Source organism: Schistocerca gregaria, chromosome 1 (assembly GCF_023897955.1).
Source record: "Schistocerca gregaria isolate iqSchGreg1 chromosome 1, iqSchGreg1.2, whole genome shotgun sequence".
In the NCBI taxonomy this organism is placed as follows: Eukaryota; Metazoa; Arthropoda; class Insecta; order Orthoptera; family Acrididae; genus Schistocerca; species Schistocerca gregaria.
This window is the reverse complement of record NC_064920.1, coordinates 152806000-152860028: the sequence shown is the minus strand read 5'-3', so window position 1 is coordinate 152860028 and position 54029 is coordinate 152806000. Positions and strand designations below refer to the sequence as shown.

General features: G+C 44.2%; 1 protein-coding gene across 1 annotated transcript; it reads left to right on the top strand.

Annotated features, from left to right (window-relative positions):
- The first annotated feature begins 13670 nt into the window (after positions 1–13670).
- On the top strand, positions 13671–33233 carry LOC126335134 (cuticle protein 76-like). The gene is made up of 2 exons (XM_049998097.1): positions 13671–13703; positions 32794–33233. Exons 1-2 carry the CDS (start codon positions 13692–13694, stop codon positions 33121–33123), a joined length of 342 nt encoding a protein of 113 aa, XP_049854054.1. The 5' UTR covers positions 13671–13691; the 3' UTR covers positions 33124–33233.
- The last annotated feature ends 20796 nt before the right edge of the window (positions 33234–54029 follow it).

Below are 54029 nucleotides of genomic sequence, written 5' to 3'. Positions count from 1 at the left end.
ACCTACAAAGTGCTGCCACGAGGAAAGTTTCCAACCGATTTCTCATACACAAACAGCAGTTGACCGGCGTTGCCTGCTGAAACGTTGTTGTGGTGCCTCGTGTAACGACGAGAAATGCGTACCATCACGTTTCGGACTTTAATAAAGGTCGGATTGTAGCCTATCGCGATTGCGGTTTATGGTATCGCGTCATTGCTACTCGCGTTGGTCGAGATCCAATGTGGAATCGGTGGGTTGAGGAGGGTAATACGGAATGCCGTGCTAGATCCCAACGGCCTCGTACCACTATCAGTCGAGATGACAGGCATCTCATCCGCGTGGCTGTAACGGATCGTGTAGCCATACCCAGATCCCCGAGTCAACAGATGTGGACGTTTGAAAGACAACAACCATCTGCACGAACACTTCGACGACGTTTACAGCATCATTGACTATCAGCTAGGAGATCATGGCTGCGGTTACCCTTGGCGCTGCATCACAGACAGGAGCGCGTGCGATGGTGTACTCAACGACTAACCTGGGTGCACGAATGGCAAAACGTCATTTTTTCGGATGAATCCAGGTTCTGTTTACAGCATCATGATGGTCCCGTCCGTGTTTGGCGACATCACGGTGAAGGCACATTGGAAGCATGTATTCGTCATCGCCATACTTGCGTATCACCCGGCGTGATGGTATGGGGTGCCATTGGTTACACGTCTCGGTCTCCTCTTGTTCGCATTGACGGCACTTTGAACAGTGGACGTTACATTTCAGATGTGTTACGACCCTTGGCTCTATCCTTCATTCGATCCCTGCGAAACCCTACATTTCAGCAGGATAATGGACACCCGCATGTTGCATGTCGTGCACGGGGCTTTTTGGATACAGAAAATGTTCGATTGCTGCCCTGGCCACCACATTCTCCAGATCTCTCACCAATTGAAAACGTCTGGTCAATGGTGGCCAAGCAACTGGCCCGTCACAATACGCCAGTCACTACTCTTGATGAACTCTGGTATCGTGTAGAAGCTGCATGGGCAGCTGTACCTGTACACGCCATCCAAGCTCTGTTTGACTCAATGCCCAGGCGAATCAAGGCCGTTATTACGGCCAGAGGTGGTTGTTGCGGGTACTGATTTCTCAGGATCTATGCACCGAAATTGCGTGAAAATGTAATCACTTGTCAGTTCTAGTATAATATATTTGTCCAATGAATACCCGTTTATCATCTGGATTTGTACTTGGTGTAGCAATTTTAATGGCCAGTAGTGTACTTTACACGAACGAAATCCAGTTACAGTTTCGGAATCCACTGATTAACCGGAATTGCATGTTATACATTATTATAGCATTGTTTTGTTTAGGCTCGCGTTTTTCCCATTTATTGTTTGTCATCTTCCATTACGGTACTGCCGCCTCGTTTCCTTATTCCATTTGCTGGTGTCACTAACTTCCTGCCTTGCTTGCCCGTGAGCGATAGCAACAGCGCGTATCGATAAGTGCACTGTCGTACCATCTCTGGAGCGACCGATAGTATTTCCGGGTCGTCGCGTGTCTGGCAGTCAATTGGAGACGGACCAGCAGTGAAGTCGGGGACAGAGCGCCGGTGAGGCGCCGTCAGCCAGTGCTCGCCGACCGCTGGCGACACACATGGACTGTCCGACGGAGGGAGACTGGAGTGGGACGACCGTTGGTTGGTCGTTCGGTTGGTCGTCTCATCGGCCGACGTATATTTGGTCCTTTCACCGTTTCCGGGCCTGGGCAGTCGGTCGGTTGGCGTGGAGAAGCGAGGAAATCTCCGTGGAGCGTAGTTTGGCAGGGGCCTGAAGGCGTCCACGCGTGGTCGGTGAGGTCCGTGGCTTACCTGTCCCGGACAGGAAAGATAAGTTATCCTGTCGCTTGCTCCGTTGACTGTCGTTCGGTTGGGTTGACGTCGGATCGTGAATGGCTGGCTCGACTGCCTGTCTCACCTAAGCGAGCCGATTTTCAAAAAAAAAAAAAAAAAAAAAAAAAAAAAGGTTGTTTTACCCTTAAGGTGTGAGATCCTTTGGGCTTTCAACCCACGTAAGACATTTGGCATTTTAAAGGTTTTAATGTTGTTGAATTTTAAATGTTCGGCCTTCAGCCGTTGCTGACTTTGAGTTGTTTTGCTCTTAAGGCCTTCAGCCTAGTTCAAAAATGGTTCAAATGGCTCTGTGCACTATGGGACTCAACATCTGTGGTCATTAGTCCCCTAGAACTTAGAACTACTTAAACCTAACTAACCTAAGGACATCACACACATCCATGCCAGAGGCAGGATTCGAACCTGCGACCGTAGTAGTCGCACGGTTCCGAACTGCGCACCTAGAACCGGCAGCCTAGTTCAAAGAGCTCTTTAACGTAAGGCAGTTGGAATTTTAAAAATTTTAATGTTGTTGAATTTTAAGTGTTCGGCCTTCAGCTGATTTTGAGTTTGAGTTGTTTTGTTCTTAAGGCCTTCAGCCTAATTTAAGGAACTGTTTCACGTAAGGAGTTTGGTATTAAAAAAAAATTAATGTTATGGAATTTTAAGTGTTAGGCTTTCAACCTATTTTTAATTCAAATTGTCTGCTTTGAAAACCTCAGATTCTTTGGGCTTTCAGCCTAAATAAAGAACTTTTATAAGATAAGGCTTGCCTTTTAAATTTCTGATTATGTTTTTTAATTAAAATGGCTTTCAGCTGGCAATTACGTCCCAAAGATTAAAGCTGTGTGTTAAAAAAAATTTTTTTTTTCGGCTCTTGTAATGTTTGATCAAATAATAAAGATGTATGTTTATGTGTAACTGACAGCTCCTTACTTTGGCCCCTTTCCACAATTTAAACTACCTGTCCTGTCCAGAGGGCAAAGCGGGGCATCTCAGTCATTATGCTACTGGTTTACCTTTTTTTGTATGTGGCTCGGTTCAGTCAATGTAGTAGGAGCACGACTTGTAGCCGATAGAAACCGGCAATTTGTCGAGTGTCTCCCAGAGTCATTTGAATGCCGCGAATTATCTATACGATTGACAATATGCATTGCTCAAAAGTACGGGGTGGTTATAATTAAAGTGCGGATATTCACAGAGGTCCGGAGTGGCCTGTAACTATCGTATGGCAGCAAAACTCGGTAAATATTCAAATGCGTCAATGTGTAACCGATTTACGCTGGAAAGAAAGATAGTTACAATTTTGAACACTAGGTGCAAATCTAGTGCTATGAATGTGAGAAAGACGTATAGAAATGTTTCCATATGCAATGGAGTGGAAACAGGACCTGTGTAGAGAAGCTCATTCAAATGAGAAAGGTATGTTGTTGACTTTGTTAATAACCGCCGCTTACACAATTTGTTCAGTATGAGCAATAGAAATGTCGACGAGATCCTGCAACCGTGAAAAGTGTAAGTAGGCTGTTTAGGTTCTTATATTGGTAACGCCGCCGCCAGGTAGCGCTCTGTATGAAAATCACTGGCTGTGCTGTGTGCAGTCTGTGGCTGGTTTGCATTGTTGTCTGCCATTGTAGTGTTGGGCAGCGGCAGCTCGATGTGAACAGTGCGTAGCGTTGCGCAGTTGGAGGTGAGCCGCCTGCAGTGGTGGACGTGGGTGGAGAGATGGCGGAGTTTTGAAATTTGTAAGAATTGGTGTCATGAACTGATATATATTATGACTATTAAGGTAAATACATTGTTTCTTCTCTATTCAAATCTTTCATTTGCTAACTGTGCCTATCAGTAGTTAGTGACTTCCGTAGTTTGAATCTTTTAGTTAGCTGGCAATAGTGGCGCTCGCTGTATTGCAGTAGTTCGAGTAACGAAGATTTTTGTGAGGTAAGTGATCTGTGAAACGTATAGGGTACAGGGCCATTCTTTTGTAGGGATTGCTGAAAGTCAGATTGCGTTGCGCCAAAAATATTGTGTGTCAGTTTAAGCACAGTTATGTATAATTGTTCTAAGGGGACGTTTCAAAAGACGTGAGCAACTGTTGCTCTCATCATTTCCGGTGCAATCAGTGCCACGTGTTTCTGTATACTGACATTCAAATCTGTGTCATTGTACACCTTACAGGCCCTCTGGGTGTGTTCTCTTCAAAGAAGAACGGGCCGAGAATAAAGGTGAAACTTCCAGGCAGATTAAAACTGTGTGCAGGACCGAGATTCGAACTCTGGACCTTTGCCTTTCGCGGGCAAGTGCTCTACCAACTGAGCTACCCAAGCTACCCGTCCTCACAGCTTCAATTCTGCCAGTACCTCTTCTCCTACCTTCCAAACTTCACATGAGCTCTTCTGCAAACTGCGCGGGATTAGCCGAGTGGTCTCAGGCGCTGCAGTCATGGACTGTGCGGCTGATCCCGGCGGACGTTCGAGTCCACCCTCGGGCATGGGTGTGTGTGTTTGTCCTTAGGATAATTTAGGTTAAGTAGTATGTAAGCTTAGGGACTGGTGACCTTCGCAGTTAAATCCCATAAGATTTCACACACATTTGAAAATTTTTTTCTTCTGCAAACCTCGCAGAGGTGAATCGCGCTTGGGTATCTCAGTTGCTAGAGCACTTTCCCGTGAAAGGCAAAAGTCCAGAGTTCGAGTCTCAGACCGGCACACTGTTTTAATCTGCCAGGAAGTTACATATCATCGCACACTCCGCTGCAGAGTGAAAATCTCATTCTGGAGAACGAAGGTGCTTGTGAATCCACACTACACAGTCACATACGGCGAGTGCTGTGGTTTCTCGTGCACAACACGTGGTATAATAGTACCCCATATTCGGCTGTTCTCTGTATTCACTACACCTTGTAGTGTAAAACCCGCGTCCTTATTCCACAGAACAGTGTCTGGCCACATGTGCATGCACTAGCGCTACCCAGGGCACGTGCTGCAGGTCAGTCACAGCAACAGCAATAGCAACGTGGACAATAACTTCCACAAGGATAAGATGCCTTCCTCTCGCAGGTACCACGCCAAGCTATCCCGTGTTTTCAAATTTCGTTATCTTATTTAAGCCATTTAATTACCACAGGCCTCTCCTCAGATGTTTAAGTCGGCGATACTCTCTCGATGTAGCACTGTAATTGCTGCCAGTCCTGTAAAACAACTTCACTAACAGCCCACGGTCTCTCTTCCCGATGGCCATTCTATTAGCTCACGTTACGGCTTGTCAAATGACAGCGGGATTTCATACAATCTTATAAATAGTGTACAGTACCAGTTTGCACCTGGTGCCACAATTGCAACTAACAATATTCAGCGTAACTCGGTTTTACATTAGCGTATTGGCATATCTATCAAGTTTAGCTGTCATGCATTAATTGCAACCCACACTGGATCTCCTTTAGTAGCTGCACTTTAATTGTGACGAACCGGTACATGACACTTTGATACACAAGACACGCGTAATTCTGACGTAGACCTTGTTTGACGCCAGGAGAGTTACGTCACAGTAAAAACAGCAGCCACACCAGAAGGTGGACTCTTGGGCAGCAACGGTTGCGGGGACAGTCTCGGCAACGCACATTACTGGCCATTAAAATTGCTACACCACGAAGATGACGTGCTATAGACGCGAAATTTAACCGACAGGAAGAAGATGCTGTGATATGCAAATGATTAGCTTTTCAGAGCATTCACGCAAGGTTGGCGCCGGTGGCGACACCTACAACGTGCTGCCACGAGGAAAGTTTCCACCCGATTTCTCATACACAAACAGCAGTTGACCGGCGTTGCCTGCTGAAACGTTGTTGTGATGTGTAAGGAGCAGAAATGCGTACCATCACGTTTCCGACTTTGATAAAGGTCGGATTGTAGCCTATCGCGATTGCGGTTAATCGTATCGCGACATTGCTGCTCGCGTTGGTCGAGATCCAGCAACTGTTAGCAGAATGTGGAATCGGTGCATTCAGGAGGGTAATACGGAACGCCGTGCTGGATTCCAAGAGCCTCGGATCACTAGCAGTCGAGATGACAGCCATCATATCAGCATGGCTGTAACGGATCGTGCAGCCACGTCTCGATCCCTGAGTCAACAGATGGGGACGTTTGCAAGAAAACAACCATTTGCACGAACAGTTCGATGACGTTTGCAGCACCATGGACTATTAGATCGGAGACCATGACTGCAGTTACCCTTGACGCTGCATGACAGACAGAAGCGCCTGCGACGGTCTACTCAACGACGAACCTGGGTGCACGAATGACATGACGTCATTTTTTCGGATGCATCCAGGTTCTCTTTACAGCATCTTGATGGTCGCATCCGTATTTGGCGACATCGCGGCGAACGCACATTGGAAGCGTGTATTCGTCATCGTCATACTGGCGTATCACCCTGCGTGATTATATGGTGTGCCATTGTTTACACGTCTGGGTCACCTGTTGTTCGCATTGACGGCACTTTGAACAGTGGACGATACATTTCAGATGTGTTACGACACGTGGCTCTACCCTTCATTCGATCCCTGCGAAACCTTACATTTCAGCAGGATAATGCACGACCGCATGTTGCAGGTTCTGAACGGGCCTTTCTGGATACAGAAAATGTTCGACTGCTGCCCTGCCCAGCACATTCTCCAGACCTCTCCCCAATTGAAAACGTCTGGTGAATGGCCGCCGAGCAACTGGTTAGTCACAATACGTCAGTCACTACTCTTGATGAACTGTGGTATCGTGTTGAAGCTGCGTGGGCAGCTTTACCTGTACACGGAATCCAAGCTCTGTTTGACTCAATGCCCAGGCGTATCAAGGCCGTTATTACGGCCAGAGGTGGTTGTTCTCGGTACTGGTTTCTTAGGATCTATGCACGCAAATTGCGTGAAAATGTCGTGCGTAACTTTTCAAGCTGGAACTGTATTGTTTTTCATAGAGTGAAGATGGCAACACTCATATAGCGAAATGGTAGACTGCATCTCATTAGTGTTGTTTTTATTTTGGCAGTCAAAAAAAATGGTTCAAAAGGCTCTGAGCACTATGGGACTCAACTGCTGCGGTCATTAGTCCCCTAGAACTTAGAACTACTTAAACCTGACTAACCTAAGGACATCACACACATCCATGCCCGAGGCAGGATTTGAACCTGCGACCGTAGCAGTCGCGCGGTTCCGGACTGCGCGCCTAGAACCGCTAGACCACCGCGGCCGGCTGGAAGGCAACTGAGCAAACACTGTGCAAAGTTTTTGTTCGTTATGTATCTCGACGTGATTTGTGGGTTTGGAATTCTACACTTTTAATAAGGGCACGTATGAGTATAATGCCATAAATTATTGCAATTCAAACTGACTGGGTCTACGGCTCCCTTGACTGAAAATGAACACCGTCTGCTGTCCATTTCAAAATGTGGGGTAAATAAGATTAAGTTAAAAAAACTTATTTCCTTGTTGACTGTTGACATAAAACATTTTAATCAACTTTTAATGTTTTTACATCTTATTCTTGCAACGAAATCAATGGGAATGATGAGCTTACTTTCTCTTTAACACTTTTTCAAAACTCGGCACAAGACAGGAAACGGACAGTTGCATGTCGATCACCACATTCATTCATGATCTACAATTCTTGGTTTTTTTTTTTTTTTTTTTTTTTTGGGGTCATCAGTCTACTGACTGGTTTGATGCGGCCCTCCACGAATTAGTCCCCTGTGCTAACCTCTTCATCTCAGAGTAGCACTTGCAACCTTCTTCCTCAATTATTTGCTTGATGTATTCCAATCTCTGTCTTTCTCTACAGTTTCTGCCCTCTACAGCTCCCTCTAGTACCATGGAAGTCATTCCCTCATGTCTTAGCAGATGTCCTATCATCCTGTCCCTTCTCCTTATCAGTGTTTTCCACATATTCCTTTCCTCTCAGATTCTGCGTAGAACCTCCTCATTCCTTACCTTATCAGTCCAACTAATTTTCAACATTCGTCTATAGCACCACATCTCAAATGCTTCGATTCTCTTCTGTTCCGATTTTCCCACAGTCCATGTTTCACTACCATACAATGCTGTACTTCAGACGTACATCCTCATAAATTTCTTCCTCAAATTAAGGCCGGTATTTGATATTAGTAGACTTCTCTTGGCCAGAAATGCCTTTTTTGCCATAGCGAGTCTGCTTTTGATGTCCTCCTTGCTCCGCCCGTCATTGGTTATTTTACTGCCTAGGTAGCAGAATTCCTTAACTTCATTGACTTCGTGACCGTCAATCCTGATGTTAATTTCCTCTCTGTTCTCATTTCTACTACTTCTCATTACCTTCATCTTTCTCCGATTTACTCTCAAACCATATTGTGTACTCATTAGACTGTTCATTTCGTTCTGCAAGATCATTCAATTCTTCTTCACTTTCACTCAGGATAGCAATGTCATCAGCGAATCGTGTCATTGATATCCTTTCACCTTGTATTTTAATTCCACTCCTGAACCTTTCTTTTATTCCCATCATTACTTCCTCGATGTACAGATTGAAGAGCAGGGGCGAAAGGCTACAGCCTTGTCTTACACCCTTCTTAATACGAGCACTTCGTTCTTCATTGTCCACTCTTATTATTCCCTCTTGGTTGTTGTACATATTGTATATGACCCGTCTCTCCCTATAGCTTACCCCTACTTTTTTCAGAATCTTGAACAGCTTGCACCATTTTATATTGTCGAACTCTTTTTCCAGGTCGACAAATCCTACGAACGTGTCTTGATTTTTCTTCAGCCTTGCTTCCATTATTAGCCGTAACGTCAGAATTGCCTCTCTCGTGCCTTTACTTTTTCTAAAGCCAAACTGATCGTCACCTAGCGCATTCTCAATTTTCTTTTCCATTCTTCTGTGTATTATTCTTGTAAGCAGATTCGATGCATGAGCTGTTAAGCTGATTGCGCGATAATTCTCGCACTTGTCAGCTCTTGCCGTCTTCGGAATTGCGTGGATGATGCTTTTCCGAAAGTCAGATGGTATGTCGCCAGACTCATATTCTACACACCACCGTGAATAGTCGTTTTGTTGCCACTTCCCCTAATGATTTTAGAAATTCTGATGCAACGTTATCTATCCTTTCTGCCTTATTTGACCGTAAGTCCTCCAAAGCTCTTTTTAATTCCGATTCTAATACTGGATCCCCAATCTCTTCTAAATCGACTCCTGTTTCTCATTCTATCACATCAGACAAATCTTCACCCTCATAGAGGCTTTCAATGTATTCTTTCCACCTATCTGCTCTCTCCTCTGCATTTAACAGTGGAATTCCCATTGCACTCTTAATGTTACCACCGTTGCTTTTATCGTCACCAAAGGTTGTTTCGACTTTCCTGTATGCTAAGTCTGTCCTTCCGACAATCATATCTTTGTCGATGTCTTCACATTTTTCCTGCAGTCATTTCGTTTTAGCTTCCCTGCACTTCCTATTTATTTCATTCCTCAGCGACTTTTATTTCTGTATTCCTGATTTTCCCGGAACATGTTTGTACTTCCTCCTTTCACCAATCAACTGAAGTATTTCTTTTGTTACCCATGGTTTCTTCGCAGCTACCTTCTTTGTACCTATGTTTTCCTTCCCAACTTCTGTGATGGCCCTTTTTAGAGATACCCATTCCTCTTCAACTGTGCTGCCTACTGCGCTATTGCTTATTGCTGTATCTATAGCGTTAGAGAACTTCAAACGTATCTCGTCATTCCTTAGAACTTCCGTATCCCACTTCTTTGCGTATTGATTCTTCCTGACTAATGTCTTGAACTTCAGCCTACTCTTCATCACTACTATATTGTGATCTGAGTCTATATCTGCTCCTGAGTACGCCTTACAATCCAGTATCTGATTTCGGAATCTCTGTCTGACCATGATGTAATCTAATTGAAATCTTCCCGTATCTCCTGAGCTTTTCGAAGTATACCTCCTCCACTTGTGATTCTTGAACAGGGTATTCGCTATTACTAGCTGAAACTTGTTACAGAACTCAGTTCGTCTTTCTCCTCTTTCATTCCTTGGCCCAAGCCCATATTGTCCTGTAACCTTTTCTTCTACTCCTTCCCCTACAACTGCATTCCAGTCGCCCATGACTATTAGATTTTCGTCCCCCTTTACATACTGCATTACCCTTTCAATATCCTCATTCACTTTATGTGTTCATCTTCAGCGTGCGACGTCGGCATGTATACCTGAACTATCGTTGTCGGTGTTGGTCTGCTGTCGATTCTGATTAGAACAACCCGGTCACTGAACTGTTCACAGTAACACACCCTCTGCCCTACCTTCCTATTCATAACGAATCCTACACCTGTTATACCATTTTCTGCTGCTGTTGATATTACCCGATACTCATCTGACCAGAAATCCTTGTCTTCCTTCCACTTCACTTCACTGACCCCTACTATACCTAGATTGAGCATTTGCATTTCCCTTTTCAGATTTTCTAGCTTCCCTACCACGTTCAAGCTTCTGATATTCCACGCCCCGACTCGTAGAACATTATCCTTTCGTTGATTATTGAATCTTTTTCTCATGGTAACCTCCCCCTTGGCAGTCCCCTCCCGGAGATCCGGATGGGGGACTATTCTGGAATCTTTTGCCAATGTAGAGATCATCATGACACTTCTTCAACTACAGGCCACATGTCCTGCGGATACACGTTACGTGTCTTTAATGCAGTGGTTTCCATTGCCTTCTGCATCCTCATGTCGTTGATCATTGCTGATTCTTCCGCCTTTAGGGGCAATTTCCCACCCCTAGGACAAGAGAGTGCCCTGAACCTCTATCCGCTCCTCCGCCCTCTTTGACAAGGCCATTGGCAGAATGAGGCTGACTTCTTATGCCGGAAGTCTTCGGCCGCCAATGCTGATTATTTATCAAAATAAAGGCAGTGGCGGGGATTTTTTTTTTTGTTCTTAGTTTGTTCTTGTGTATTTATTAGGATTCTAAACGCAGGTCTCCTGCCCACTTTTTTTTAATCTTTTTTTATTTATTTACATAGATATCAATGTGCGAACAGCCATAGTTAATCAAGCCTAGAAAACTAAAACAGAATGTAGACACCATCGAAGATATTAAACGTAAATAACATGAAAAAGAAAGCTACCACGTCGTAGTTAGGCTTCCCATTTACTTCGCCCACTGATAAAGATTGTTCAATATATGCTCGTTTGCAGTTTGTTCTGACCTCATCTGCCACTGCCTGGAACATTCCAGCTGCACGGGGGGCTGTGAAAGGCGCTCCATAGGTAGTTTGCGAAGCATTGTCGATATCTGGTATGCCCGGAAATAGCATGATGTCTTTCTTAGAAGTCAAGGAAATTCTTGTGCCCCTCACGACAGAGGTAATGGACCGCATGTCCACGTATGCAGGTGACGGAGTTGGTTCGAGTCTTGGGGTAAAATGTCTCATCCGGAAACAATAACGTGCGTGCAGATATATGCTCCGGCCTAACTCGCAAGACATAAGCCAGCATCTGCCGCACTAGGTGCCAAACCGGTTCCGCCTCTCCGCAGCTGAGGCGGTGCTCGCCAGAATCTACAGTGTTACAACCCACACAATTAGGAGGGATCGAACCCGGGACCGAAGACGTTTTGATTATGAATCAAAGACGCTACCCCTAGACCACGGGTACAATAGCGAATTCTTGCTTATGACTCCAAATATTGAAAACGGTACCCCGTATATGTAGGATGTTGCACAGGTATAAAAAGACGTTGGGACTTGTTACTGAGGTGTGGATACTGCTGCTTTACCAAGCTCCAAAACTTAAGTAGTGAATAGGAAACGGAATTTGATCTCATTGTGGAGCCCGAAGAAAAATAAGAAACTGCACTAGTTCTTGCTCTGTGAGTGTTGTTGAAATTGTGACTGAAAGGATGTTTGGACCAGTTTTATTAATTAATTTACTCTGGAAAATTCTTCAGAAAGTAATCACTGAGGTCAGGTAGACGATCCACAAAGACTTGTCTGAAACTCATTGTCTTCTAGCGCGGAAAACGTAATACATGTCTTTATCGTCCAGTTCCTTCCTCCATAATAGTAGTTCCCTTCAGAAGGCTGAAATTTTTCCTGGCAGTTGGAGTATTTTGGTTTCATTACCTTGAAGACATACATTCAACGAAATGATTTTCTCGAACATGTCATAAAGATACACTAGCTCAAATACAAACTGCCTTAGGAGCTAAAACTGATACCATACCTGGCCGACTAATTGAACTTCTCGGAACTTAAATATCTCCCTCGATAAAAGAGAAAATTCCTAATTCCTGAGTTAATACGCCCTAGGCGGCTGTTGTGGCCGAGCGCTTCTAGGCGCTTCAGTCCGGAACCGCGCTGCTGCTACGGCCGCAGGTGCGAATCCTGCCTCACCGTGGATGTTTGTGATGTCCGTGGGTTAGTTAGGTTTAAGTAGTTCTAAGTTCTAGGGCACTGATGACCTCAGATGTTAAGTTCCAAAGTGCTTAGAGCCATTTTGGATCTGACATATATGAGCATCTTTAATTGACTAATACATTTAAATCTGCGTATACACTACGCAATACACCTTTGAGTGCAAAGCGGAGGGTGTCTCGTAACAAAATTAGCGATTCCCTATCATATTCCGATATCGATACGCCCTTTTAAAGACATTCTTACGTGAAATCCAGCGACAGATAAGGTAAAAAATTGGGAAAATGTGCTTAGTCCTCATATAAACGCACATCTGTTGAAAACGCCTCGACTTCAGTGCCCAACGCTTGATTGAAGAATCTCATGACGTACAGAGTGCATGCTTCTCCATGGCAGTAAGTGTCTGTGAATAAAACTGTGTCCAAACAGCGCGAGGAGCCTCTTTACGGATCGGAGCTTGCTATACGGCGTAAGAGCCAGCCCTACTGCGACCTCCACACATCTACACAGTTTTCCCAGTTCATGTTTATTCCTGCTATTAGTGTTCCAGTAGCTATTTTCCTGCAGGCAATTTGTTGTCACCCTTGAACGGTATAAGATAGTAGAAAGCAGTTTCTACTCTGGTGTGAGGTTTCTTGCTCTTTGGTACAACGTAGGCAACTTTTGCAGATGAAAGAAAGGTCTTTTATACTAATAGTAGCCTCTTTAGTTTGACACCTACATAACACCAGAACAAGATACAGAAAATAACGGATACCGACTACTAGACGAAGATAATTTTACCCATAAGCACAGAAGTACGAGTACTAACAAGAGCTTCAGACGTTCTTCACTCATGAGCAGTACCTGCATTAGGAGCTAAAACTGATACCACACCTGCACGACTAAACCCAGGAACATAGTAGACCAACCTGGATTATTTTTCGGTCAATGTTCAGAAATTTTCAGAGAAAATCATAAATTTATCCCAACTGTACTTCAAAGAATTTCAGTGAACTTGTTTATCAAATGACTAAGATAATCTAAGGATTTAGTTAAAATATAACACTAGAGTGTCAATCTTTTTCTTGTCATTTCTTTTAACTTGTGTGACACATATTTTCGTGGTTTCTTTACCAAACTACCGTGATTTGTCTCAAAACGTTGTTTCTTTTCAGGAAGAAGCACTTGCTCGTGCAGTGCTGAAAAGAGTTTTTGCATTAGGGGCGTGCGACACGAAAATTGGGAGCGTCTGCCAACAGCAACAGGTGGCAGCCGTGTCGCAAGAGGGCGCGCCTCCGATTGTCGCCGTGAGAGAGAGGGGGGCGTGGCGCCAGCCCCGGGGCGTGTATAAAAAGACGCCGCGGGAACGCCCCTTCGTACAGTCGTCTTGTTCGCAGTGGGGCATCGACAATCATGACTCTGAAGGTGAGTTCCAGACAGGAATCCCCAATACCGTCAAATGTCTTCGTGTCTGAACGTCAGCATATTAATTGAAGAGTTTTCTGAGCTCGCTTGCAACTATCCTTGAAAAAATAAAAATCGTCTATGGAACTATTTTCTGCCTCTGTCTGCCTACGTCAGCAGTAGTGGACTCAGTTTTCTGTTTCGAATTCCAATTCTGGTACTGCAGATTTTGAACTTCATACTGGACTGAGACCCGAACCCGATACCTTGCCTTTCGGAGGCAATCCTCTTAAGGCGGAGCTTTCCAGGTACGACTCACAACTTTTCCTCACAGTTAGGCTTCTGCCAATACTTTTCTGTCATCTTCTAAACGAAGAGCGTTTCCCGCGAAACTCAAGTTTCCCCATTTTGAATCCTACTCAAGTACACAGTTTTGCCAGGATAAATAGATTGAAAAGTTCCTTTTATTGCCGGAGACTTGGCTTTTTTTTCATGCCTCTAACATAAGTAAAGTAAAACAATGCACCTAAGAGGAATATATGAACACTACTGTCCTTTGTTCTAGACCGTCCTTTCCAGTGACCTGTGAATAATCCAGACACTTTTTCAGGTATCTGATGTGCAAGCCAAGATCCGAATCGCATTGAATCTTAACAGACTTCGTATCTGACAACCTTCGATACGAATTAAAGCTGCTTTCATGATAGAAAATAAAATCACTGTGGCAGCATATGTTCATCCTGTGCGCTGGGATTAGGCAAGATCTCTGCTTGAGATTCAGTCCGTGTCCATATCGGTTTTCACTTCGTCTTCTTGCTTTAGGCCAGTGCTGCAGACATATATGCTGTCCTATGATATCCTTTGAGTCGTTCTTTCATTTCCAGTTCGTGTCTTATATTGTCTGTGCATTCTCCAGATTTCAACATTTAACTGCTCCACTTCCCCTCTTCTTGTTTCGACCTTCCTAGGAACGCAGGTCTCACCACCGTGAAATGAAACTTCAGAAGCTATCATTTCATATGACTTCACGAGCCGTTCTTCCGAGTTTTTTTCTTAAATCTTGATTTTCCGTATACTCACAGTAACTACTTGACATAATTGTATTTTTTTTAGGGGGAGGGAGGCTATTACCATCCTCTTTTTAGACAACTTAAAGGATTAGGCACAACTGCCGTTTAAACTTCAACCCATCTCTTTGACTCGCTAATATGGTACATAACATACTATGTGAACATTGGAATCCATGTTAAATAACATTTAATTATTACGAACAACGTGTTTTGAAGCCAAGATTGACTGATTAATCATAAATCTCCGTACTCAACAAGTGAATTTCGCATTACATTTTGGTGACAAGCACTTTTAAAATATATATGATGTCACTTGCAAGCGCAATACAGATCAAGACAGTAGATGTGTGGAAACAAATAATATGCTATAGACAAAATAATTGAATTAACAGCCAGATTTTTCGAAAACTTTAGATCGCGTGCGTAATTTGTATAATTAAAATATCCTCATTTTCGAATGCTGTAACGAGACTGTGTGGTCTGAAACGGATCTTGCGTCTTTAGTTTTGGTTTTTGGTATCGTATGTTTCCAAAACGGAAGCGTAGAGACCTGAACCTTTTTACGGGCGTCACTTTAAAGCCACCCCCAAGTAGGATGCCGGAGCTTGTTGAGAGCAGTGGGTCGCGCTTTCTTAGATGAACTCGACAAAGCCATATACCATGTGTTTTGTAATCTTCCTTAGCATCTGTGAACTTTCCTGTTTAGGTAGTCTCCTGCCATCTCATGCTTAACTGTTTAATACTAGTGTGGAAGCACCGAGGTCGTCAACCACGAAGAATATAGGATAGTGCCTTGAAAGAATATACTAGAGGTACGAGGCCGATTTGTGAATTAAATTTCCACCGTTGTCGGCCACAAGTAGATCACGGAAGTTTCCGGCGTTTTATCAGAATCCGGTTCATATGCTTCCGGTAAGATGCTAATTTAAGAAGGCGATGGGACGTTCATAAGCGAAATATCGCAGCAGAAAAACTTCGCACCTGACACTGTCAGTGGTGTCAGTCCATCGGGTGGGAGTGTTAAGCTGGGCGGTTCCATTGATGTTATTCATGAGAAGCGGGTTTCACCTCTTTCCCTTTTGTCATTGTCATATAACACTGTCATGGAATCAGAAACCAGCCTCCGTAGCCGACGTCACTACCGCATACTTATGCGGTGGTGCGCCGCTTGGATGCATGCAGGTTCGAATCTTGGTGCTGGGCGAAATTTTCGCCGCCTGTGTTTGGCGGGCAAGGGGAAAAGTGATGGTGGCGGAAAGCTCCTGATCACCAGTATTTGCGCCAGGATTAAATTCCGAATCTCTCCGAAGTGTCTCGTGAAGTGAGGGCATGTAACACTGATGATGGTGATCTGCCCGTCAGATGGTGACATTAAGCTCTGTTGCCTCCCTGGTGCTATTCGAAAGGAGTATGCTATGTGCCGGTACAGGGTTTTCACTCGCACTTCTTTCATAATAATCGTGCAACAAAAACATAATGCTACACTACACATGCATCCATTACGGTCGCCTACACTCTACGAATATACATAATAAGCAACTCACATACCTGCAAGGAATGGGGTCAAAGTGCGCGCAAAAAGGTGACTGAGTACAACCTGTGAGACAACCCAGCCAATAATGCCACACGCCATTTACAGGTTTTTTACGACACTATACGATACACCTACCGTCAACAGATACACGTGTGACATATCCCTCGCAAACCGCGAGGAAAGGGGCCATTGTGCGTGGAGGAATGAAACACTTTTCGATGAGGCGCCTGGATCAATCGCTCGGGATCTGCAAACTAACAATGGTACACGAATTCTTGCTTTCCTTACAGACACTTAGTGGCTCTATCAAGCGCTCTATGTAAAGCGACACTAAAGGACTATGGTACAATTGTGTGTCACACTGTTTCATGTAGCGTCCTCACATAATCGTTTAAGGGCTTGAGGTAAATGTACTAGTGCAGGCACGCATTACATTGATATTTTCAAACGAAGGTGTCATATTTCGATACGGTTTCTACGGCAATGACACTGCAGAGGTGCTCTTTCTAGATTATAGCTTTCGCAGAATGGTCTTGAACTTTGTCCGTGTATATGACGATGAAAGAAAGTTATTCCAGTACAACCGCTGAATGTAAAGTATTTTTTGCCGGATATGTAGTTGTTAAAAACTTGTTAAAATTTTACTTTTTAAAATTCAGTCTTGATCACACCATGTATGTTACAAGAACATAGGTGATCGATTTCGATCATATCAAATGACTATCGTCAGACTCATGGCATCCTCCTAAGATGGTATGTGGAGCACTCTTCTCAGATGTTGGTCCAGTTGACATCACAGCAGCTGAGAACAGTGCTCCACATACCATCTTCGGAGGATGCCATGGGTCTCATGATGGCCATGTGAAATGACCGAAAACGGTCACCTATGTTCTTGTAACACACATGGTGTGATCAAGACTGATTTTTAAAAAGGAAAACATTAAATTTTTTTATCACAGTTCCAAATATGTTTATTAAAAATTTCTTCTTAGATCTTCAGCCATCTGGTTGGTTGGCAGCAGCTCACCACGGTTTTCGGTCTTCCTCTGGAGGGCGGTACAGGTGGCTCATCTGGTATCCTCCCTGATCTAGTTGTATTCCAGTTTGAGTCTGCCTCTTGTGTTCCTTCCCCTCTATTGTCCCTTCAATTATACTTTTAATGGCACTGTCAGGCTTCAGCAGATGGCCGACCCACCTATCTGTTCTCTATTGGATAAGCTTCCAAAGACACGGCTTCGCTTTGTCCAGTCTGTGAAGCAAACCTTCGTTTGATACCTTACTTAAATAGGCAACAATTAGTAATCTGAGGTAGCATCACATCTCAAAGCCTCTTATTCTGTGTTTTCTGCTTTTGCGAGTGGCCATGTTTCACTGCCGCACAGCAGCACACTTCCGTGAGATGTTAATCTACGCGTCTGGACATGAAAATGTTTCTGGATATTATATGTAGTTATGATCACAACACTGTTGGATAGTCACCTAATTTTGTGAGTAGCCAACTGCTTATCACAGCGCAGTATGTGCTGTTGATATGTATGCCAGGACCCAGGTACATCGACAGACGTGATGGAATATGGTAACGGCAAACAGTAGACAAAACTCACCAGACATTGTAATATAAAACAGTCACATATTCGCCTCGAGACAATCACCAACTGTGTTGATATTTAGAAGAATTCTCATTTATAGTTCAATCACAGTAGCACATTTTCAATTACATGACTAGTTTCGATCACTCTAGATCATCTTCCGATGTAAAACAAAGTAAAACTAAGTAACTGCGTCAGCAGCCTCATATCAGAGTACTGTGATAATAGGCTCTGAATAGTTAAGACGGGTCGCTGACGGAACTTGTTTCTTTTGCTTCGTCATCGTAATATATCGTATAATAAAAATGTGCAACTGAGACTGAACAATAAATCAGAATTTTTTTTAATGAAGCTGAGTCTTGATAGATCCTCATCACCACTTTCGAGCGCGCGCCTTTGTGTGTGTGTGTGTGTGTGTGTGTGTGTGTGTGTGTGTGTGTGTGTGTGAGAGAGAGAGAGAGAGAGAGAGAGAGAGAGAGAGAGGGTATGGCCGTACACTTCTTGTTTGCCACTTAGTTTGTCCTGTTTAGCTGCGTCCAAAAGGTTCTCTGAAAAAAGTCTAAGTACAACGTTGACATGACCGCCAAAAACAGTTCAACGTTAATTCCAGTCATAAGATTTTTCCCGTAAATTATTCAGCACGGTACTCAAAACCTGTTTCGCCTTTTCGGAGCTCTCCGCATTCGCTCTCCCATTTTACGCTGCCGGCGGTTGTAATTTGATGAATCAAAATACAGAAGACGCTGTCATGAACCATGCGCGCGTTGTACGCAGTTGTATTCCATTCCAGAAGTGTCTCTATCGTAGCGTGTAACACGTGTCTGTGTATGTGTGTTTCTGTTAACTCTGATGTAAAATACTCCACCTTCTAGTATCGTAACGGCCTCTGTATCATACTGATCTCACAACGATTGACCTGTCCACATGCTGAACTTTAGCACCTTAATCTCTGTAATTTATATCTCGGTCTTGCTACTGAAACATCGGAAGGAATTTTCGCACACATATTTTCCATCACGAAATATTCTAATGTGTTTCAAGTTTTAAATTTTTCTGCGGTTGGAGCGTGGGCGGAAAACAAAGTGGACTACTAAAGATTACAATGTTGTGCTTTACTTGTTCAATGATTTAAAATTTAAGCTTTATTACTAGCTCTTAATAACGTTAATCGGTGCACGAAGGTGATAACTTGGCAAATTTCATGGAAATGGCGTCCATTCGAATTAGAAACAGCGTTCACTGCCTCTTTAACTTTTTACTTGCTAGTTTTTCTATTTAAATTTAGTTGAACAAAAATATAAACAGAATTTAAGGTTTATTTAGTTCAAATGCTGAGGTCGATGGCAGGTCTCTATTGCAAGGTATAATACTGCAAGGTATAATCGAGAAAATATCATTAGTCACTCGGCATTATGTCGAGGGTGTGTCAATGTTACCATAAGCTTTTTATGGATCCAAGCATAACAACAGTTTTATTGTTGTTCCACGCGTCAAAAGTAGATCGAAGAAGAACGCATTTTCACTTGATGGTGCGTTTTACGGAAAAATTTTAAGCCTGTAACAGCGAGAAACCATGTTTCGATCACTGTGGCGTAGTTAATTTTTTCTGACAGTACACTCAGAAATTTAAAACGGGTACCGCGCTAGGAACCGAATACTGCTACATATTCTTCAAAACCTTATGGGTGAGCTGGTTGACAGAAGTCGAGTACATACTAATACCATTGTCCCAAACATTATGTACTCTTGACAATAATCTATTCATGAGGTGTAATACACTACCTTCGAGAAATCAAATGCGATCTTTCTCCATCAAGCAATTGCAAAAGGGAGTGATATTTCGAACGTTGATAAAATGTGTCCATTAAATTATAATAACCCACTACAACCTAAGAAAGTGCGTAATAGGAATTGTGCAACACCGTATAGATGAATCCTGCGACCTCTCCGCACCTTGAAAACCACATTGAAATTTGTCAACTACACCATTTGACATGGGAGCTTGCGTGTGGCTTCTCTTGTACTTAAATGGATCGATTTAGTTTTTGAGAGTGATATATATTGAGTTAAATGTAGGAAAGCTGCACCGGTCATGTATTTTTTCATGAATTACACAACGCATTTCGACATTTTGCTCCCGTTTTCTCGTTTTGCTACATAGATACTTTTTGTTATGTTTACATGTGTTTTTTTCTGCCTGTCTTACACTATAAATGTCTTTATGAGGTTATAAAGTACTGTGTCATCTCCATTACACAGTATATCACACACATGTTCTTGTGCAACGCAGCTAGCTCTTTATTCGCACGAAGTAATGGCCGCTATCGACAGGGGATCTCAAGTTGATTCCGTATTTCTAGATTTCCGGAAAGCTTTTGACACCGTTCCTCACAAGCGACTTCTAATCAAGCTGCGGAGCTATGGGGTATCGTCTCAGTTGTGCGACTGGATTCGTGATTTCCTGTCAGGAAGGTCGCAGTTCGTAGTAATTGACGGCAAATCATCGAGTAAAACTAAAGTGATATCAGGTGTTCCCCAGGGAAGCGTCCTGGGACCTCTACTGTTCCTGATCTATATAAATGACCTGGGTGACAATCTGAGCACTTCTCTTAGGTTGTTCGCAGATGATGCTGTAATTTACCGTCTAGTAAGGTTATCCGAAGAGCAGTATCATTTGCAAAGCGATTTAGAAAAGATTGCTGTGTGGTGTGTCAGGTGGCAGTTGACGCTAAATAACGAAAAGTGTGAGATGATCCACATGAGTTCCAAAAGAAATCCGTTAGAATTCGATTACTGGATAAATAGTACAATTCTCAAGGCTGTCAATTCAACGAAGTACCTGGGTGTTAAAATTACGAACAACTACAGTTGGAAGGACCACATAGATAATATTGTGGGTAAGGCGAGCCAAAGGTTGCGTTTCATTGGCAGGACACTTAGAAGATGCAACAAGTCCACTAAAGAGACAGCTTACACTACACTCATTCGTCCTCTGTTAGAATATTGCTGCGCGGTGTGGGATCCTTACCAGGTGGGATTGACGGAGGACATCGAAAGGGTGCAAAAAAGGGCAGCTCGTTTTGTATTATCACGTTATAGGGGAGAGAGTGTGGCAGATATGATACATGAGTTGGGATGGAAGTCATTACAGCATAGACGTTTTTCGTCGCGGCGAGACCTTTTTACGAAATTTCAGTCACCAACTTTCTCTTCCGAATGCGAAAATATTTTGTTGAGCCCAACCTACATAGGTAGGAATGATCATCAAAATAAAATAAGAGAAATCAGAGCTCGAACAGAAAGGTTTAGGTGTTCGTTTTTCCCGCTCGCTGTTCGGGAGTGGAATAGTAGAGAGATAGTATGATTGTGGCTTGATGAACTCTCTGCCAAGCACTTAAATGTGAATTGCAGAGTAGTCATGTAGAAGTCACTTAGTGTTAAGTTTTGCAGAAAGAAAATGTTACAGAGATATTATGACTGTTGCGCCATTTCTGTATTATGTATCGACTCCAAAATAAATTGTGTAAGTAGTTCTTTGAGTGTGAGAGATAATCTCTGTAATGAAGGAGGAGGCACAATACCTAATTGCCTGAAAAAGACTACTACAGTGCGAGAGAGTCAGGAAGTCACACATGCAAACATCACAAACTATTTATGTAAACAAATGCACTTGAAAATGAAAATTAATTTCGAAACCTGTTGTGCTAAGCACGAAAAATGCGTAAGTGGTGCAGGTTCTCATTATGTAAGTCATGAATCAAAAGTTGCAGGCTTCCCAAAAACATATTATAGTGAACAAAAGTAACTGATATATCTTTCTGCGTAAATAGAATTGTTTCTCCAATAATACAATCAGATGGCAACAACATTAGCACGACGTTTTAGGACAACAATGCACCTGTCGTAGTGATAAAAACCAAGTCTCTCAAAAAAATACTCACTGTTGTCTTCACTTCACAGATGATGTAGCACTCGACTGTTAAAGGCGACATTTTGCTAGCTAGTGATACATGAAATAACGTGCCATTCGAAGTGAAGGAGGTGATGGAAGTTAACATCAATTAAGTTGGTTCTTTTATGCAAATGTTTCTATTCGTCCGTTTCAAAGTGTAATGCAATATCAAGGGTCTTGAATAAACTCCACTGAATGACATGACTGAGTCTGTAAGACTCACGAATCTTGTTGTGAACGAGACTGTATGAAATTCCATTAAAACCTAGCGAATCATATTTATCCGTAGTTTCAGAGGAATGCCGAGGTTTTTCCTCTAACTTTGAGCTTGCCGACATTTCCCCCCATCTATGTTTAACTAACACAGTGTTACATTATTAATCGTTTTCAGGTCCTCAATCTTCCTCCAGGTGAACATGATTCATTTCCCTGAAGAGAATGTAATCTTTTTTTGATAATTTTTAAGGTGTAATGGGAGTATTAAATGAACAGGAAATGATAGTTTTTTGGTGGCTAAAACAGCAAGGTGGGAACATCTGAAGAAGGTTTTGTAGGTCCTTTTGGAAAAAGCATAGCAAAACGACAACGGAAAGAGATTAATCAATTTAGCTGAGGAACATCTTCCACCACGAAGATATACATGAACTCACGTCGGATGAGCCTACGAAGAATCGTAAATTGATTATGGATTTGATGTTGGTGATAGAAAAGGAAAGTACTACCGACAGACGTAAGAGTACATTGACAACCAGATTGCGCCAACAGTCACCGTATGATGGTAAGATTAACTGTCATGAGAACGAAGGACGAACTCTCAGATTACGAGAAAGTGACGTTTAAGACAGTCCTTCTTACAAGATATGGCCTCATAATATTTTACTAAAATATTCACCACAATAAATTTAACGTAAAAAGAATAGAAGACTCCACAACAATAATTAGCATAAGAACATTATAAAAAAATTCTCTCTCAGACCATGGGGAGTACTACAAAGGAGGATAAGAAGTTAAAATCTTCGAAGAAAACGATCTAGAAATAACGGAGGAGGACGTGGGAGCCAAGCTGTCGAAACCAAAAGTACATAAAACACCAGGACCAGGAAATTAGGAATATAGCTTGTAAAGTATGGAGGAAGTGTAATGATAAGACATCTACAGAACGTTTTTGGGAAAATAGAGGTGGGGAAGATCCACCTATAGATTGGAGCTATCATATAGCCTCTCGAAGTATAAAACAAAGGTGACAACAGGGAATACACAAACTGTAGAGGGAAAGAAAACGTTAGCCAGCAACAGCTAGGCTTTTATCCAATATTTTGAATGTAGAAAAGAATGTGACGGTTTTAATTGAAGAGCATCTTGGTTACAGGCAATGACGACCTTGGCTTGAAAATATTCACTGTATTACACGTTTATTGGAAAAACAAAAATAAGCGTATCCATGGCCTTTGTGGACCTGAGGAAAGCTTATGAAATTGTTCCTAGAATGTTACGAGAAGGAATGAGAAGGAACAGCGTGTGATAAGAATGGAGTAACCTGCTAATAGCTGTACAGGAACACAAAAGTAATGGTTAAAATGGGCAACAAAGTTACCCGAAGTATTTTCGTTGACACGGGTCTAAAACAAAGTTGTGGAATGTCAATTATTCTATTTATGTGGAACAGGAGCTGAATGGGTGGTATAGGAAATGTTCGGGCATGGGAATAAAAACTGGTGACAGAACTCTTCACTCTGTGTATGGGACACGATTTGGTTAAAACAGAGATCAAGAGGACAGGATATAAGACCCTGCAGAAGCTAGAAATATTTCGGAACAATAATAGTTATCTTTGAAACATGTGATAAGAATATTGGTTCCAGAATAGCAATCGGGAACAGAGCTATTAAAGTTTTGCATGGGATAATGTGAAATAATAATATTCGGTAGGACACTAAGAAAAAAATGTTTCACAGTGTTGTATAGAACATAATTCTACAGTGGTTGAACAAAAATACAAGGTGTTCCAGGAGGAATTGTCGTTATTCAGGGGTATGACCGCTCGAAAAAAAAAAAGAAGTAAACATGGGCCCTAAAACGCATACCTAAAGAGCTAGGAGCAATCTACTGCAAGCTATGCTTCGCACATTTTGGTAAGTGTTAGTATGGACCGAAACAAGGAAAACACGTCCATTAAACATGGGCTCCAAAATGCGTACCTTACAAGTTATGAGCACTTGTTCATTAGAAGATGAACACGTGCGCATAGCTCTTAAGGTATCCATTTTAGAGGCCATGTTTAGTGGACATTTTTATCTTGTTTTGGTCCAAACTACCTCTTACCAAAATATGCGAAGCAGAGAGCTTGCAGTAGCAGAGATTCGTTCCACAGTATCTAAGATCAACAACTGCTCATAGCTCTTAAGGTATGCGTCTTAGAGCCCATGTTTACTTGACTTTTTTTGTTTGCAATGGTCATTCCTTCATAACCCTGAATATTGATCATCACTTCTGACACACCTTGCATAGAAACATCAAAAATATATTATCGTGCCTAATACGGTTTAGGAAACCCATTAGCACTTAAAACAGCTTCCAGGCATCTCGGAGTAGATAAATATAGGTCCTGTATGGTTTTTAAGGGAATCTTACACCATTCTCCCTGCAAAATAGTAGCAAGTTAGGGTAATGATGGTGGTGGGTACAGAGTCTTAAGAATGGAACTATGAAACTACTGTCAAACCATAAGTAACTTTTTATTTTCAATATAATTAAGTCATTTACCACCTTATCAAAACAGTGACAGTTATCTGACAGTTCACTAACGACGTAAGATGGACGTCACATCAGTCTAGATGTACTTGACAGTAGCGATAAATGCCGAACCAGTCTGTCCTGCATATATATGAGTAATTATATGCAGCTATATTGGTGCTTCTTTCTAATGACCATTTCGTTTGCTCCAAAGAAGACCACAAAGGCTCAATAATACTGAAACTATGGTGGCCATGGGAGATGTGACAATTAATCCCGTGCTCACAAAACCAGTTATGAATGACGCGAGCTTCTTGAAGAGAGGTCCTAACGTTCTGGAACATAGTATTGGCATTGGGAAACAAGTATTATACCTTGCGATGGATTTGATTAGCCAAAATACATAATGGCAGTAATGCGACCTTACACAGTAACCAAGGGGACCATGGAATACCGCGAAATGGCTGCCCAAATCATAACCGAACCCCCCAACACGTTCCACTCTGGGATGTAAATTCGACCAGTAGTTGGAGACAGTCTGTGACAAGATTCATCTGATCAAATAACTTTCTTCCATTTCTCCATGCTCCAGGTATTATGTCCTCGTCACCATGTTTTCCTATTACGGGCATTTGCAGCACTGATGTGTGGTTTTGGGGTTCCTGCTCGCCCTGAAATTCCCTGCTTATGGAGCTCACTTCGTGTTGTTTGGTGTTGACAGAGTTTGTGTCATTCGCCTCTGCAGCGAGTTTTCAAGCTGTCGTCCTCTTATTTTTTGTCACAATCCTCTTCGATGACCGTCCATCACAATCACTCGACCGACATTCTCGTCCGCGCTGATACGGTTTTCCACTTTCCCTGTATGCACTACAAATCGTTTTACAGTACCTCTTGAATTACCAAACACTTCAGCTACCCTGGTTACCGAAGCACCCACCATACGACCGCCAAGAACTTTCCAACGTTCGAGTTCACTTAGGTTCGACATACTGCGTTCACAGCTGCAAAAAATACTGTTCTGGGCACGAGAGACAGTTACAGAAAACATGTTGTTAAGGTCTGTGGGGGCTTACAGGACATCTCCAGTGATAATGGGGCTCTGGACATCGAAATCAGGGGACAAGCCACAGGGTATTGGGCTAAGAAAGCTGATGATGTGAAAATACAAGACTTGGGAGTTCGGGTTAGGGACAATGGTGAGATAAGGAAAAGCGGGGAAGAACTATGGCAGGAATCATGGGAAACGGACGAAGAACTTACCAACTCTTACCAAATGATAAGGAAAGGCTAGGTATGGGGTATTTTGAGCCAACCCGAGATGTGATCCATTTTCTCATTGGTCATGGGACCGACATACCAATGCCGGTTTGGGAAGAGGGCTACGCCCGCGTGTGAGGTACTCCCGACCATGTGGTTTACGAGTACCCCTTTTCGATGATGCAGCAGCTACATTACGTCAGCAAATACCAAACAACGAAAGATACGACTTGCTGAGACACGAGGAGACATTCCAAACCTTGAATAATCTGGCTAACGAGGTATCACGAGAAGTTCTGACAGCATACTTGAGGGACATTCGTGATCAATAGCAAACTACCAAACGTGTCCTAGTACCCCAATCCTTTACCCCCTGAGCGTGGCAGGTCGACTTGTAAGTTGGAATCCGCCACGTGCAGGGCTAGGCGAAGTGGGGTACATTAACTTCACAACAACGACATGCACCGGAGTTGACGTAGGTTAGTTAGTAGTTAGTAGGATTTAGAAATAGAAACCGGAATAGAAACCTGCAGCGCTTATTAATGTTGGCCTGCATTGTGTCTGGGGCACTCTCATCGGGATTAGCTCGATGAGCAAGGCATTGCAGTAGGTTTATATCCACACTGACACACCTGTGACGCTGCAGGCAGTTGAGATTAGCAATACGTGTGTACAGCTTAATATATAACTTAAGTTTGCTCATTAATATGTACTGCCTGTAGTTCACAAGTAAAAATGTAATTAGCTGAAAATAACAACATTGTAACACTTAGGACTCACTATTCTTTAAGGTGGTGGGTTACATTTGTATAATTATAATGTATTGTGAATAAAGATTTTTTTTTTAGTACAAATTATTATGGACACTGCAGAGACGCCTTTCGTGATCGAATACAACGCTGCAAGCTGCTGGCTTGGCTAACATTTGCACTCACGTTCAAGCATTGATTTCTCTCTGTGTTTACATATTTTTGTCCAGCCCCCGTGTAAGGAGCTCAGATGTGATCTCAAAACATGGGAAGTTAAAGAGAAAATTTGAATAGTGGAAATGGGCTGTACTAGATGTCCACAGTCAACGAGGCAAGACAGAATATGAAATGAAGAGGCATGGAGGGAAGTGTGCTCCATAATAAAAGCTATTGAGAATAGAGCGATTCATTAATACGAACATGTACAGAAAATGCCTAACCATAGATGGCAAAAGAAGATTTTAAACCAGGAGCCTCCAGGAAGGACAAGAAGGCCAACGCTAAGAGGAGAATAATGTAAACAGCAAGCAACGAGACAGAGAAATCTAAAACCCGATGAACCCGATCGATGACTGGAGCAAAAGAGGCCTTTGGAGGCGAAAACGGCTTCCTTGTAGCGGGAAACACCGAGGAAGAAGAAAGAAGGTCATTAAGATCGTAGAGTCGAATAAGGCAATAAGAAACGTAGCATGTAGCCCACAATAGCAACGCAGGAGTTCCACATGATCCTCAGCGCTCGTCAATTGAACAAGGCAATAACTTCGGTAATGTACAAAGTGATTATGAATGAATTTCCAGTTTCAAAACACAATAAAAAAAGAATAGCTGTTCAGAATCACGCCAAATTTAAACGGAATATTAACGAGAAGCAGGAAAATGTCATGGAAAGAAGTACATTTAACTAAAATTTTCGCTCTAGATGGCGCTGTAAGCGTCATAGCGTAAATGGCGTCGCTACAAATGACAGATGAACCGCAACACGATGGCTACGGTGTGAGTTGCACATTGGTACGGTTGGTTTAATGTCCAAGACCGAACAAATCTGTCACTCAACAGTTGGGTGGCACTGTTAGTTCGGAAAGTCCATCCAACAAGGTCGTACGACATGGGATGGGAAAAGTCGGTTTTTAATTGTCCTAAGACGAACGACCGCACAAAAAGAAACCGCATAATAAACAGCAATAAAATCGGTTTTTAACTGTTCTGAGATAGAAAACCGCATAAGAAGCAATATAGGTAGTGCTCACGGATATGCAAATGGCCATGTGCAAAAGCTTAATTTTTTTGTTATTGACTGACCTTTCTATTACGTGCTACCTTTTATGTAAATGTCCAGCTCAAAAGAACATCTTTCATAACAAATTTTTTGAAGACTTGAAGATGTCAGCAGTGTCTGTCGGAACGGTTGTTTGTGAATAAAAAATATTTGTGCGACCTTGGCTTTAGAAAACTTTAACCAAGTAAAACAGGTCGAATCTTCTAGTTTCTCAGCATGAGAAAATTCTTTCCAAAATTCCTCTGCAGCTGCTTCACTGGCAGTGCAATGTATAGAGGGGCACCGTCTTGCACATAAAATGATGCCACCCACACATCCGTGCTGTTGTAGGACTAGAATGATGTTGATGAGCAAAAGACGCTCCTAGCGTTTGCCTGTGACGGGTACTCGCAGGACTCATCACCTCAAAAGAATATGGCCCTATGATAAATGATGCCGTCAGCCCGCAACAGACAGTTACCTTTACAGAACGAAGATGTACCGGTGTGTGCGGATTTTCGGTTGCCCATATTCTGAAATTTCGGTGTATTGACATATCCTTGGAGATGGAAATGGGCTCCGCGTGTCAGCAGAATATTCCATACTCATTCATCGTCGAATTCCATGCGAGCAAGAAATTTTAGAGCAAACGTTTTTCTTACTGGTAGGTTAGCATGAAACATACCCTGAATATGAGTAGCTTTGTATACATAGCAACGCAGAATGTTTCGTAGAATTTTGTGCACCGAATTCTCAGACATGTTTGCATGTTCTGACACCACACTCGATTCCTCGACCCCCTCCTGCAATGCTGTGGCCACATCTTGTACTGCCGTCGGATCAGTTGTTTCCTCCATCTGGATCATTGCACTTCCAAAGAACCTGTCTTCTCGATTTTAGTATTTATTTCCTCCAGTCCCTTATCAGGCATCGGACTAACGCCGTTTTTCATTCCCCTGATTGTGTGGAACGTCTGCAGAGTTATTGGTGCACCGTCACCGCTCTTGTAAAAGGTTACTTGTAAAGGAGCTTTTGCAACAGCGCGCAGTCCTGCATTGAGGCAATCATGCCGAGCATTTCAGACGCAAACTGAGGAATAGCCATGTACCCCACGTCTTTCATTTTGCGTATTATGCAACCATCTATTAGTAAAATTTTCGTTTCTATAACGTTTCCCTCCTTCTTCGACAACGTTACCTTCAAATTTGACGTATTTATGAGCACAGGTTCGGTTTTTTTACAGCGTTTGGAAACTAAACTTTAATTACGAGTATCATTTCAAAAGCTCTGTACACTGTAAGACAGAATCCAAAAAAGGAATTTATTTTACAAAACAGCTTTACAGGCCTTGAATGTAATCTGCGTTCTTGCTTAAGACGACTACCCAAAATTTTGGAAATTTCTGTATTCGGGATAGGGCACATCCATTGTTGAGTTGTCTGATTACTCGAATCACCTTACTGAAAGCTTGATCAGTTGTATCAAAACATTTTCCGTGGAACTGTTCCTTCAGTTTGGGAAACTGAGTGAAAGCTTAGTGGGCTCATATCAGGACCGTGTGGTGGGTGGGAAAGTATTTCCCATCAATAATTCCCAAGCGTTTCCATCACCGTCCGGCAATGTGCTGTCTTGCAATATGAGAACACCAGATGGAAGTATGTTATACGTTCTCAGAGGTAACTTTCGGGAGAAAAAACATTTTACTGAAACAGTTTGAAGATTGTTTGCAGATGATGCAGTCATTTACCGTCCTGTACAGTCATCAGATGATCAAAACGACTTGCAAAATGATTTAGATAAGATGTCTGTGTGGTGCGAAAAGTGGCAATTGACACTGAATAAGAAAAAAGTGTGAAGTTATTCACATGAATACTAAAAGAAATCAGCTAAAATCCGATTTCGCGATAAGTCACACAAATCTGAAGGCTTTAAATTCAACTAAATACTTAGGGATTACAGTTACGAATAACCTAAATTAGAAAGATCACGTAGATAATATCGTTGGCAGAACACTTAGAAGGTGCAACATGTCTACTAAAGAGACTGCTCACACCACGCTTTTCCGCCCTATTCTTCGGTATTGCTGTGCAGTGTGAGATCCGCATCAGATGGGACTGACGGATGACATCGAAAAAGTACAAAGAAGGGCATCTCGTTTTGTATTATCGCGAAATAGGGGAGATAGTGTCACAGACATGATACTTGAATGGAGTGGCAATCATTAAAACAAAGGCGGTTTTCGTTGCGATGGGATCTTTTCATGAAATTTCAATCACCACTTTTATCCTCCAATTGCGAAAACATTCTGTTGGCACCCACCTACATAGGTGGAAATGATCCTCAAGATAAAATAAGAGAAATTAGGGCTCTCACAGAAAATCTTAAGTGCTCGTTTTTCCCGCGTGCCGTTCGAGAGTGGAATGTTAGAAAAATTGTTCAAATGGTTCTGAGCACTATGGGACTTAACATCTATGGTCACCAGTCTCCTAGAACCTATAGCTACTTAAACCTAACTAACCTAAGGATATCACACAACACCCAGTCATCACGAGGCAGAGAAAATCCCTGACCCCGCCCGGAATCGAACCCGGGAACCCGCGCGCTCGAAGCGAGAACGCTTCCGCACGACCACGAGCTGCGGACACGACATAAGCGAGGCGCATTATTTCTCAAACGATTTTATAGAAACTATTTGGGAAAAAAAAAAATCATTTTTTCACTACTTATAATTTTATATGTCAGTTTCATAATACCATGCCCATATTTCGTTGACAACCATAGTTATTGTGACATTTGCATTTACGCAAGACACTGCCCGGATTCGAAAAAGTTTGCAGCGAGAAGCAGTGGGCGCTATAATTTTCTGTTTGGTGCATATTACATAATGTGTTGCTGCCTAAGAAATGTGGCTAACATACTGAAGTTTTCTTTAGACTCAGGTGAAGATCTTTATCTGCCAGCAATCTCGAGAAAACTCATCTGATGTAGCGCAACCACTTGTGATCTCGCGCGAGATCGATAAGCCAGAATGAAAATCCACAATATTCCTCGCATTTCATAATCGGTTGGAGATAGCGAAACGAGAATTTGCCAAATGATAGCGCACAAAGGGGAGACATGGTTAATATACCAAAAGTTCATTACACATCGTGTTATTCAACTAACTATACTGAAGTGCCAAAGAAACTGCTATGGGAATGCGTATTCAAATAAAGAACTATGTTAACAAGCAGAATACGGCTTTGCGGTCGGCAACGTCTATATGAAACAACAAGTGTCTGACGCAATTGTTAGATGGGTTACTGCTGCTACAATGGCAGGTTATCAAGATTTAAGTGAGTTTGAACGTCGTGTTATAGTCGGCGCACGAGCAATGGGACACTGCATCTCCAAGGTAGCGATGAAGTGGGAATTTTCCCGTACGACCATTCCACGAGTATACTGTGAATATCAAGAATCCGGTAAAATATCAAATCTCCGACATCGCTGCGGTCGGAGAACGGAACCAAGGACGATTGAAGACAATCGTTCAACTTGACAGAAGTGCAACTCTTCCTCAAATCGCTGCAGATTTCAATGCTGGGCCACCAACGTCAGCGTGTTAACCATTGAACGAAACATCATCGATGTGGGCTATCGGAACCGAAGGCTCATTCGTGTACCCTTGATGACTGCACAACACAAAGCCTCACGTCTCGCCTGGGCCCGTCAAAACCGACAATGGACTGTTGACGATTGGAAACATGTTGCCTGATCGGATTAGTCTCGTTTCAAACTGTATCGAGCGGATGGACGTGTATGGTATGGAGACGACCTACTGAATCCATGGACCCTGCATGTCAGCAAGGGACTGTTCAAGCTGGTAGAGGCTCTGTATTGGTGTGGAGCCTGTGAAAATGGGACCCATGACACTTTTAGATACGACTAACAGATCATTACGTATGTAAGCATCCTCTCTGATCTTTCATGTCCATTTGCAGTCGAACGGACTTGGGCAATTCTAGTAGGACAATGCGACACCCCACACGTCCGAAAATGTTACAGAGTGGCTCCAAGAATACACTTCTGAGTTTTAACACTTCCGCCTCCCCAGACAAACATTATTGAGCATATCTGCGCTGCCTCGCAACGTGCTGTTCAGAGGAGACCTCCACCCTCTGGTACTCTTATTTATGTACAGCCGTGCAGGGATCGTGGTGTTAATTCCCTCCAGCACCACCTCAGACGTTAGTAGAGTCCATGCCACGTCGTGCTGTGGCAATTCTGCGTGCTCAGGAGCCCTACAGAATATTAGGCAGGTGTACCAGTCTTTGGCTCTTCAGTGTGTATCGTGTTATTCCACTGTTTATAACTTTCTCAATGAAAGAATGTAATTTTTGTGGGTCATGGAATAACGTAAGTGAAAACATTACACGTGTATCTTTGTATAGAGGATACGCTTTTTCGTAAGGTAATGACCTTACTTGTCCTCAGTTACTCGCTTAATAAACTCAGTAAACTACTATTTCAGAATTCCCTCATAATTGTGTCTGTACAGCATTTAGTGAGGTAACATTGTGTAAGCCCTGCTGTGCTTTGGCGAAAAAAAAAGCAAAATTTCATAAGAGAAGTGTAGGTTTAACTCAAAATGCGTGACTCAATGCATTTCTCTGAAAGTTACATGATTAAGAAGTGAGGCGAAAACAAGCCTCTGGTTTTGTTGCATTTTCAGCGGAATTCTGTTTAGATACTAACCAAAGCAGAGGTGGCAGTATCTGTTTTCGAATGGTCTACATGCAAGCGTTCACGTGGAGGCGATGGGCTCCTCTTAATATTTACAAAAAGTGTGACTGTAGACTTCAGTGTAGAGCAGCGCTTCCCCTCCATCGCTCGGTATTTCCGCTACGGATCTTACCTACAACCCCCATCACTATCGTTCTCCCCATGCGAGCAAGCTACCAGAGGCTGACTGTACTTGCATGCTGTGTGGCAGGTGTTGCTGGTGGTGGCCGTGGCGTGCCTGGGTCCGTCGCTGGCGGCGTTCGTGGCGACGGCCCCCGTGCTGCACGCCGCCCCCGTGCTGCACGCCGCCCCCGCCCCCGGCGCCGTGGTGGCGGTGCCGGCGCCCGGCAGCTCGGCCGCCGTCGTCTCCACCCCCGGCGGCGTGCGCGTCGCCTACGCCGCCCCCGGGCCCGCCAACTCCCTGGGGCCGGTGCTCTCTGCCGACTCCCGCGCCGCCCTGCTCGGCGTCGCCTACTCCGCCGCCCCCGCCGTCGCCCACATGACCTACAGCAACGCGCTCGGCATCAGCTACGCCTACTGAGGCGCCACGCATTGCTCTCAATAAAAAGCAATATCTATTAAGCAAGTGCCGTTGTTTAACGAGTATCTTTAATTTCTTTAGTACCTCGACGTTCTTAGTAACAGCAGTTTGCAAGACATTGTCAAAAAACGGGAATGAGCCACTCATCTTTGGTATAGAATAAAAATCCGCTTGAGTTGCAAGTAATGCTCTAAATTTATTTCACGACCTGTTTCGAAGCTCAGCGCTTTATCTTCAGGTGCCACCAAATAATTATGAAAACTTAAATGTGTGACGGTCGGACCGAGCAGTCATTGGGGATCACAAGCACGTCAAACACACGAATGGAAGCGTAGACAAACAAACACAGCCCAACATTTGGCACCTGAGAATGAAGCTTTAAGCTTCGTAACGGCTCGCGCAATAAATTCAGGGCATCACTAGCAACTACAGCGCGTATTTATTCTATAAATATATTCCGCAGTTACGGATGTTCACATGATCAAATATTTCGCCTCATCTTTTTCTTTCTCGTATGGGAGAGCCAGACAAAGCGCCGGCCCCGGATCGAATCCGCCCGGCGGATTAACGCCGTAGGGCCGGTGTGCCAGCCAGCCTGGATGTGGTTTTTAGGCAGTTTTCCACATCCCCCTCTGTGAATACCGGGCTGGTCCCCACGTTCCGCCTCAGTTACACGACTCACAGACATTTGTAAAACAGATTCGCACTATTCCATAGCTTACATTAGACACAGACAGCTGGGGTACACTAATTCCTTCCCAGGGAGGGTAGGGGTTGGCGGCAGGTAGGGAATCTGGCCACCCCTTAAACTTACCATGCCACATCCGATTAACCATGGCCGACCCTGGGTAACTGCGGGACAAGGCTCAGACAGAGGAAGAAGGATAGAAAGAACCAGACAAAGTGCCAGGCTGGAGCGACGTTGCGTACTTAGTGATTGGAAAAACGTGCCGGTCGCTGCTGTATGCGAGAAGGTTCGTGGGACACACAGGAACCAAACTGCTGAGGTCATCGGTCCCTAGACTTACACGCTACTTAAACTAACATACGCTAAGGACAACACAAACACCAATGTCCGATGAAGGACTCGCACTCCCGGCGACAGGGGCCGCGCAATCCGTGACATGGCGCCTCAAACCGCGCGGCCAGAAGGTCGTGGTTATGTGGTCGCAGCTTTGGATTGCGAAGTGCACCGTCTCTTTTCCACACAATTACATAATGTCCGTCCTGTCATTGAGGCGTCTGTTCGTTGTATCCAAATTGTGTGTGTGTCGTGGTGTAACGTCCGTTTGCAACAGCGAGATATGAGGTAGGGACCTCCAGACGCACGTGCCTACACAAGTATCACATGTTACGACTCTCGCGTTCCGTTTTGGAATTCCTTTGTTACAACATACACTACTGGCCAGTAAAATTCCTACAACGCAAAGATGACGCGCTACAGACACGAATTTTAACCGACAGGAAGAAGATGCTGTGATATGCAAATGATTAGCTTTTCAGAGCATTCACACAAGGTTGGCGCCGGTGGCGACACCTACAACGTGCTGACACTTGGAAAGTTTCCAACCGATTTCTCATACACAAACAGCAGCTGACCGGCATTGCCTGGTGAAACGTTGTTGTGATGCCTCGTTTAAGCAGGAGAAATGCGTACTATCACGTTTCCGACTTTGATAAAGGTCGGATTGTAGCCTATCGCGATTGCGGTTTATCTTATCGCGACATTGCTGCTCGCGTTGGGCGAGATCCAATGACTGTTAGCAGAATATGGAATCGGTGGATTCAGCAGGGTAATACGGAACGCCGTGTTGGATCCCAACGGCCTCGTATCACTAGCAGTCGAGATGACAGGCATCTTATTCGCATGGCTGTAACGGATCTCGCAGCCACGTCTTGATCTCTGAGTCAACAGATGGGGACGTTTCCAAGACAACAACCATCTGCACGAACAGTTCGACGACGTTTGCCGGAGCATGGACTATCAGCTCGGAGACCCTTGACACTCATCATAGACAGTAGCGCCTGCGATGGTGTACTGAACGACCAACATGGGTGCACGAATGGCAAAACGTGTTTTTTTTCGGATGGATCCAGGTTCTGTATACAGCATCATGATGATCGCATCCATGTTTGGCAACATCGCGGTGAACGCCCGTTGGAAGCGTTTATTCGTCTTCACCATACAGGCGTATCACCCAGCGTGATGCTATGGGGTGCCTTTGGTTACACGTCTCGGTCACCTCTTTTTCGCATTGACGGCACTTTGAACAGTGGACATTACATTTCAGATTTGTTACGATCCGTGGCTCTACCCATCATTGCCAAACCCTACATTTCAGCAGCATAATGCACGACCGCATGTTGCAGGTGTTGTACGGGCCTTTCTGGATACAGAAAATGTTCGACTGCTGCCCTGGCCAAATCTCTCACCAATTGAAAACGTCTGGTCAATGCTGGCCGAGCAACTGGCTCGTCACAGTACGCCAGTCACTACTCTTGAACTCTGGTACCGTGTTGAAGCTGCATGGGCAGCTGTACCTGTACACGCCATCCAAGCTCTGTTTGACTCAATGCCCAGGCGTATCAAGGCCATTATTACGGCCAGAGGTGGTTGTTCTGGGTACTGATTTCTCAGGATCTATGCACCCAAATTGCGCGAAAATGTAATCACATATCAGTTCTAGTATATTTGTCCAATGAATACCCGTTTATCATCTGCATTTCTTCTTGGTGTAGCAATTTTTATGGCCGGTAGTGTAGTTCACACTTGTTCATTTGTCGTTTTCATTTCTGTGAGAGATCTCTGCTGCTTCTCGTCTGGTCTCACTATTCATCACACGATAATATATTCTTACCAGGCGACCCATATGCTATTACCAATGTACAATATGACAGTTAAAGAAAGAAGAAAGGTGGAACGAGGAAGATTCGTAGGCCAACACCGAGACGCGTTGTTCTTCCGATTTGCACGGTGTTGCACATCTTGAGCTTTCTGTTTCTTTTTTCACAATTCAGTACACCTTCTTCATCCTAATTCTGTGTACATTTTTTGACGTGGTGTCCACTGGGCCGTCTTCCGAGAGGGATGCGATGGCGAATTTTCCTTGTGAGGCCCCACAATCTTTTACCACAACGTTTGATTCGGAGTTGAGAGTTTAACATCATTTTTCGAATGCCAGATCCGACAAACACTACGTCTTTTAGTTTCGATTCTGACAAATGAGAAATCTTGTCGCAGAGATACTTGAAACGTTCTCTATACCGGCAGCCCGAATATTCCAGCCTGGATTAATGAAAGGACGGCAAACGGTAACATGTTTCAGAAGGTCTACATAGTTTCCTCACTCATAACTACAACGCTCAGAACCCTCTTACAATCATCTGAAACTGTTAGAAAAGCCTTTCTTTGGGATACAGTTCACATCGCGCCTTACGTTGGCTTCTATGTCCATTATGTCGGCAAAGCGTTGACCCTACATGTGAATGTTTACACTTTGTCATTTTGTGGTACATTCATATTGATAACACCTAGTCTTGTAATTCGTGTTGATATTTTACAGAAGTGGATTTTGTGCATCTTGGATGTCAGTCAATTCACGGCAGGCGTTCTCTCGTCGCGATTCAAGGGGTGCTGTACAAACTTTCTGGAGAATGTGTTGATCACTTGATTCAGGGTTGTTGCTCCATTGCGGTTTATGACACATTATGGCCGAACGTCCATTATTAATCATTCGTCCACGAAGTGGGAGACGCGCCCCTCTGTGGAGGAGGGGGAGAGCAACAGTGATAATGGAGGGAGGGGGATTACAGTGATGCATTTGCATTTCATGTTAACTAATAAAAAGACATCCGGTCAGATTCTCATTTCCATGAACCCAAGTTGTGAAGTTCCCCCGTCGTTACTTTGCTGTGTCACTTCACAAGGACTGACCATAAGATCCTGTCAGCAGGAAAGGTGAGAAGGTTTCGTCGATCATCCTCAGTGTTAGGTACTCACCAAACATTTAACAACAATTAATGACCATATCCCGCTTGACAATGTGACCGTCAGTTCTTTGCAACGCTAACAACAATAAGAGATTGTTAATCACAGCCATTGTGACACTCCAACTTGATTTCAGCCAGCTTTCCAAAGTCAATTCACAGGGAGTAAGTCAGCTAGAAGTTGAATGCTGGTGTGCGTTCCGTGGAAGCAATCAATCAGATTTAAAATAAAGTGATGCAAGAAGTGCCATTCCCGTGGGTAAGTGGCAGATTGGCAGTGGTAACAAGAAATTCCATGGTAGCGATTCACCGAGTGTCTCTAATAATGAAAAGGATTCCAATTTAATCAAAGTACATTCTTCTTGTCCCTTTCCTCTGTTCTCATCGGCAACGTTAGTTCTAAACGCAAAGCCAAAGTGCGTAAGTTATCTGACATTAAGCTTTACCAGCATTCTTTTAAACAACGAAGACCACAATGTGTTTTCGGTTGTAGCCAGTGATCGCTTGAAGAGTATGAAATAAAGAGAAAAACATCCAGACCATATGAGCGAACCCATTTAATTTGCTTAGCCTCATCGACAACTAAAAGCAAACTTTAGATTTCTGAAAAAACAGGTATTAGTTCCTTAGAACGCCCTACGCACATTGAAAATGTACCCTACTTAACTGAAAAATCCAAATCATCACGCATTATTGGCGGGAAATTACTTCGTCCTGCAGTCATCAAAATTCTTTTAAATGCTTCAAATGGAGCTGTGCACTATAGGCGAGGATGGCCAATGATCACTTCCGTGCAGATGCACCCCACATTAGTAGTATGAGAGTAAGTTGAGAATTCAGGTCTGATGGGAGGTGTGATGGCGTAGTCTGTGCTGTTACATTGAGCACTGTATCCAGATGCCGCAGTAAGAGGGAGACCCGAGTTCGAATCCTGATTCGCCACGAACTTTCTACTTTCTCCATTGATTTAAATCACGGCCAACTGGCAGCTAATGGCATTAATTCCGTTGTATTTTTCATCCACGGTAGCTGCAAAATCAGAATGGAGTCTAGTCGTTCGGACATGCCCAAAAAAAGTGACACCACATTTGTACAGCTGACTGGCGACGCGGTCCGCCTCTGAACAGAAGGCATTAAGTACCTGCCTTCTCACATGTACACCACTATAGCAGACAGCACTACTCAGTAGTTTCCCCTTAATGGGGACGCGTCGGTAGAAACCAAGGTATCCCTCGACGTACCTCAGCGTATTCTGTTAAGGCAGCTGTTGCTCACGCTTACGCATTTTATATTGCCGTCGTGGCAAAACCACCCTTCACATCCATACATATACCACTGCATAATTTTTTGCTTCGCAGGATCCCGGTATCTTTTCTGTTGTTTAGAAGCCTTGCCTTTTCGATTTCATGAGTGAAAGTGCAGTTGAGCGTTTAGCCTCTCCCTGAAATGCTTCACTCAGCGACTTATGCAGTGAACAAACAGCTCCCCATGAGATATTGTGAAATATTAAGAAAAAAAGTCGCGTAACACAGACTAATAAGCAGCTGAATTTAAACAGCGATGACCCAGTTAAACATGAGATGTGGGTACCACAGCTCGCACATATATAATGGGAGGGCTGTTTCACCGAACTACGAAATGAAACCAAAGCTTGCATCGTGTTTATTACTCAGAAGCACCAGCTTGATAGAAATAATTGAATGGGTGAAACAATTAAGAATAAAGCACACAAACGGTCAAATGAGTTATGAAAGGAACCCACTAAGATATTGGTATTGGTTGGTGGAATTGGAAATGAAATAGCAGAATCTGCTATATCCATGTAAACCCTGAATGATTGTGGAATTAGTGAAAAAGTAGCGAAAAGAAGTTAGAGAAGTACATGCAACCACCAGCAACCTTGGCTTTCTACATGTTGTGTTAAAGTAGCTCACTATGTGAATTAACGTAGAAAAGCAATAATCTAAACAAACAACCTCACGGACCCTTCGTCATGACTCACGACTTATGCTTACCATCCATCCAAATCTTAGATGCAATGATAGTGGCGGAAATTTAATTTGTGGTAAGATCTTTGGAACCAAACTGCTGAGGTCATCGGTCCCAAAACTTACACACTACTTAATGTAACTTAAAATACCTTACGCTAAGGACAACACACACACACCCATGCCTGAGGGAGGACTCAAACCTGCGAAGGAGGAAGCCTTGCGAACCGTGACAAGACGCCCTAGACAGCGCGGCGTCCTGGAATCTGTGACCAGCTCTAGGATACAGTCCTCCCTCTCTGCCCCTCTCAAGTGACGACTTCACCTTCTGGAGTTCTAAGACAAAGAGGTAGTACCCGTGGTCAAGGGTAGCGTTTTTTGATTAGCAATCAAAACGTCCTGGATTCAACCTCTGCCATTTTTCGAATAAAAAATCATCATAAATCCTGGCCAAAGACTTCCGGCATAAGAAGTCACCCTCATTCGGTCAAGTTCTTTGTCAAAGAAGGCGGAGGAGCGGACAGAGGTTTAGGGCACCGTCTTGCCCTTGGGGTGGGAAACTGCTCCTAAAGGCGAAACAGTCAGCAATGATGAATGGCATGAGAAAGCAGAAGGCAATGGAAACCATTGCATTAAAGCCACATAACGTGTATCCACAGGACATGTGGCCTGTAACTGAAAAGTGACATGATGATCTCTCAATTGGTAAAAGATCCCGAAATAGTCCCAAATTCGGATCTCCAGGAGGGGACTGCGAAGGGAGAGACGACCATGCGAAAAAGACTGAATAAGGAACGAAACGATAACGTCCAACGAGTCGGGGCGAGGAATGTCAGAAGTTTGAATGTGGTAGGGAAGCTGGAATATCTTAAAAGTAAAATGCTAAGGCTCAGCCTACATATAGTGGGGGTCGATGAAGTAAAGTGGAAAGGAGACAAGAATTTCTGGTCAGAGGTAGGTAGAGTGGCAACAGCGGCAGAAAATGGTATAACGTGAATAGGACTCGTTATCAACTGGAACGTATGCACAGAATGAGTTACTATGAGCATTTCAGTGATAGGATTGTTCTTATTAGAACTGACAGAAAAACCAACATTGGCAACGATAGTTCGATAGTTAAGACATACATGCCGACGTCGCAAGCAGAAGATAAAGAGACGAAGAAGGTATATGAGGATATTGAACGGATAATTCTGTACGTAGATAGTGGTGGTGGTAGTTAGTGTTTAACGTCCCGTCGACAACGAGGTCATTAGAGACGGAGCGCAAGCTCGGCTTAGGGAAGGATTGGGAAGGAAATCGGCCGTGCCCTTTCAAAGGAACCGTCCCGGAATTTGCCTGAAACGATTTAGGGAAATCACGGAAAACCTAAATCAGGATGGCTGGAGACGGGATTGAACCGTCGTCCTCCCGAATGCGAGTCCAGTGTGCTAACCACTGCGCCACCTCGCTCGGTCTCTACGTAGGGGGAGATGAAAATGTAATAGCGATGGGGGTTGGCCTGGGGTGCAGGGGAAGGAGTAGAAGATAGGGTTACGACAGACTACGGGCTTGTTCCTAGGAATGAGAGAGCTGAGAGACTAATTGAGTTCTGCAATAAATTTCAGCTAATAATAGCGAATGTTCTGTTCAAGCATTATCAAAGAAGGAGGTGTATTTAGAAAAGGCTGGGAGTTGTCCGAGCACAGGGCTCACAACCCGAGCCACACGCCACTGTTAAGCACTAATGAAGGACTGGGTCCCTTACTTCGATTGCACATAATTCATTAAGGTCAGTCCATCACATTTATTTCAAGTAACGTAAATAAAGTTACATTTGAATGTGTCTGACATTAAACAGGAATAAAAAAACAATTTCAATATCAGCTGATTTAGTGCGTGAAACGCGAATTAAGCCAATAAGCAGGTAAACTAAACAATTCACCGTAATCCAAAAGAAAGATAAAAACAAAATTGAATCAATACATCCCACTGACAAATATCCAAAAAAAACCTTACAATACTACTCAAAAGAATACACTGAAGTGGGGAGCAGTCATTCACCCGACACAACACTTCAAAATGAGTTCAATAACACAACTGCGTGCCCCAGAAAAGAGCAAGACATAAAATACACTCCATTTGACGATTAACAAATACTCATTAACATTACGCCATTCCTGTTTGAACTTCAGTGTCCCAAAGAAACAGGCGCTTATTCTGAAAGAACAATTTTTTATATGTTTTAATTACAGCATTAAAGAATTACAAATCTCTCCCCTTTCTAGGCGGAGGCCGATCCAGAAACACAGAATGCTACAAAAACACAGTTTTGCTGTGAAATCTTACAGGACACCCGGAAGCAATAACAGACAAGGGGTCGGCACCCACAAATAACACAGGCTAAGAGTCAGGCTGGGAGCACATCCTACGAGAACTTGTTCACACTATGCTCACAGCAAACTGTAGACATACCGGCCGGACATCCGCTTGAGGTGGCTGCCAGAAGGACGAAGCAACCAACAGGCCCACGCCGTGCTTCTCACACAGGCACCTCAATTTGTACAAACATCTAGGCCAACACCAACTCCGGACTCCCCTCTCACTGCGAGGCTTGGCACAGTTTATATGAAATGCCTTCCAGGCAACCAACGAGTAACTGCCGCAGGAGTTTCACGGTTACCTAACAGCCCCAGCGTAACAGCCATCACACGTGTGCTTACGGCCGAGCCACAACTTCGCCAGTGTCACCGGCCGCCCCAAAACCGACTGCCCCTCGCCGTCCCGCCCGTCCCCGCCCAAAATGCAAAGGTGCTCATGCCCGGCGACGCGCCAAAGATAACAAGCCGATCGCTGATGGTCGACCAGCGATCTGGCTTAGGGAGAAATTGCAAAGTTTCAGTTAGACTACATCGTCGTCATGCAGAGATTCCGAAATCAGATACTGGATGGCAAGGCGTACACAGGAGCAAATATAGACTCATCACAATTTAGTAGCGATGAAGAGTGGGCTATGTGCAAAGAAATGGGATGTGGAATAGATACTGCGGTAAGGAATAGCTCAGTAGGTAATTCAGTTGAAAAGGAACGGACATCTCTAAAAAGGGCATCCATAGAAGTTGGAGAGAAAAACGTAGATACACGGAAGATAAGTGCGAAGACACAAAGTGTAACAGAAAGCATACTTTACGTATGGCAGCCACAGCTACGTGTATTCATCATGAGCTCTATTTAATCCCTTATCTTTAGATCACTATCGGTTTCATGGCACTAAAAGCCAGATCTACAGGTGTTTGAGTTTTCAGCTGAATATGTAGTTTTTAGTGCCATGAAAGCAACAGTGATCTAAAAGTAAAGAAGTAAATACCACTGCAGAGGTTTATTAATGCCCAAGGTGTAACAGAAGAAATACTTCAAAAGATCGACGAAAGAAAGAAGTATAGAAATGTTCAGGGAACTTCAGGAATACAGTTAGCTTAGGAATGAAATAAACAGAAACTCCGGGGAAGTTTCGACGAAATGGATACGTATAATGTGAAGAAATCGAAAAAGAAATGATTGTCGGAAGTACTGACTCAGCGTGTAGAAAAGTCAAAACAACCTTCGGTGAAATTAAAAGCAAGGATGGCGACATTAAGAGTGCAAATGGAATTCCACTGTTAAATGCAGAGGAGAGTTTGGATAGATGGAAAGAGTGCACTGAAGGCCTCTATGATGGGAAAGACCTGTCTGATGACGTGATAGAAGGAGAAACAGTATTAGAATTAGATTTTATATACGTTTCTGAATGTTCCAGTTTTTTGACAGCTAGGGTCCAGTGTTGTCATTGCTACAGATGTAAAGAGAAGTATGTTAAAGAAGGACCCATAACTTTTCAAAGGTATGTACATCAAATGTATAACTGAAAATGGCATACTGACATGATTGACATGAGGCATTTTATGTGTTGAAAAATATCGACACACAGTGTTATAAAGTCTTGTATTGTAAAGATAATTTTTGCGATTCGTGGTAAAGTGTTTACGAGACAAGTGACAGATAAATTTGCAAGTGTGTCTGAGTGAGCTGCCACTCAGTGTACATATATTGGTGATATGTTCATATATAGATAACGATGTAGATAAAAATGCAGATAAAATGTATACATGACAGTCTGATTACTTCTTCCAATGTATGCAGCTTCTGAAATCCTTGTGTGTGAATGAGTATCGAAGTATTTCTGCATGAGACCGTCTCCTATACAGTGCCACTGTAATCTAATTAATTAGAACAGATTCGACATTATGAATCAGTACAACAGAAAACATAAAGAAAGTTGTTGCCTATCACTTCTCTTATAACTCCAAAATTCAAGCTTTGATTTTTTTATGTGTTGTGTATTGGGGAAATACGATCGTGAAGAGTTTGACAGAGCACTGAAAGACCTAAGCCGAAACAAGACCCCAGGAGTAGACAACATTCCATTAGCAACTACTGATAGCCCTGGCAGAGCCAGCCCTGACGAAACTCTACCATCTAATGAGCAAGATGTATGAGACAGGCGAAATACCCTCAGACTTCAAGAAGAACACAATAATTCCAATCACAAAGAAAGCAGGTGTTGAAAGATGTGAAAATTACCGAAATATCAGTTTAATAAGCCACGGCTGCAAAATACTAACGCGAAGTCTTTACAGACGAATGGAAAAACTGGTAGATGCAGACCTGGGGGAGGATCAGTTTGGATTCCGTCGAAATGTTGGAACACGTGAGGAAATATTGACCCTACGACTTATCTTAGAAAATACATCAAGGAAAGGCAAACCTACGTTTCTAGCATTTGTAGACTTACAAAGCTTTTGACAAAGTTGACCGGAATACTCTCTTTCAAATTCTGAATGTGGCAGGATAAAGTACTGGGAGCGAAAGTCTATTTACAATTCGTACAGAAACCAGATGGCATTTATAAGAGTCGAGGGGCACGAAAGGGAAGCAGTGGTTGGGAGGGGAGTGAGACAGGGTTGTAGCCTCTCCCCGATGTTATTCAATGTGTATATTAAGCAAGCAGTAAAGGAAACAAAAGAAAAATTCGGAGTAGGAATTAAAATCGATGGAGAAGAAATAAAAACTTGGAGGTGCGCCGATGAGATTGTAATTATGTCAGAGACAGCAAAGGACCTAGAAGAGCAGCTGAACGGAATGGACAGTGTCTTGAAAGGAAGATATAAGATGAACATCAACAAAAGCAAAACAAAGACAATGGAATGTAGTCGAATTAAATCGTGTGATGCTGAGGGTATTAGATTAGGAAATGAGACGCTTAAAGTAATAAACGAGTTTTGCTATTTGTGGAGCAAAATAACTGATGATGGTCGAAGTAGAGAGGATATAAAATGTAGACTGGCAATGGAAAGGAAAGCGTATCTGAAGAAGAGAAATTTGTTAACATAGAGTATAGATTTAAATGTCAGGAAGTTGTTTCTGAAAGTATTTGTATGGAGTGCAGCCATGTATGGAAGTGAAACGTGGACGATAAACAGTTTGGACAAGAAGAGAATAGAAGCTTTCGAAATGTGTTGCTACAGAAGAATGCTGAAGATTAGATGGGTAGATCACATAACTAATGAGGAGTTATTGAATAGACTTAGGGAGAAGAGAAATTTGTGGCATACCTTGACTAGAAGAAGGTATCAGTTGGTAGGACATGTTCTGATGCACCAAGGGATCACCGATTTAGTATTGGAGGGCAGCGTGGAGAGTAAAAATCGTAGAGGGAGACCAAGAGATGAATACACTAAGCAGATTCAGAAGGATGTAGGATACAGTAGGTACTGGGAGATGAAGAAGCTTGCACAGGATAGACACCACACTTGCTAGGTGGTAGCCTTTAAATCGGCCGCGGTCCGGTAGTATACGCCGGACCCGCGTGTCGCCACTATCAGTGATTGCAGACCGAGCGCCGCCACACGGCAGGTCTAGTCTAGAGAGACTCCCTAGCACTCGCCCCAGTTGTACAGCCGACTCTGCTGGCGATGGTTCACTGTCTGCATACGCTCTCATTTGCCGAGACGACAGTTTAGCATAGCCTTCAGCTACGTCATTTGCTACGACCTAGCTAGGCGCCATATTCAGTTACTATTCTGAACAGATAATATTGTGAATCATGTATCGTCAAGAGTGACGTTCATCATTAATGGATTAAAGTTAAGTATCAAACTAATTACGTACGCTTTCTGAATTATAATTCCTGGTCATGTTCCAGACCTCACGTCAGTAGAGTCCTTCCCTCCTCAACCAGCCTGTGTGAGCTAAAACGCGTGCATTTCGGCCCCACTAGTAACACTGTGTTGGCTCTTCTGCCAACACAACAACTTCCTATCCAATTACCAAAAAACGCGTTAATAAAGTGAAATATGAGCAATGATGGGCGAAAAAGCATGATACCTTTGCTCTTCACATCCTTAACTAGTTTCAGTTGCTGGTATCTAATTTTTAAGAGTCGTGCACGTGTACAAAGTCTCACAGTACTTTTGACGGTGATCTGTTGTACCAGCGAAGTAGTAACACTCGAAAGACGCTAAGAGCTCTATGCGGGCTAAAATATGCAGTCCAAGAATCACGTGACTTGAACTGCAAGAGATGTTGCCGACAGAATTTCCGTTCTGAGCGTCAGAATGTACACTCCACGGATATTTATACTATGCGCTCCAGCTAGAGTAGTGGTTTCCCCTAGCCTCTTGCCCCCTTTATATAAGGGTCACTCCAAAAGAAATGCACACTATTTTTTTTTAAATCCATCTTTTATTCTACATGTTTGAACGTTTTACAGTGTGTAGATACATCCTTTAGGAACAATATTTTCCATTCTTCACATAATTTCCATCACTCTCAACTGCCTTACGCCATCTTGGAACCAGCGCCTATATACCAGCACGGTAAAATTCTGGACCAACCTGTTGGAGCCACTGTTTGGCAGCGTGCACAAGGGAGTCATCATGTTCAAACCTTGTTCCACGAAGAGAGTCTTACAGTTTTCCAAAGAGATGATAGTCACATGGAGCCAGGTCAGGACTGTAAGGCGGGTGTTTCAGTGTTGTCCATCCGAGTTTTGTGATCGCTTCCATGGTTTTTTGACTGACATGTCGCCGTGCATTGTCGTGGAACAGCAAAACATCCTGCTTTTGCCGATGTGGTCGAACACGACTCAGTCGAGCTTGAAGTTTCTTCAGTGTCGTCACACGTGCATCAGAATTTATGGTGATTCCACTTGGCATGATGTCCACAAGCAAGATCCTTTGGAATCGAAAAACACCGTAACCATAACTTTTCCAGCAGAGGGTGTTGTTTTTAATGTTTTTTTCTTGGGTGAATTTTCATGATGCCACTCTACTGATTGCCTCTTCGTCTCTGGTGAAAAATGATGGAGTCATGTTTCATCATCTGTCACAATTCTTCCAAGAAATTAATCTCCACCATTCTCGTACTATTCCAAAAGTTCGGTGCATAACGTTTTTCTTGTTTCTTTGTGAGCCACTGTCAACATCCTGTGTACACACCTGCCACAAACCTTTTCAAACCCAACACTTTCAGAATTCTGCAAACACTTCCTTCCCCTATCCAAACGTAGCGTGAAAATTCGTTCACTGTGATGCGTCTGTCAGCAGTCACCAACTCGTTAACTCTCTGCATATTGTCTGGAGTGTGTACAGTACGAGGCCTGCCGCTGCGAGGACAATCCTCAATATTGCCGTGCCCGCTTTCATCACACAACCTGCTTGCCCACCGACTGTCTGTAATGCGATTGACAGCAGCGTTTCCATACACCTTTTTCAACCTCTTGTGGATGTTTTCCACTGTCTCGTTTTCACAGCACAGGAATTCTATGACAGCACATTGCTTCTGACGAACGTCAAGTGTAGCAGCCATCTTGAAGACATGCTGTGACGGCGCCACGCAGTGGAACAGGTTGAACTAAGCGGGAAGAATGTATCTACACACTGTAAAACTTTCACACATGCAGAATGAAAACTGTATTTTTACAAAAATACTGTGCATTTCTTTTGGAGTGACCCTCGTATAACAGAATTTTTCCTCGGCTCCATGGGTCAAAACAGTAGTTCATTTGAAACGTGGAACTGTTGCAATTTCTTGATTTGACATTGCGTTGCTCAGCAACATCCTTGTTCTTTCCGTCATTAACAACCATCTAATCAAGAGCTTCCGTGATTGTAAATTGCAGGTTCTGAATATTTTTGTTAGCAACACCTCTACTTCAGTCACATTATTTTTTCTCCCATTTAACCCAACGCGCTTCTGAGCTATACCTCCATTCTCAAGCACTGCATTGGCGTTTTTTGCACATAACATCTGCAATAAAAGAAAGATATAGTTGTTTATCGTACGTTAAAGCATGTCGGACGATATGAACGAAGTAAATAGATAAATTATTATTAATTTTCCTACGATATGTTTGCCCTGGTGCATCGATGGAAAATAGGTTATTCAATTCAAAGCGTCTCGCAGTCGATATGCACAAATGATGAAATATATTGTGTAACATTCACGATTCTAGTAATGTCGTGTTTTAGGTTCGATCCCTAAAAATCTTTTCCAATATGAGTCGTTAGCGAGTCGTACCGTTATAGTTTGGGCACCGGATTACAGCGTTGGTATACTTGCTAGTCAGGCGGACTCGTTCACTATGGAGAAGCTCGCGGAGCAATCTTCGCGACTCTCCTAATCTTGTACCGCCGTCCTTCGGGGAGATCCCCGTCGGAAGCGCCGCTCGTCACGGCCTCCCGTCGCGCATATTGCTCCGCCCACCTCGCAACGGGCGAAGGATCGCTTGAATCACGCCAACCGCCACAAATTGCCAGTGGATACCACCGGCACTGAAACCGATCATCATGAAGGCTGTCCACCGCCGCGTGTCAGGGTCCGTTCATCCGCGTCGTCCGACGATTCACCTGAAGGCCTAGTAATTGATCTTTCTCGTAGTGAGGCGGACACCCTGACCCAGTCGGAAAGTCCTCTGGCCGTCGCTCCAGACGCCCCTCCGCCCATGCTGGCTATGGTGGCAGCGGATCGTATTCCGATACCCCCTGCCGGGGGACGCCGCAACGGAGGGTCCTGTGGATGAGGAAATGGCTCATGTTCCCGACCCTCCTCCTCAAGAGATCCCGCCAAGCCCTCTGAAGAAAGAGAAGATACCCCCCCATTGTGGTCTATAACGTCACTAACTATACGAAACTGAACACTGAGCTCCAGCGGCTCATTGTCGGCCAATTGAGAGCTGTTTACCAAAAACATCATGTGAAATACCTGCTTGACAGTAGGGACGACTATCTTACCATTCTCGATTTCGTAAAATCAAAGGCGATGCCTTACTTTACCCTCCAGACGTCGGGTAATCGCAGAACCAAAATTGTCATCAAGGACTTGCCACCAGAGGTCACGGCAGAGGAGGTCAAGGAGGAACTGCTTCGACTCGATTTCAAAGATCCTTTGGTCCACCAGTATAGCAAAAGGAATCCTGAGACCAGGGCATTGATCCCCTGTCCTACGCACGTCGTCTCCCTTTCCCAGAGGGAGGACATAGAGCGGATTTACCAAATCTGGTATCTTCTGTACATGAAAGTCTGGATTAAATCGTACGAGGGCCGCAATGGGCCAGCCATCTGTCGCAAATACCAACGTTTACGACATACTGGGAATTACTGCTCCCTGCCGTTGCGGTGTGTTAAGTGTGCTGGCCCACATTTAGTGGAGAACTGCACACTCCCTGCTTTGGAGAAACCTACCTGTGCCAGATGTTTGGGAACGACACACGATCCCCACCACATGGCATCCTGGAGTGGGTACCCTGTTTACCAGGAGGCACGGAAGTCGTCTCGTCCGCCCAAAAAGAAACCAAGAACAAATCGAACTCCCCCACCGCTATGGGACATGACCAACTATCCTGTTTCGCAGGGTCATCCTGGTGCACTATCATCAGCAGCCACTCTGGTACCAGCCACTCAGACACCAGATGGTTCGGGGGCTCCTGTGTCCCTTCCTGCCCAGACTCCCACGACATCCTTTGCTGCTGCAGCCCAGTCTCCTCCTCATTGTCTGTCTTCCGTTAGAGCTCCCACTGCTCACCAACTACAGGAGCCAGCTGCAGCCCACTCCAGTCCATCTGTGGCTCTACCTCAGCTCTCTGCCCCTACCCCCACTCTGCCTACTACTACACCTGCATCTGCGTGCCGTAGGGGCAATCAGACCACCCAGGACCCTCCCCCAGTGGTGGAGACTGATGCGTCTTCTCGGGCGGACATGCGCGAAATCCTCCAGGTCATCTCCTTTTCCACGAAACCCAACATCCGCGCTGTTATTGGTGACACTGCACAAAAAATCCGTCAGTCGGAGGACGGGCTCTCCAAGGTCATCGCCCTAGTGGAAGGGCTTAGTCAGATATTGTTGTAATGGCGAATGGACCTCCACACCACCACCAGCCCCCTCGGGATCTTGTCACTTGCATTTTTAATGCCAATGGCATAAAACGTAGGAAGACGGAATTGAACACCTTTCTCCATGACTATCGTGTGGATGTTTTACTGGTCACAGAAACACGCCTCATACCGGCAGACGACTTCCGCATTCGCACCATGGTGTGTTACCGCTCTGAGCGCCTTGACCGCCATGGTGGAGGCACAGCTGTATTCCTCAACAAAGCTCTTGTCCATACCCAAGAGACTCTCCAGCCAATGGAACACATAGAGGCCACAGCGGTTACCATCTCCACATGCCGTGGTGCCATTACCTTTGCAGCAGCGTATTTGCGCCCAAACAAGCCACTGCTGGAAGCAGACCTCCGCACATTGTCATCCTTCGACAGGCTCATCATTGGGGCAGATCTCAATGCCAAGCACCCAGCTTGGCATTCTCGCCTGTCTAACCCCAAAGTCCGGCTCCTCCTTGACCTGGAGGATACTTTAGCACTATCAATGGCCCCCATGAACCTACCCATATCCCAGTCCGTACTAACTGCCAGCCAGACGTTCTGGATGTGGCCATCTTCAAAAACATCACCGCTCAGTTTTCATTGGAGGTTCTCCACGAACTGGCCTCTGACCATGAGCCAGTACTCCTGCACCTCACCAATGCTGCCGTTTCATTTGATGTTCGTTCCACTGTGACCCTCACCAATTGGGACAAGTTTGCCAGGGTACTTAATAACACCACTCGACACGACCTCTATTTGACAACACCGGCCAATATAGTTCGTGCTGTGGATTACCTTACTGCCAAAATACCGAAAGCAGTGAAATTCCCCACCTCCACTGAACCTCGAAATTTAACAACCCTGGACGACTTGCCCCCTCTGTTACGAGGGCTGAAGGTGCAAAATAACCGCTACCGCTGGAAGGTGGAAGCAGTTTCGTGACCCTCAGGACAAACGCCAAATGAGACGCCTCCAACGCGAATTCAGCCACCGGCTCGCCGAATGGAGGGCTGAACAGTGGGAGGACAGGATGTCCACTTTCCTACTCCACCAAAAATCTGACTGGGTTGTCATTCGCACCCTGCGGCGTTCTAAGCCAGCGACTGCCCATCCTATTCGCACAGCAGCGGGCTTGTCTTATGATACCCTGCAAATTGTGGAAATGCTGGCTGGCAGATGCGTTCGAGGCCCAAAACGGCCCTCTGGTCCAGGACCTTTCTCCGAACGAACTTCAGGAAGAACATGAAGTCCTGACAGCTGTTGCTGCTTTCTCAACCGCCCACCCCAGTCTGCTCCCCTTCTTACGTCCATGGCTGAAATTCAGCGCATCCTTCGACGGAAACGTGGCCGGTCGGCCCCTGGATTGGACGGAATTTTAAATGAACATCTTTGCCACCCTCCCCGCACACCACTCATCTTGTTCACCAAGATTTTAAACTGTTGTCTCACATCTGACCTTTTCCCCCCTCAGTGGAAACAAGTCAAGCTGATTGCGATCCCCAAGAGGTTCAAGGACCCTACAGTCCACACCAACAACAGGCCCATCAGCCTCTAAACACTATGGCGAAGGTCCTTGAATCTGCGATCCTTCACTGACTTTTCCATCTTCTAGCAGCAGCTGGGACGATCCGTCCTTAACAGTTTGGATTCACTTCGCACCTATCTGCTGAACTTCAGGTCCTACGGATCACTGAACACATCAGCAAAGGCTTCAACACTGCCAAGTCGACAGCTGCCGTTTTTCTGGACTTGCAAGACGCCTACGACAAGATCTGCCAAGACAACCTCGTACGCAAAATGCTGACACAGATCCCTATACCGGATATTTATGTCAAGATCGTGGATGACTTCCTCAATGGTAGGACTTTCCTAGTGGCTCAACGGGGAATGCGTTCTGGCATTCGCCAATTGTCGGCGGGCACTCCGCAAGGATCGGTGCTATCTCCCATCCTTTTTAATATCTATGTCAATGATATGCCGGTCATCCCCGAGTGCCACCTTGCAGAATACGCTGACGACACAGCACTATACACCACTGGCCACATTACTGACGCCGTCCTCCCCCGCCTCCAGCAACAGGTGGATGCCACAATCACCTGGTGCCGGACAAACAAAATAGCTCTTAATGCCGCCAAAGCTACGGCAGTTTACTTCACGAAGCGGCGCCCAGTCCTCCGCCGCAATATCTCGATTGCAGGTGTGCAGGTGCCCTGGTTCCCGACAACCACCTATCTTGGGGTCCAGATGGACCACAAGTTGCTCCTCCACTGTCATGCGGAGTATGTCACCAACAAGGGGCAAAAGCTAACCAGGGCTTTGTCCCCGCTCTTTCGCAGTAGGGAACTTAACCCGCATACCAAGCTCCGCATTTACCGAACAGTTACCCTGCCTGCCCTCACGTATGGATCTGCTGCATGGGCCACGATTAGTGCCACCAGGATGCGGACATTGCAGCGCCTGCAGAACAAGGTGCTCAGGTGGAGCCTGCCCGCCCCGCCACTCACGATAATTCTCACTCTCCACGAGGAAGCTGATGTCGTCCCCCTAAAGACGACCATACGCAACAACGCGCGGCGGCTCTATGAGAAAGTGGATGCCTTGCGGGACACTGTCCGTGGGTTACGCCACGTTGGGACCACACTACCACGCCCCTGGCATCGACATCCGGTTCCCCTAACAATCCTACAGGAATCGGATTCAGACCATGGCTAACGATAGGTCCGGTACGACCACCACGGGCGCATCCATTGGCAAGGCTAGCCCCCATTCTACGTCCAATACTTTTCAGTCATACCTGCCCACGTTAGGCTAAATTTTTCTACCTGACTCATGTAGTACTGTCACCGTCAGAGGGTGGTACGGGACTACAAGTCCCACCGCCACACCTCCAAAACTGAATTGCAGTGACGCAGTCACTGCTCTGTGGATAAATTTACTGCCTCGCCAGCACAGTTAGACCGCAATAGACCGGTGATGCTGTAATGTAACATATCACAAAAAAAGTTCTGTTGAGTAGATAGTTTTACATTTTATATCGTTGATGAAAGATTTTCGGTCGTTCAGAATAATTTACCAATTATGCCCGCAGTTACACAACTAATAAAGGGAACATGGAAAATATATCATTGATGAAAGATTTTCGGTCGTTCAGAATAAAGAATCTAATATGCCCGCAGTCACACAACGTATACAGGTAAAAACTCGAAAGCTACTGGAAATAATAGAACGAATATATCGTTGATGAAAGATTTTCGGTGGTTCAGAATAAATGACCAAATATGCCCGCAGTCACACAACGAATAACGTGAAACACTCGAAAGCTGCTGTAAATAATGGAGCGAGTAGCAAATGCAATATGCTCGAAGAGTCGAACCACGAGGATGGCGCAGACAGTTTCCAGGGCCATCATAAGGAATTAATAGATTACAGAAAATCCAGTAGCAATCACTATATTACGCTTAAGGGGCGACAACAGCCCAGATATCCTAATAAAGAGCAATGAAATAAAATTACATTAATAACTATGTATGAAAGAAGCCCAGTCGCCAAAGATGGAAGCAACAAGTGTGTGTGTGTGTGTGTGTGTGTGTGTGTGCGCGCGCGAGCGCGAGTGCGTTGTCTTCTGCCCGATAGCTTGCGTGTTTATTAGTCTTTTTGTTGTGCCTGTCTGCGACTCAACATCTCCTGCGTTAGCGTGAATGTGTGTGTGTGTTTGATGGTATTTTAGAAATAGACCTTCTGATGGAAAGCTTACGTGTTTACTACGTATTTTTGTTGCGACAAAGCATCTCCGCTGTGTAGTCTGCCCTTTTCATAATATTGTCATTAGTCCATCTTGAATTTTCGACTGTTGATTACAATTTGTTTGTTGTTACCACAATAATACCTATAAATAATAATAAGTGTAATGAAACAATGGAAAATACAGGATGAAATAATGAAAATATTATGAAAAGGACAAGTTGCTACACACCATATAGCAGACATGCTGAGTCGCAGATAGGCACAACAAAACCACTACTAAACACGCAAGATTGGGGTCATACACTATGTGATCAAAAGTATCCGGACACCTGGCTGAAAATGACTCACTAGTTCGTGGCACCCTCCATCGTTAATGCTTGAGTTCAATATGGTGTTGGTCCACCCTTACCCTTGATGAAAGCTTCCACTCTCGCAAGCATACGTTCAATCGGGTGTTGGAAGGTTTCTTGCGGAATGGCTGCCCATTCTTCACGGAGTGCTGCACTGAGGAGAGGTATCGATGTCAGTTGGTGTGGCTTGGCACGTACTCGGCGTTCCAAAACATCCCAAAGGTGTTCTGTAGGATTCGGGTCAGGACTTTGTGCAGGCCAGTCCATTACAGGGCTGTTATTGTCCTGTAACCACTCCGCCACAGGCCGTGCATTAGATATTGTAGATCGTGTTGAAAGATGCAATCTCCCTCCCCGGATTGCTCTTCAACACTGGGAAGCAAGAACGCGCTTAAA